Source organism: Argopecten irradians, chromosome 15 (assembly GCF_041381155.1).
Source record: "Argopecten irradians isolate NY chromosome 15, Ai_NY, whole genome shotgun sequence".
NCBI lineage: Eukaryota > Metazoa > Mollusca > Bivalvia > Pectinida > Pectinidae > Argopecten > Argopecten irradians.
This window is the reverse complement of record NC_091148.1, coordinates 7,696,781-7,757,728: the sequence shown is the minus strand read 5'-3', so window position 1 is coordinate 7,757,728 and position 60,948 is coordinate 7,696,781. Positions and strand designations below refer to the sequence as shown.

At 35.1% G+C, this 60,948-nt stretch overlaps 3 protein-coding genes and 1 long non-coding RNA gene across 4 annotated transcripts; 2 read left to right on the top strand and 2 right to left on the bottom strand.

Moving 5' to 3' along the window:
• Nucleotides 1-4,694: 4,694 nt before the first annotated feature.
• LOC138308513 (uncharacterized) lies at nt 4,695-7,646 on the bottom strand. The gene is made up of 3 exons (XM_069249525.1): nt 7,598-7,646; nt 6,163-6,697; nt 4,695-5,206 (listed from the first exon to the last, which is right to left on the bottom strand). The coding sequence occupies exons 1-3, from the start codon at nt 7,638-7,640 to the stop codon at nt 4,936-4,938; spliced, it is 849 nt and encodes a 282-aa protein (XP_069105626.1). The 5' UTR covers nt 7,641-7,646; the 3' UTR covers nt 4,695-4,935.
• A 4,592-nt stretch (nt 7,647-12,238) lies between these two features.
• On the top strand, nt 12,239-27,707 carry LOC138309804 (2-aminomuconic semialdehyde dehydrogenase-like). The gene is made up of 10 exons (XM_069251021.1): nt 12,239-12,418; nt 14,446-14,646; nt 16,599-16,810; nt 17,893-18,059; nt 19,183-19,253; nt 19,771-19,875; nt 20,512-20,683; nt 21,408-21,521; nt 21,977-22,072; nt 24,194-27,707. Exons 1-10 carry the CDS (start codon nt 12,252-12,254, stop codon nt 24,338-24,340), a joined length of 1,452 nt encoding a protein of 483 aa, XP_069107122.1. The 5' UTR covers nt 12,239-12,251; the 3' UTR covers nt 24,341-27,707.
• A 14,153-nt stretch (nt 27,708-41,860) lies between these two features.
• On the bottom strand, nt 41,861-43,339 carry LOC138309267 (uncharacterized). Its single transcript, XR_011206230.1, has 2 exons — nt 42,864-43,339; nt 41,861-42,100 (listed from the first exon to the last, which is right to left on the bottom strand). It is a non-coding gene; the product is annotated as an uncharacterized lncRNA (long non-coding RNA).
• A 961-nt stretch (nt 43,340-44,300) lies between these two features.
• On the top strand, nt 44,301-54,294 carry LOC138309413 (YTH domain-containing family protein 2-like). Its single transcript, XM_069250602.1, has 5 exons — nt 44,301-44,529; nt 44,687-44,711; nt 45,695-45,771; nt 46,555-47,952; nt 52,942-54,294. Exons 1-5 carry the CDS (start codon nt 44,509-44,511, stop codon nt 53,008-53,010), a joined length of 1,590 nt encoding a protein of 529 aa, XP_069106703.1. The 5' UTR covers nt 44,301-44,508; the 3' UTR covers nt 53,011-54,294.
• The last annotated feature ends 6,654 nt before the right edge of the window (nt 54,295-60,948 follow it).

Here is a 60,948-nt window from a genome sequence, read left to right as displayed (position 1 = left end):
TTGTATAAGAGTTCTTGTTCTTTCCAATGTTTGTCTAACGCATTTTTGAAGGAGTTTATAGTTGGCGCCATCACTACATTCTCTGGTAGATCGTTCCATATCTTAGTAGCTCTTAGTGAAGAAAAGTTTCTCCTAATCTCATAGTATTGATCTTGTATGGAATAGCTTCCTCCTATGCCCCCTGCTGCTCTCGCGGTCCGTTGCATCTTTCCATAAAGATAAAATGTTACAACATTCGGAGTCATATATTCCATCTAAAATTTTGAAGAGTTCTATCATGTCTCCTCGTATTCTTCTATATGCCAATGTTGGTAATTTCAGCTTCTCCAGCCTTTGACTGTATGCTAGATGTGACATTCCTGGTAGACATTTTGTCGCTCTTCTTTGGACACTTTCTATCATTTCTATATGCTTCTGTAGGTAAGGCGCCCATACGGGGCAAGCATAGTCCAAATGAGACCGAACTAAGCATTTATATAGCGGAATAAATGATTTGATGTCTAAAAACTGAAAAGTTCTTCTCAAAAGTCCAAACATGGAATTGTTTTTTTTTTTACTTTCTCTGATATATGGCTGTCGAAGCTTAACGTGGAATCTACAACTACTCCTATATCTTTTTCTTGGTCTATATGTTGCAGTGTTTTTCCATTGAGCTGGTATTGTATAATTTCCTCACATTGGTTTCTTGTTCTCTGTTTGTGTATCCTCATGTGTTTACATTTATCTGGGTGCATTTTTAGAAGCCACGTTTCACTCCATTTCGACATTGTATCTAAATCGCTTTGCAGATCTAAAGCATCATCTTTGCCACGGATAGCCTTGAATATTTTAGTATCATCCGCAAATAAGTATACGTCTGACTGCACTATATCTGGAAGATCATTAACAAATATCACAAATAATAAGGGTCCAAGAACCGATCCTTGTGGAATTCCTGATGTTACACTTGACCATTCGGAATTTTTTGCCATTCACTGTTACCATTTGATGTCTTCCTTTCAAAAAAGATGAAATCCAAGTTTTCATCTGCTGGTTGAAATTATATGAGTTTTATTTTATTCAGTAAACGGTTGTGCGGAACTGTATCAAAAGCTTTCTGATAATCCATGTATATACAATCGACTACGTCACCTTTATCTAAAGCAGTTTGTCCATTTATCCAAAACTTCTAAAAGTTGTAATGTTGTTGATCTACCTGATAAGAAACCGTATTGTTTGTTGGAGAAGTACTTGTTTTTCCTCATAAATGTTACTATATGATCCCTTATTAGAGTTTCTAGTGTTTTACAAACAACTGACGTGAGACTTACAGGCCTATAGTTTCCCGGTTCACACTTATCTCCTTTTTTGAAAATGGCACACACTCGAGCCCTTTTCCAATCATCCGGGAGAGTTCCTGTTGAAATTGATTGGTTGAATAACTTCGTTATTGGATATGATATTGTACCAGAGGTGTTTTTCAGGAACATTGGGTGGAGTTCGTCTAGTCCGGGGGATTTATCCGGTTTGAGATTTTTTAGGATCTTTGATACAGCTTCTTGTTCTATATTCATTTGTGACATCTCTTCGGCGACTTCTCTTATGTACAGATGAGGGGTCGTGTCCGATTCCTGTATGAATACACTGCTAAAAAACCGACATAACACTTCAGCTTTTCCCTTATTTGATGTAACTTTAGTTGAAGTTTTGTCCGCTGGTTTTGCATATAGTTCTCCAATCTCTGATTTCGACGTAGATTTAGATTTTATATAATTCCAAATTGCTTTTGGATCCGACTTTGCCTTTATCGCTATATTGTGCTCATATTCTTTCCTCAATCTGCGTGTTAATTTCCTTACTTTATTTCTGACCCTATTGTATTCCTTTCTCACGTTCATATCCTTTGTAGTTTGCAGCCTTCCTTGATAACGAATGCTTCTTTTTTATGGCTTCAAGTGTTGTTGTATCTGCTGGGAAACTATGCTTGTTGTTCCGACCTATTTAATGATTTTTGTAGGGACATGGCTTTCTTCTATTTCTTTGACCACCTTTTTGAAAGTGTTCCAATTCTCGTTGATGTTGTTAGAGTTCATAATTATTTCGTCCCAGTTGGTATCACTTATCTCCTCGTTTATCCTTTCATAATTGGCATTTTTATAACTCTTTTTCTTCTTGCTTTGTAGAGCTATCTTTACTTTACAAATGACCTTAAACAGTAGTACACAGTGATCACTTTTACCTAAAGCGCTTTGATATTCAATATCTGATAGTGAATGCTCGTCTTTGCTTATGATAAGATCTAGGACATTCGGATTGTCTTGACCTCGCCATCTTGTTGGTTCTTGGACATGTTGGAAAAGAAAGTTGTCTTGGAGTTTTTGAATGAACTTGTATTCTTGAGAATCTGTATTCTCGCTCTTTGTATTCCATGTTTCCCAGTTTATATTTGGATAATTAAAGTCTCCCATTATCAAAAGTTTGTTGTGTTTTTTCTGAGCGGCTTCTTCAATCAAATCTTGTAATTTTTTGTTGTTGTCCATGGTTCCCGATTCCGATCTGTATATCAATCCTATTAGCAGTTTTGTAGTTTTCCCAGTTTTAATTTCTACAAACAGATTTTCACGAAACTGTGTTTCCATTATTACTTCTTTTGCTATGAACTTGGAATTTATTAACATCAGTAACCCCCTACCCGCAGGGGTTTCAATGTTCTTGCTGAACAGTGAATAATTTTCATTTCCATCTAGGCTGTATTCTGATTCCTTGTAACTTTGTAATCTAGTTTTTGCTTTCACTTCAGTAATTCCGATTACATCTGGTTTGTAGTTACTCACTCTTATGTTTTAATTCTGTCATTTTGTTTTTTAGTTGATCCGCATTAGTATACATACAATTTAGGTGTTCGACAGGCCTCTGCTTTCTGTCTTTATCTTCATGGTTGAAGTTTCCATTTAAAAACCTGCTTTCCTCACTTTTTTCACTGATCTGGCCCAGGGAGGTCCTCGGACTTTGAAGGTATATTCCCCCGAGGAATTTTGTTGTCTTTTTTCCTTAGCCAGTTCCCATAACTGTTTTTTCTTGTTCCCTTTCTGCCCTAGTGAGATCGTTGCTTATTCTTATATCTTTTAGTTCCTGGTCGTGGCCTAAGTTTTTGATGTTCCTGAAAATACTCTTTTTTGTTTCAAGATTGTTCAACGACACAAGCATAGGTCTATTTTTCCTATTTGTTTCCTTGTTATTCTGATGATATTGTCCAATTCTGGAACATCTGGTAACCTTTCCTTCAAGATCATGAAGGAAAGACCATGAATGTAAACACCTGTGACCATGAATGTAAACACCTGTGTATCGGTAACTCCAAGGACAACATTAACAAATATAACATCGAAAATGGAGGTCAAAAGAATGAAATTACCAAAACTAAATCCGAAAAAGATCTTGGCGTAACTTTTGATAGTAAAATGAAATTTAGTGAGCATGCCACCAACTGTGTTTCAAAAGCTAACAGATTAACTGGTCTGATCTTCAAATTCTTTACCTACATCGATAGTCCCTGATTCGGCCTTATATGGAATATGCATCCTGCATTTGGAACCCTATGTTACTTAAGGATAAAATTGTGATCGAGAATGTCCAGAGGAGAACGACCAAAAGATTAAATGGATTAACCATCTTATCCTACGAACAGCGACTGATCATGAGATCCTTGTGATTACCAAGCCTTAAGTATAGGAGGAAACGTTCCGATCTCATCCAAATTTTTAAGATTATCAACAACATCGATAAAGTCGACAAAGATAAATTGTTTACAATGTCTCCCATTACCTTCACAAGAGGTTACTCTAAAAAGATCTTGAAGCCAGTATCCAGACTAGAAGTAACTAAACATCGGTTTAACAGGAGAATTGTAGATATTTGGATCAATTTGACAGAAAATGTAGTGTCTGCAAAGTCTGTAAACTCCTTTAAATCGCGCCTTAACCAGCACTAGCACATTGTTATAGCGCTACCTGATCGATTATTTGATCATATACAAGGATACGCCTCCAGAAGTCATAAGGACTTAAATTGGTGTTTTAATTACATGATTACATGATTTTGTCACCCCGGGGAAGCTTGGAGACCATCCTACTTCGAGAAAGAAAATCACTTTAAAACAAGCTAGATTGGACTTTTACCTTATATCTTATAATTTGTTACCAAGTGTGGCCAAAGCAACTACAGAAGCGGAATATAGATCTTATCATTCTTTTCCCATGATTGATTTTAAGTTTAATGAATTACAGTTTAAAACGAGGCAAGGGGCTCTGGAAATCTAATTCCTGGCTATTATATGATGAAAAATACCAAAAGTACCTCAAAATAGTTAATGAATATTGAAAAAATCTTGGGTAAAATATCTTTTACTTATGATTAAAAAGAATAGAAATTTTATTTCTAAGATAATAATAAAATTTGGATTGCAAAGCAAGATAATAAAACAAACTATTTTTTTAAGTCTTTATTTTTATTTCTAAGATAATACAGATAAAATGATTATCATTTCTTAAAGAGGTTCATTTTTATTATGCAAACTTTATGATGACAATTATGACATAGAGAATTTTAATCCGATTACTTAGATTAATATGATGTAAAAAAATAACTCGGGATCTTAAGATTTAAAAGGCATGAATACTTTAGAAGAGGCAGCTAAAACACTGAAAACAATGAGAAATAACAAAAGTCATCTTTTTATTATTTTGCAACGAGGCCAAATAGCATCCTACCAGGATACCGGAAACGACCGAAGTTTGCCGAATGGCAAAATAATTAGCAGTCGAGTTGAATGATGGCGAAGCAATCAGTGCCGCCAAGAACGTGATTAGCAATATACATTGTATACTGCGTGGATAAAAGAAATTAAATATGATGAATCAGAATGATTTTGACGTAGAATATAGCATCATTGAAGATTTATCCGAATACGATCCCGTGGGGATCCATATGGGTATCAAAGATGCGAAAATCCCGGTAGAGGGTGTATGTGTCGTCTGTCGATGCCCAATCCGAGTCGCTGCCTCCAAAAAAAGTCGAGAAGAACATTCCATCGATGTGGATATGACTGTTTTTACGGTATACCATATGTGAAGAATGGTAAACAAGATCTTTATCGAGCCAGACCTTCAGTTCTCCATTTTTACTACCAACGTCGTTCAGTTTCACGTACTGCGTTAATTTCTGCCATCTGTATAGACATAGAGAACACAAAGTAAATTAGATTCAGTAGAAGTACTAGAGAGTACACTTAAATATGTATCGCTTTGTCGTTATGTATATCATATGGAACGTTATATCAATAAAACAAGATGCCCAGAAGGCCTGTATCGCTTACCTGGTTTACAATGCCAGGGGATCAGCCAATATTTATAGAAATTTTGTTCCACTTCCACAATGACGTTTCTGGTCAAATGTGATTATAATCCATGCAGAACCCCATGACTAGTAGAGATTTATATGGAAATGTTGACGTACGGACGGACGACAGACGCCGCGCCATGGCATGGCATAAGCTCATCGGCACTTCGAGTCAGGTGAGCTAAAAACTGAGACCTAGCCCCAGTATCATGAAACTGCCTTAAGAATGACGCTATTTTGTAACGTCATCTGTGACTGGCGAAGTCTAAACTTAGACCTATGTTAGAAGACGGTTTCATGTAGTCCGCTAAACCTGCATTTTGTTTATCTTTCAACTACACGTGGTTTTTTAAAAATAAAACCGGAAGCGAAGTTGATTGGCTGCCGTTTGCTCTACTAAATGTGTATACGGCGGCCATTACAAATGTGTGAAATAGAAGGGTCTCGGAAGTATTTCATTGTACACAGTTGTTTAATTTCATAAATGGGATGTAACATGGGGGCAAAGGAGTACATAAGATCCTAATATAAAGGTATGTGTACGTTTTCCCGGCATTGCATGGACGATATATTAGAAATATGCCGCTGACGTAGCGTAGGCCAAATCTGGCCTACGATTTCACATTTTTAAGAGGTACCGCGAGCTGACTATATATTAGGCAAAAAAAAAAAAATTAAAAAAGCCTAATAATATAGGCAGGTTTAGCGGACTAGGTTTCATGATCTTGGGGTCGGGCATCACGAGAGGGTTATCACAGACGGATGGGGTTTTATAAGTTAACATACTTTCCCTTCTGGAAGTGGAAGTTTCCTCTTCCAATAGACTGGCCGGAGTTATCATGACAGACCATATTGCTTGGCGAACACCAGGAGCTGAAACTTGGATACTGATCGTGCGGGATGTAGGCGTATACTTCGCCGGCGCCTCCGCTGCGCCACATGAAACGGGTGGAGAAGCAGTTGTCGGTATCACGGTGTCCGGAGCATGTCTGGGCGCCTCCCCATAGTCCAGGGAGTTTCCCACCTTGTACCCAATCAAAATTATTTGCGAAGTAAACGTCATAGCTAAGTGTGAGTTCAGAATGACCTTTGACCCCTGGAGGCTGCGAGTAAAACTGGACGCCCCTTGGAATGTTCTTTGTTCCCGAGTAGGAACCGTCGGCGTACTTCACTTTCATCACGTTCCGGTGTGAGTCGGTCGGATCATGCGTATGTGTCAGTGAATCATGTTCGCCAAATGTGCCGTGGCTGATGACGTAGAAGTGATTCCTTTCGTCCCCGGTATCCACACTGTGGGGACTTTCCCACAACATCCGGGCTCCTACAGTAGATGTCATCAAATATTTTTAAAACAGTCACAATAGGAGGTTTGAACTAGACCTATACGGTGTTGCTTGAACTTCATATTTTCGAATTATTCTATTTCGAAAAAAATTTACGATATTTTTTGTTAAGTGTTGTTTAAGCAAATTCTATACACAATATAGATCCAATAGCATCCTCGATACTCTATGGGTTACTGATACTGTCGTTATATCCACCCCTGGACTATATCCTAGTATAACATTGGCATTTTAGAAACATTTTAGAAAACACTGACCAACCTCGGGCCTTCATAGTCTTCCTTTGACGATACCGGTATATATATATATATAGAGCGACGCAGTACCTCAAAGCCAAGCTGTCAGCCCAATGTACCGTTATTCAATTTTTTATATACATCAAAAAAATCTAAATACTTTTTCATCTGTGGTCGCACACAGAGCCTTCAATTCCACTATTAGATATTTCAAGGGGGGATATGACGCGAGTGATAGTAACCCCTGGATTAAAAAGCAGTTTTGATATATATCAGTTAACATGAGTCTGTAGATTTCGGATTTTTCAGCATTTTACACTTTCCAGGGATATATGAAAGAAGAGCTGTTAATGCGGCATCAGAAGAATTTGATTTTAAATTATTAAGTTCCGGATAGCTTTAAAAGTGTTGCACAATGCAAAACTTCTGTTGGCAGAATGGTATGAAAGACTCAGTGCTACATGCTACTTCTATTATAATATTTCAGAGAAAGAAAAAATATACTTTCATTCTGCTGAAAGCCAAGGTTAAATTGAAAAACAACTTATTTGATTTTAATCCTCGCAATTCTGTATTTGCATATAGCAGATTTACCTTCCCTTGAGGATAGGTACGTAAGTGGGATTTATCTCGGTAGCTTACCTGCCAGACCGACCAATATCGCTGTCAGTGCCAGAGACCTCATGATTACTAGATCGCATTGACGATAAAACTGGTTTATATATATGTGTGTGTGTGTGTGTGTGTGTCGGAATCGGAAGATAAGAACAAATGACCTATTTTCTGCATACATCTGCGAACTCGCAAGCCCAAATTCAAAAATTATTTATAAATTTATATCAGCGTTATTTCACTTGCTTGACCTCGCACGACGCCAAAAAAATGACCAACTTTATTTCACTAGTCTGACCTCGCATGATGCCAAACATTCATAAACTTTATTTCACTAGACTAACCACGCATGATTCCAAATATTGACAAGTGTTATTTCACCAACCTGACCTCGCATGATGCCAAATACTGACAGACCTAATTTCACTAGTCTGACCTCGCATGATGCCAAATAGTGACAATTTTTTTCACTATCTTGACCTCGCATGATGCCAAATATTGGCACATTTTATTTCACTAGTCTGACCTCGCATGATGCCAAAATATTGACAAAATTTATATTTCATAATTTGACCTCCCAAGATGCCAAATATTGTCAAATTTTATTTCGCTAATCTGACCTCGCATTATCGTTTTTGTAGAAAATTATTTCAGCAAGCCAATGGAGTTCTTCGAAGTTCGCTGATTTCTCATGCAAAGTCTTTTTGCAGACGACACTTTACAATTTCGCGCATGCTCAACTTCCATTTATTTACGTCATGTTGATTGGCAGGTACAGTGTAATGTTCATTTCGGGGCTTGGCAACATTTTCCCGAGGTGAAAAATAAATAAATGAAATAAAACAGGTAAGTAAATAAATAAATAAAATAAATAAATAATGAATAAATAACTAAATAAATAAATAAAATTCACTAAGAGTGTTGAAGCCCAAGTTACATTGAATTTTTTCTAGGTCATCATAAATAACAGTATAGCCAGTTTATTTAAACGGATCAATCTAAATCTTTATAGTTCTTTATATATCTTCATCCTTTGAAGCAATGTCCCACGAATTCGCGAAAATACACTTATTTTTTTTTTTTTATAATTTACTTTTTATTCAGGTTTTTCAAAAATACATGTACAATATACAATGTATGAACATGCTTGCACTCATCTTTCATTCATTTGCACCCACTTAAAGATATTAATTTTTTATATTCTTTCAAAAAGTATTTTACATGGTAATCAAATACATTACTAACACACATAAACACATATATATATCTACTATTTATTCCTAACAGGTTGCATATTGCGTTTAGTTTATATTAGCATATATTAGTTTAAAGTTATTGAAGATTATGTATTTTATTATGATTTCAAAGTGTGAAAACTATAATACATACAATTATTACAAATAATTTAAATCAAATACCAAATGCAAGCATTTATAATTAAGTAAATTTGATGTTACCAATATAATGTATTGACTTTATGGAAAGAAGGAGGTTGGTAGAAAGAGAAAAAGAAGACAGAAAGAGAGAGAGAGAGAGAGAGCAGCTGGTAGAAGAGAGACAGTAGATTAATTAAGTATGTTTATTTGGAGTGCGATGGCAGAGCTATGAATACTTGCAAATATAAGTTTTTTTTTTCTAATAGTATTGCAAAATATATATGGCTTTGTGAAGGGCTATCAGCTGTATCACAGGATTTAAGGGGGAAAATTCTTCTGGAAAATATAATCCCGGGTATCTCAAATAACACTAAATTAGTCAAACTTGTTTGCTCAACATGAGATTTTGCATGTCTACATACAATGTATGCATAAATTGCCAATGTAATTATAATAATGATAAAACACTTCTTTTTTAAATTAACTATAGCTGAATCAGTTTGTCCCATTTCTTCCATTCAATTTCAAACTTCTTTATAGTATTTGCATCTCTACCATTAGATATGTATTTCTGTATTTTGTGGTTATCTTTTATTATGTTAATTAGAGAGTAAATATTCAGTGAACTATGTAAACATCTCATTCTATAGATGTATTGTTTGATAATGATAATAATTTCATTATCAACTCTATTACTTGGCAAACTATTCTGATAAACGAATCCAAAAAGAAATGTTTTTTATTAATCGAGAATGTAATTAACAGTGCCGTTAATAACGTTTCGAGACTATCTAGAAGTTTTTGAGTTTCTTGACAATCCCAAAAAATGTGGGTTATAGTTTCTGGTTCAGAGTTACACAAAATTGCATAAAGGGGAGGCAACTACTCCAATTTTGTATAAAAATGAGTTTGTAGTAAGAATATGATGAACCACTCTATACTGGAACCACTGAAGTTTTGTGTTTTTTTTGTTACATGGAAAGGAATTTTATAAATGTTGCTCCAAGTTGTTTTATCGATAGTCTCAAAGATATCATTCCACTTTCTGGTACCTGATGGTGTCACATCTGATCTTATTACAATATTATAGAAGATTTTCGACACTTTTTAATGTTTAAGAATAAAATGAAGATTTAATGGTATATATGGGTAGGAAATCTTACAGACAGATGTATCATATGCTGAAATATAGTGTTTCACTGCAGATATAAGGCCTTGGTATTGTAAGAAATTAGTATTTACCTCATATTTATGAATAAAATCTTCAAAGGAATAGAATTCACATGTGCCTTCTTTTATTATATCATTCAAAATGCAAACATTTTTCTGGTAAAATGCCTTATAGAAAACAGCTTTTCCACCAATCTTTATTTTACTATTGTACCAAATTTGGACTTAAGTATATTTTTTTTAATAAATTTATCGTGGTATTTAGCAATCAGATCATACCAAGAGTTAAAGACATCTATTCAGAATCTATTTGTACACTTATTGATGCATGCTTTTATATATTCTAAACCACAATTGGCAAGACGGTCTTCATCTACATAAGTTTTTACTATATGTTACCACTTCTCATTAGTTTTGAAAAGCCTTCTTATCCATGTCAGCTTCAGAGAATTTATAAAAGCAGTAATATTAACCATTTTCAAACCACCATTACAGTAACTTTGAATAATTACCTCCCTTTTAATTTTGTCTGGTTTTCCGTTCCACAGAAAATCATATATCAAAGATTTTAGTTTCTAACAAATTTGTCGTCTGGGTTTGGAAGAGATATAAATAGATGATTAAATTGAGATATAAGTAACGATTTTATGATATGAATTTTACCAATGGGTGTTAAAGACCTCCTTTTCCAAATCTTAATTAGTGATTTGAGTTTTATTAGTTTTTTGTCATAATTAAGTCTAGGAATCTCATGAAGATTTACACTAAATTCTATTCCTAATAGTGTGAATTTCTCCTTCCCCCACTGTAAATTTAGCTCAGGTAAATAACAGTCTTGACTGTACTTTTTGCTCCCAATCCAAACTACCTGAGTTTTTTTCTACATTCATCTTTAATCCTGAAATTATTGCGAATTCTTTCAGTTCACTAACTGATTCCTTAAGTGACCTCTCATTTCCATCTGGTATAAGTGATGTATCATCAGCGTATTGTGATAATAAAATAGGACAGTTTTCAATATTCATACCCTTTATATTTTCTTTATTTCTTAATTTTGTGGCTAGTACTTCTGCACAGAGAATAAATAGGTATGGTGCCAATGGGTCACCCTGTCTACAGCCCCTCTTAATGTCAAAAAATGAAGATAAGTTACCCCCCTGATTTATTGTAGAGTGAACATTTTTGTGTAAAGTTTTAAACCAATGGATAATACCTTTGCCAAAACCAAAGAGAACAAGAGGTTTTTTTCAATAAATAGCCAAGAAACTGAATCAAACGCTTTTTCAAAATCAATCATCAGTAGCATACCCGGTATATCATTTTCTTCAGAATATTGCATAATATCATATATCAATCTTGTGTTCACACCAATATAACGTCCTGAAATATTCTTAATGCTAATAGTGCAATATCTAGGTGAAAATTCTGACATGTTATTTTTTCTTTAGTAGGACCTAATCTATTGAAAACCATTTGGTTTGATCAAGGATTTATAAGTGAGACGTCATTGGTTTGATGAATGGACAGACAACAATAATTACTTTGAAAACTATAGACAGGGCAACGCTTATATGGCAAGCCGTTTGGGTTTTTACCTATTGAAATGAAGATAACTCTATTTGAAATAAAGATATCTTTAATTGAATTAGATATATCTGTATTTGAATTAGAGATATCTCTATTTCGTGTTTAATTAGAGATATCTCTATTTTAAATAGAGATATCTGTAATTCAAATACAGACATCTCTAATTCATTTAAAGATATCTATAATTCAATTAAAGATATCTCTAATTCAAATACAGATATCTCTAATAGTTGTAGAAATCTTTATTTTGAATACAGATATCTTCATTTCAATAGGTTAAAACCCAAACGGCTTGCCATACGCTTAATGTCCATAAATGCATGTTGCCTTCAGATTTTTTTCTCCTGAACTGCCTCCAGATTTTTTTAATGAGATACTCCAGGGGTGTATATAACATCAATGATAGTAACCGATCGACTATTGAGGATGTTTTCATAGTAAGAATGCACCTAACTAGGTGTAGTTATTTTTTAAAGATTAGCGCCAAAAGAAGTTTCCAAGTTATCCAATCAAATACCTCGTTACATATCGAGCACCTGTCACCGTCAGCCATGGAGGAAGTAGTTGTAGCAAACTTTATTAACGGGGAATTTGTGCCTGCAAGTTCTTACGTTCCAAGTTTTGACCCGTCGACTGGAAAAGTATGGGCGAAGATTCCAGACAGTGGTGCAGAGGAGGTCGACAAGGCCGTGACAGCGGCGAAGACGGCCTTCAAAACGTACGTTATGTCAAGCGTGACCTGCTTTCGTTTTGACCTAATGTCAACTGGGTCATGTTTGTGACACTTATTTATAGCTTTAAGTGACTTTAAGAAAATGTAGTAACATTGATATTGTATTTCCAATGAGCATGTGTCCCTTAGAAATGTGTCATCATTCTGTAAAGTAGTCTATGGCTATCAATATAGTATCTTTTAATGTGTTGTAGTAGATCTAGACTTACTCAAGTCCGCTTGTATGTAGTTTGTGTGAGCATAGAAAATGTAGTAACATTGATATTGTATTTCCAATGAGCATGTGTCCCTTAGAAATGTGTCATCATTCTGTAAAGTAGTCTATGGCTACCAACATAGTATCTTTTAATGTGTTGTAGTAGATCTAGACTTACTCAAGTCCGGATCCGGTTGTATGTAGTTTGTGTGAGCATAGAAAATGTAGTTACATTGATATTGTATTTCCAATGAGCATGTGTCCCTTAAAAATGTGTCATCATTCTGTAAAGTAGTCTATGGCTACCAATATACTGAATATAGTATCTTTTAATGTGTTGTAGTAGATCTAGACTTACTCAAGTCCGGATCTGGTTGTATGTATAGTTTGTGTGAGCATATATAGAATGGAGGTCTAAGCTTGCTAAATCCCCTCACTTGATTTTTTCTTTACTCTCTGAAGAATGAAGATATGAAATGATTGGCTGATAACTGATATGTCAACTAAAATAAATCATTTCAATTTTAAATTGAAAAATTGTAATTCATTAACATGCAGGGTTTGTTGAGTACATTTACATATACATAGGTATACATATACAATGTGTATATTTTTTGGGATGTGAGCGAGTAATATACAGTATATTCGACTCTTGACATTTCCTTAATATGGCCTTTTGAATGTGTGACACTATACAAATATCGACCTGTTTTGTGGATACTGTGATTTATTAACTCGAGGAAGTGATATTACCCGAGGCATTTACATGATGTAAACCATTTGACTACATGTATATGTACATGTTTTTCATCTTCATGATAATGAGTAGCCCCTCTTCCCAATACTCAATAGTTCTGTTGAATAATTTCAAGAGAAAAATGAAGGCTGATAATATAAAAAAAATAATGAAAACATCACGTAATACATGTTAATTATTATTTGAAAAGTCTGAAAAATGTACACACAAATATTGGCAGGTTTACATTGATTCCAGCAAACCTGCTGCTCTCCGTCACATCTCGCTGAATGATGACGTCACAATAGATTTTCGACGTCACGGAAATTCCCTTTACACTATCTATTTGGGTATGATCTGAACCCATTGGAATCTTATGTCAACCTGTGAAGTGATTGTGACGTCATTCAGGATTTCTATATTTTTGGGTATGACCTGGGGGTTCTGGAATCTTATATCAACCTGGGATGACATCACAATGTATAGTTCGAAAATTCCTGGTTGATATCGTGTTGTAACGCAGCGAGAAAGTGTAGTTTCAGCCAATCAGGAGTGAGCAAAACACACATCCATATAATAATTAGTAATAAACTTTCACAGTAACTGTTCTGATAATTTTAAAGTCACAAATTGTTCCTGCTGCCTAGTCAGCCTAGTGGTAATTAATGTCAGTGGCAACCCTACTAATCTCTAAGCAACTCCCCAAGATTTCTGTTCAGACAGTGTCATAGTTCAGATTTGTATCTTAAAGATGCTTCTCCGCTGACGAAAGTTATTTTTTCTCTGTCAAAAACCGTAGCAAACTAATTGGTAATTTTCTTCAGTTACAAATATTACTTTCTTTACACCATTACCATTGTGCATGCACCAAAAGCAAATTAAATTATTTTATATGTACATATATTTTTATGCTAATTACACACATATATACACGATTAAACATCAGTTATTGTTCAAATGATGAATATCGTTTATGCTCTGTTGGTGTTGGAGCATCTTTTATGAGTGTGATATCAACTTTACATCAACCTAAACAAGTATATCAATGGCCTGTCACTCAGATTTGTGTGTTACCTACAGGTGGTCTGTGAAATCAGCCGAGGAACGTTCTAAGGTCCTGATGAAAATCGCCGAGAAGTTGGAGGCTCGAATGGCCGAATTTGTCGAACTGGAGTCACGTGACCAGGGTAAACCGTTGTGGCTGTCGAAGGCTGTAGACATTCCGAGGGCAGTCCACAACTTCCGTGTGTTTGCATCGTCTGTTTTACACGATACAAACAGGTATAATTAGTAAAATTACGCTGGAAAGTTGTTTTTTTCCAAAATTTTGTAAAACAGAGTGCATGATTTAATTTACAAAGATTTAATCACCACTCACAGACTTTGCTAGGGATTGAACTAAAAAAAATTGGCTTATGTACTAGTCAACTGTTTATAACTAAACGATCAAGTTTGCAGTATTTGGTATTGGATTTATTGGGTTATTTTGACCTGATTACAGTGTTGATGTTAACTGTATTACTTATCGATACTTGTGCCTGTTTACCACCTCCTGGTGAACTGTATTACTTATCGATACTTGTGCCTGTTTGCCACCTCCTGGTGAACTGGACAAGCTAAGTAATAAACAGAAATTGAAGTTGTTTACACTATTTGTACTGTTTGTTCTTTGTCACCTTAAGGTAGGTCCATACTTTTGAAAATCACGCCAATTCATTTGACGCTATACCGGAAGTTGCGGAGGTTGTTTTGAATTCCAGAATGGTTTCCGATACACCACGACATCACACTTGAATATTTTTTCAATAGGTGAAAATTGTCTACATATAATATTGAATGTTTAAAATCATTAAATAAATCAAATAAAAGCAGTGAAGTGAAAATTATATGATATCTCTGAGGTTTTTGCGGTCCCTGTCGTAAATGGGAATGGATTTTTAAACACCGGAAATGCCGTTCGTCGCTATAAATCATAAGACGGGACCCGGCCGGACCGAAATTCCGGAATTCTAAAAAAATCGCATACGCATTTCCTTTAAACACACAATTTGGAGAAAATCATAAAAACAAACAGACATAAACCAGATATAATATCACAAAAACGTATGAACTGATGTGGAATGTTTTTTTGCGGCATGATTTTCAAAAAATAGTCAAATATAACCCATCTTAGCACTAGATGAAATGGGGGTAGGGTTGAGAGTTACAAACTTCAAGCTTACAAAATTGTGAAATTTTGATCGAGGACCCTGTGTTTTTATATGATATTTGAAAAACATATTACCTTGGGCATATCATATACAAATATTGTGAAATTGACATGGGTTTTCATTTCCTTTTTGGCCTATTCATTGATTTTTTACAGGCGAAAATATGGCAAAACATGGTAATTACGTATAGAAACGGTCCTGGGAAATAACAAAGATTAGTTAGCATTTGTAAAAATAAAATAGTTTTGTATATTGTTCTATCGTAAGAAATTTAGGACAAAAAATCAACAGGATCGAGACTACATTCACCCTAATATTACAGAAAACATAATTTTATGAACTTTTCTATTTTCGGTCAGCAAATTTGCATGGATGGTATATTTCAAGCTCAAATATCTCAAAAAGTAGTTCGAGAACACCCATTTATCTTCACAGATTTGAAATCTTCATGAAAAATGCAAGAAAATAAGACCTGTTAGAAAAAAATGACATGGGTTTTTCCAAAAGTATGGAGCTATATAACCTTAAAACAAACAAGGGTTACTAAATACAACAAAGTTATCCATTTAGTTAGCCAAGCTGAGCAAGTATAAACCATGATTATATATACTGTCTTTTTAAAAATGATCTTGCCCTCACAGAGGCAATCAGCAATATTTAAGGATTGCATGAATCTTGCTTTGGTCGATTTCATGGGATGATGAATTTAGTGTCTAATGAAAGGCAGAATATAATTCTGGATTTATGTCGGGCCCAATCTAAATAACAGTGCACACACCAAATAATTTTGATATGAATTTAGTCACACTAAAACATTTTCAATTTCCGATGATATATTCAGGGGTTTCAATATCAGGGGGTACTCAGGACCTTTTGCCGGTTGAACCTATCTGTGGTACCGCCTGATTTGGGCTAAATCACATTAGATAGCATACAGATGGTATAGAAAAGTACCCCCTGAAATTGCAATTGTACCGCCTCTCCTGAAAGATAATGGAACCCCTGTATATTATTTGATGATAGGTCGTCTGTGATGAATGCGGCTAATGCAGTGAACTACACAGTAAGGGATCCCGTGGGGGTGGCAGGTCTGATCAGTCCTTGGAACCTTCCTCTTTACCTACTCTCATTCAAGATAGCCCCCGCCATCGCGGCTGGTAATACCGTGGTCGCCAAACCCAGCGAGATGACATCAGTGTCGGCATGGAAACTGTGTGAAGTCTTCAATGAAGCAGGTAAGATTTCAAGTACTGTATTGTGGATTCAAAGGAGGAAATTGAATTTTTAACAAATAATCGTCTCATGATCAGACTTATTGAGTATAATGTTGTTTATCCAATTACAACCACAGGGACCTGGCCCAACATTTCAACCAATGGCTGGGAACATTATAGGCAAATAATTTGTTTGTTGGAAATTTATGTGAAGTCCCTATGTTTCCAGCTATTTATTTCATAAATAAAATTTTGACTACGACAAAAAACTATCATGTCAGCAAATTGACCATTGTAATTTGCTGCAGAAAACAAGATCAGAAATCAAATCATTTCTCCTTGGAAACCCAATTAAATAACCACAAGCCCTGCAACTCGGTTGTGAGTTTGAATTCCTTATGGGGCAGTTGCCAGGTACAAAACACTGGTGGGTGGTTGTTCTCAAAGTACTCCGGTTTTCCTCCATCATGAAACCTGGCACGTCCTTACATGACCCTGACTGTTACTAGGAGGTTAAACTAACAAAACAAAACCAAGGTGTAACTTACTAAAAAGGTTCTTGTGTTGTTTTCACCCGATACAATTTTCTTTTAGACCAGTGTTTTTCCTGGGCATTTTGGGAAATTGCCACCTAGTGAAAATTGGGAAATTTTGTGCGATAAAAGTATGAAATGATAAATTTTAACGGTGTTTATGGAAATTTTGGGAAAAGTAGAAATAAACAATTATCCTTCTCTAAGAATCAAGTGTAAGAATGTATACTAAAATACGACGTTCAGACTTGGGATTTCAGTAATTTTTTCGTTTCGTCACACAAAATAGGCGTCAACTCACTGATTTGGGAAATTTAGACATAGATATGGGAAAAAATAACAAGAAATACAATTGGGAATGGGGTCTTATTTCGGCCCCAAATATATAGGCAGGAAAAACACTGTAGACACCCAATATTTTTCCATATTATGTCACTAACAAACTATGTTTCTAATAAAATCCTTGTGTTGTTTTCACCCGATATAATTTTTCTTTTAGACACCCAATATTTTCTATATTAGGTCGATAACAAACTGTGTAATATTATCCTTGTATTGTTTTCAATCTAGGTGTACCTCCTGGTGTGATCAACCTCGTGTTCGGTGTGGGGCCCAAGGCGGGGGAAGCTATCGTAGTCCACCCTGATGTGCCCCTGATATCGTTTACAGGGGGTACTGTGACAGCCAAACGACTGAAGACCTCAGCTGCTCCGTTTAGCAAAAAACTATCACTGGAGGTACTATATGTTACTGTTAAGGGCCTACTGTAAGCCAGTTTAATTTTGCTTGATCAAGAATATGTTTTTGAATATGTTAAAATTAATGCAGACACGAAACTACAGTAAGCTACTTTAATTTTGCTCGATCTAAAATATTTGTTTGAATATGTTGAAATTAACGAATATGTAACAAAATATACTTCAGGTATATGCAATGTTAAAAGTGTTTTTTTCAGTACATTAGCCCCTTGTTACATCGAACACTTGCGTCCCAAGCCCAAACCAACAAGTATGCACACTTTCTAGACAACAGGATCCAGGTTATTTAATCAATAATCAAAATTATTCCCTGATGTTTTGTCCTGGTTGTCAGTTTTCCGAACTTTTATCCATGTCAAGATTATCTTGGTACAGTATGTTCATAAAGTGATTCTTTTTAATATAACCTATCTCAAGCCATGAAATGTAGTGGCACATTGTGTAACACGAGAGGAGAAAATGTAGCAGCCAGACCTGGATTCGAAACCGTGACCCTCCGAACTCTAGCCGAGTGCTCTCCCGATTGAGCTCCCTGGTCACCTTTGTTCGACCCAGTCATATCCCACTACACTTTGTTGTATAAAATATTCTTGTTCCGTCCTGTACCATCCTCGTCCTGTACCATCCTCGTCCTGTACCATCCTCGTCCTCATCCTCGTCCTCGTCCTGTACCATCCTCGTCCTGTACCATCCTCGTCCTGTACTGTGTACTGTTCCCTCACTGTCCTTTTCAGTCCTGTTCTGAACTTCTGACCCATCCCACATCGATGGAGTGGCAATTACGCCTGACAAACATTTTTTACCACTTCTACTTGTATCCTATTTCGTGCATACAGAGTTATCTTCCTTGTGGGTACGTATCACTTGTGACATCATTACTTTGAAAGCACAAATTATGTCATTTTCTCAGCAAAATATATATTGTTATGCTCACAAATGCTGCATGCATGACGTAAACACCAATACCCACCAACAAGGAAAGATAACTCTGTAATATACAATTGGAGAATAATTTTATATTATACACCTGCACATTTTACTGTGACTTTTCGTACTGGATAATTTAAGGTGCCGAAATTACCTCTTGACTTTTCCATTGTAGCTCGGAGGTAAAAATCCAGCAGTGATCTTCGCTGATGCTGACATGGAAAAATGCATCGCTACAACTATTAGGTAAAGTTTGTTTAAAAAAAAAAAAAAAAAAACATGAACATCACAGAAATTGCTATTGTTTGTCAGATTCGGGACATTTCTTTGCTTTTATAAAATAAATCAACATTAAATATGCTCCACTGCTCACAAATGGTATTTTTGCTCTATCAAAACAGGAGCAGACAATTTAGTATTTTCAGTTACAAAAAATACTTACTTTACACCATTACCACCATTGACAAGTTTGAGCTTCTAACTTTACTTCAGAGTTGAAATTGAAAAAAAATAATTTAATTTCATTGCACTATGCCCTATATGGAATGAAAACTGATTGAGTAAATTATTTTATATTATTTTTTTTGTGTTAATTAGACACACATATATAAACGATTACCCACACCAATTATTGTTCAAATGATGAGTATTGTTTATGCTCTGTCGGTGGTGGAGCATCTTTAATAATAAATATCAGGCAGAGAATTAGCTTGCTGGTATATATAAATGCAGCAAGTTTTAAATTTTTCTGTTTGTATTTCAGGTCAAGTTTTTTGAACCAGGGTGAGATTTGTCTGTGCACCAGTCGTATATATGTGGAGAAGCCTGCCTATGAGGATTTCCTAAAGAAATTTGTAGAGGAAACCAAGTATGTGGACATCAATAATGCTAACAAGTTGTATTATATCTAAGCATACATCTACAAATACCTAAATATTTTTTACTTTCATTTAAGGTTTGATACTGGTATTCAAAACCGATAAAGTATTATTACTTGTTTTAAAAATTACTGATGTACAATTTTAAAAAGTACTGAAATTCTTATGGATATTGGAGGTTGGGGGAGAGAAGATTTTTGAAAACAATCCACCTGTATAAGTGACAAAATGAAGAAGACAGGCAATGTGTAAAAGAACATGATCTTTATAAATGTTGCAGTTCTGCTCGATAGTGAAAAAGACTTTTATTTACAACAACTACGTATACACTGAAAGAATATTTCTGAGATTTCTTATTTTAATTCCTTTCCTATTATTTTTGACTGATCAGAAAATAACATGTATTTGACTGACAAGCAGCCATTTTGGATTTTGAAAAATTTTGTTAAAATGCCTGCAGGTAGAGTTAGGATTAATTCTCCACAGCATTGTTTCAATAGAAGAATGAAAGAAAGTATATCAGAGAAAAGTTAAAATCTATCGTTCATTGACCAATAAAGATAATTCAGTTGGTGACACCAAGACCCTTCTTGAATCTTTTGTTAAAACGGCTAATTTCTTGACAGGAAGTTAAAGGTTGGAAACCCAAGAGAGGACAGCAGCTTTATGGGGGCTCTGATCAGCAAGGAACACCTGGAGAAGGTCAAAGGGTATGTGAAGGTCGGAGTGGAGGAAGGAGCCACTATAGCCTGTGGTGAAGGAAAAGAATCTCTCGACCTGCCAGCTGAATATAAGGATGTAAGATCCTATGATTGTTTGTGTTATACAAAGCATGTAACTCATGTGTTTATTTAAGTTTTGATACTCAAGAAAGCAATGAGAATATGGCAAATATTTAGGGTTCAGAATCTGATATACAATTTACATTTTTGACTTCTTCTCCAAAAATTATACAGCAAATAAAGGCATATTTATTAAGGCCGATTAAAATAGAGAATTATGATGCCCCCATCCCCCAGGGGGTTATGGGAGGTACCAAAAGGGGTAACAAATACTGACAAAAATTCAAAAAAATCTACTGCTTAAAGCCCAGATGTGATAGAATCAAATACTCATCATAGATAGAAGACCCTGTACAACAATCGTGAAATTCATGGCCCTGGGATCTCTTATTTGATTAAACTGTCGGGGTCATTCCATCTTTGCATGTTACTGAGTTATCTGCTCCTGCATGTAGGTATCGTTATATGTAATTATTTTATAACAAAAAAAATAAGACATGTCGCTCACAACATAATGACATAATATTAACATTCGTCTTCGCATATTACAAAATTATCTGCCCCTTGCATGTAGGTATTGATTATATGTAATTTTTTCAAGACCAAAAAGAATAAGATGACTGTCACTCACAAAATTATGACATAATATTTACATGCAATTCCTATCCAGAAGGGCAGATAACTCTATATTATTCAAACCGTTGATTGCATGAAGATCTGAATTTTTTCTTTGTTACCAGGGATACTATATGAGGCCAACCGTATTCACAGACCTGAAGGATGACTCGCGTCTGATGAAGGAAGAAATCTTCGGCCCTGTTACATGTGTTGTACCTTTCGACACAGAGGAAGAGGTATTGTTTTATGTGTATCTATGGGAAAATGTAAATATTATGAAAACATTATCAGTATGATATTATTTTGGAAAACAGAGGAAGAGATCTTACTTTATCTATATTTATGGAAATAGGAAAATATTATGAAAATATCATCAGATGAGTATGAACTTGTCTTAGACCCAGATGAAGAGATATTGTTTTTTGTTTGTCTACGGAAATAAAGAAATGTTATGAAAATATTTTCAGTAAAATGACATTTTTATAAGTGTATTGGAAGGTTGCACTTAAAAGTCTTACATGAAATTGTTCTAATCATTCCTGAACCGACAGTACAGAAATGTGAAAGGTGAATAGAAAGATAACACTTGTGTTGTTTTACGTTTATATAACAAGTGATTATGGAAACCTAGTTTGTTTATAATATTGAACTAGTCTTTTAATTGGTCTCTTATTTGTTCTTTTATTGACAGGTGATTGTGAAGGCAAATGATGTACAGTATGGATTGGCAGCGACAGTGTGGACTCAAGATGTTTCCCGTCTCCACAGAGTCTCCAGGAAAATACAGGTAACTCCATTGGTCTCCTGTTCTCATGGTAACGAAATACAATGGAAACCCAGTCTTATGATAGAAAGTTTGCTGAAATATCTGATAATATAGAAAACACACAAAAAATTTCTTATAAGGTTGCATCTTCCCTGACAACTTTAAATATTATGTTTAAAAACAAAAACAAACTAGTTGGTACTTTTCAGCATTATCAATGAGCATCTTAATTAATTTTCTCTCATAGCTGGCCATGTAAGATAGAGTTGTCCCATGAAAGACAGCTATGTAAGATAAATCTTTCTCCCATAGTTCAGAGGGATATCCCGCGGTTGCTAGGGAAAAGATATCTCTATCTTACAAAGGGGGAGGGGGTGTGTGTGTGTAAGACAGCTCTCACGCGCTAGACAATAACGTGACGTCATCAATTCAAGTTGCGTAACTGGGCGAGCATTGAAGATGACGTCATCAATTTTGATGCATAATGACGTTCCTGCGATAATGGCGCGATGAAAAAGCTGGAAACCAAGTGGAATTTCGTCATTTTACTACTTAGTATGGGGAAAAAAGAATCAAACATGGGTCTGTGAAGTGGACAGGGATATCTCAACCCTCATGAAAGATTTTGACCGTCAACACTCGGCAAGCCTCGGGTTGACCGACCAAAATCTTTCACGAGGGTTGAGATATCCCTGTCCACCTGACAGGCCCATGTTAGATTCTATTATTCTTACATAGCCATGACGTCACAATTGAAAAACAATGAGATGACGCCATATCACATCAAAGTTGACTTCATTTTCCTTCTATTCAATTGATTTGTTGGATTTCTTTACCATTTCATTTGTTAGTTTGCAATTCAAACCATTTTACCTAAGATTTCTTGTTTATATTTTCAATATAAACCAAACTTTGATGAGCTCTTTCGAATGACGTTCTTATTTTTAAAATCGATCAATTATTTAAGAAGTTAAGATTTTGTCACAAAATAGCTGCCTAGCTCACCTTTCGTGCAAGTAATTCAACGTGCAATGTGAGAAAATAATTCTTGCATTTGTAAATTATGTAGAATAGAGCTATTGTAACCTCGGGTAGAATAGCTCTATCCTACATATGTACATATGAAAGAGTCATATAAATCTTTAGAATTAAAAAATGTGAATTGCATCACAAAAAATGTCCTTGGCTTTATGTCCTACAATATATATGGATTGAAGTACTGTTTGGGCCATGAAAAATGCACAAAAAGTAAAACAATTTTAACTCACGCCATATATACACAATATATGTAAGTGTTGACTTGACATACTCTGTACAGGGTGGTCCAATTGTTCAAAGGATGGATAAGGCTTATGCCACATTAAGGACAATTTTTAAATCAAGATAAAATCATCTCTAGATATTGAATACAACTTTCGTACTATTTTACCATTTTAGAGTGGATATAATCACTGGTTTTACATCAAATGAGAATATGAAAATTTCACTCATAAAGACTAATAAAAATTCCATGTTCAGTAAATACCTACAACATTTAGATCCGTCAGAGTTGCTTCCCTTGGCTTCTCCTTCTCTGTCTTTGTTGACCGGCAGAGGGACCTCCGGTTTGTAGGCATTTTCCCTTGGCTAAATAATTTTAAGCATATTCTTTTAAACATGATATTTATGCATCAACACTAAGTTTAAACATTATATCATGGTTTGATGTGGGCAGTTTTCCTAATTGATGTTAATTAATATGATTTTTGAAAGCATTGATATAAGTAATTTTACCTGGTTTTTAGAAAATCAAACATTCAAAATGTGAAGTGTATTTTGTTTTATTAATATATAAATTAGAAAAAAATTCTTTCCAAAATCGTACTCAAAGCATCTGAAAATTACTGAACTTTTTAACATATCAAAGTTATTCTGCTGTATTTAACCATTTAAAAAACCCAAAGTACATGCGGAGGTACGTACATCTGCCGATCGTAAAAATGGTGGAGTTGCCAATCTCTCTAATATACGTTTCAGGTGAAATGAAGGGAAGTAACTCTAGATCTGACAGATCAGAGTGAAACGAAGGGAATTAACTTTGATAGATCAAAATGCATCTACATGTGCCCAAATTAAATATAAAATACCCATGGTTTGTTGTAGGCAGGGACTGTATGGGCCAACTGCTGGTTGGTACGGGACCTTAATATGCCGTTCGGTGGAATGAAGGATTCTGGGACAGGACGGGAAGGCTGTGTGGATTCAATGGACTTTTATACAGAGCAGAAAACAATATGTCTCAAATTGTAGACATCAGAGGTTGTTAAAGAGATTTTATATCATCTGCTGCTTAAACAGGTATATTCAATAAGGTTGTTTGTTGAATTTTTTACTTTTTATTTCTTTTTGTACACATTGCGCATTATCTATAATGCAACAATCAAATCATTTACACATTGAAATTGAAGTACATGTGCATTGTAGCACAGTTAAAAATATATTGCAGGATAGTAAGAAATATATTTCAGGTTAGTGAGAATTATATATCAGGATAGTGGGGAAAATTCCATTGCTATGATGAGCAACTATTTTGAAAGTTTCATAATTTTATATGGCATATTTTCTTTATGTATTTTCACACTGTAAAAATTTGCATCAGTGATACTGCCACCAAACTTTAAATTTTGTAACAGCCGGCTTCACTTTATATGACTGACTCCATTTGTAAACCAAGTACTTAAAAATTTTGTTTCTAATAGAAGTGTCCTATAATTATGAAACCTATTTGGTAAGACACATTATGGACTGCAATGGAGAAAAATATCAGTCTCACAAAGAAAAAAACTTAACTTGATGGTCTTTTGTTGTTACACTTGAATGAAGGTTGAAAAGGGAGTTAGCATGCATTCTGGATGCTATAAACTACAAATACATTTGTGAAATGTAAGTAATTTTACAAATTGAAAGTATAAACTAGGTTGCTTGGCCTCCAGTACCTTTGTTCAATATTCTCTAGAAGGAAGCGTCATGGTACAGAACTTTGGGCAGAAATTCTAGTAAGTTAATGCTATTCTATTGAGATTTTTGAAGTTGAAGAGTTTGCTTATGATATATTTATGATAATAAGCCCTGATAGGCATATTGGTGTTACGTGGTTGAACCTGGCCTCAATTATCCGTCCATCGTAGCTGCTGATTCATAAGTGTCATTAAATTTTAGATTTATTAATGAGGTGATAATTCACTGGTTTTTTATAATCAATGTTGAAATTAAAAATCTAAAATCTAAAATTTGTTGATTTGACATCAGTTTTATGGATTATTTTCATGATACAAAATATTCATAGAATTTATGACGATGTGGCAACGTTGCCACTGTTAGAATATAGTGGTCTCTATATAGGCAGGTGCTATTTCAATGTATTATCACTTCAAAATGTATATGATATAACTGCCACATTCTAAATCTGTAACCAAAGCAAGCATGGTAGAATCAAACAAAACTGATTATAGAAAATTGTCAGCTTTTTTTCAGTCAGTTGTTCATAACAATCTTGCGGAAGATTTTAAAGGGACAATTCATTCTACGAGAACATTAAAATTTGTATATATATCGGAAAACCCCCAGTTCTAATGGAAATTAGATCAGTCGGTTTTACTGTGATATGTCAGAAAATCCCATGGTGGTGAAATGCGTGTGAAATGTTCAAACTCACTCGCTGTCCGCCATTACACATTGTGGTCGAATATCTTGTATGCCGAACCCAGTCCCTTGCTCGTAGAGTAATGCTACTTTTATCTAGAACAGCTGAAATCGCTCTTACAGAAATGTGTTTACCTTATTAGGTGAATTGTCTTGCCTAAAAAATCATTATATCACCTCCACAGTGGTTATGTAGTTCATTTGTTTAACGTGCGTGACTTTGGCTCGGATATTGGTACAGCGTACATATTGTACCTGCTTAATCGTATTGATCAACGATTTGTAATTACAACGGTATCAATTAAAATACTAAACAATGACGTGGAATTTGTCAATATCTTATGTTATATGTTTCATAAGAAATGTAGAACAATACATTTATGCCATATTTTGCTTCTTGGTTATGTAAAAGAATTAGCGTGAATGAATTGTCCCTTTAAAAGTTTATGTTATGTGCTTGAATTTACTTTATTGTTTTTAATTTAATTAATTTGACGAATCAAAAAATAGTTTACAAATACTTGTATTAAGAATAGCTTTCACATGATCATTATCTTTTATAATTTTATACTTTTAGTGCCTTTTTAAAAAGATGCTTAATGTTTGAACAATGGCCAGTGATAGTGGTGGATACATTGTTTTATTAAAACCATACATTCCATTTTTTATCAAAATCATCATTGATATATAAACTACGTTGTATATCAATCAGTTACACCATACAGAAAGGACTGGGATGTAATTTATTATGTCATGATGTTGATTTCTCCCACCATTCACTGATTTGTCACCAGTTTTAGCAGTTGCAGATTTCTCTGTCAATCCCTAGGGTGTGACAAATTGCGCACACTTACTTTTTGAACCTAAAGACAATTATGTGATGTCATGACTTCATGTGGTTTGACCGTGGCATGCATTGTCGATGACGTCATCAATATTGACGTGCAGACGATGGAACCATGTTCATGTCGCGGTGAAAATGCCTTTGTTTGGGCTATTATCTCCTCTTTTTTCTTTTGTATGTGGGAGAAAAAGAATCTTCCTATGAGGGTGTTACAACAAAATCACAACCCTCGGGGGAATTCCTGAATGTCCAACCCTCGGCAAGCCTCGGGTTGGGCGTTCATATATTACCCCCTCGGGTTGTGATTTTGTTGTCACACCCTCTAGGTAGGGAAAGATTCTATTATTCCACATCTGTTATATTTTTCCAAGGACTACGTCTTTGTATTTTCCGTATACTTCTACATGATAAATCAGCTGTGTATGCCATTGGTGCAAAAATACTTTCGCCAGTATGGCTTAATTATTAAAAAATCAGCGACCTACGGCTGTTATTGAATTGTGGGAAAAGTGAAACAGACCCATTTTACTATTGTTATAAAGTTGTGACATATATATTATATTATGTTAAACAGTATTTTTGAATCAGTATTATATCGAAGGACCATTCCTCTTTGAATACCATATAACCGGTTGTTTCGTGGGGATGATTATTTTTCGTGATTTTGCGGGAACCAGATTGTTGTTGCCTTGCAAGGCTATCCACGAAATAACAAGTCAATCATGTATACTCCCTAAGCATAATTATAAAGATCATTCTTTAAAAGTTGACCTTTGGTGATTTTATGTCGTAAATCTATTTATATTTATCCACCAAAATAACTGGCTCTACCATATACTGTAAACTAGCTTGTTTTGCGTGCGATTAATTTCCGATTATTAAGAATCACGAAAATAAATCGCGGTGAAATGTTTCAAAAACAGGAAAAGTAGAACTGAAGAGTTCTTGATCGCTAAGTTAAATACTCGCGAAGATATCTTCATGAAATTAAGTCGCCCCGAATATAAGTTGGTTTATAGTAAAACATTATTGAGGTAATTAATGATGGTCCTATCACGTGTATATCTTATGCATGAAGAACAATTATGCACATTTAATGTATTGAGGGAATACAATTTGAAAAATACATCACTAGAATTGTTTATTCATCTTTATGTAGTATGTTGTAGCAACATTCATTGCCAGTGTCACTCTTGTCTTCGATTGGGTTGTGTAGTGAAGGTTTATATACGTAAAGTGTAACATACGTTTGTTTGTTTGATTAATTAATGTCCTGTTAAATGCCAGGACTATATAAGGACGGCCTCCCATGTGTATAGTGTGTAGCGGGTATGAAGTGTGTGGTGCGTGTTTTGGGAGACTGCGGTATATTCGTTATGTGTCTTCTTGTATAGTGGTACTGTTGCCCTTTTTATAGTGCTATATCATTTAAACATGCTGCCGAAAACCCCAAGCAACACATCCCACCGGTCACAATATACTATATGCTGAGCGCTAAGCGGGAGCAGAAACTACCACTTTTATAGACTTTGATGTGTCTCGGCCAGGGATGATGAACCCAGAGCATACCTCAAAGGGGCGAGCGCTCAATTGAAGGCCAAAAATGAGACGGTGTGTTACAAACAAGGTTTTTGAAGGGGCTAATATGTTGAAGTGAAGATGATACAGAAGGTAGAGCAAGGAATTCCGATGTTTATGCCAAAAATGCCTGTTAAACGTACTACTTTATCTTAACGAAATGTTTCCAACCGTTCAAGACATATGATGCACTACACTCACCGTTGGGACATTGTTGTACCATTTAGTTTATATTGTCCATGATCCAATTTCGAAGAGGAAAAGCGAGTTTTGTTTGCACACATATAAATACTTATTGTTTGCTGTGATGTCACATACTCGAACAATTAATTGTAATAAAATACAACCTTAATGGGTACCTTATGCGTCACTGGATTGGAATATCTTACATCGACAATAAAATTAAAGTGAATAGTCGGGCAAAGAAAACCAGTCTAAATGCGTACATTGGCCTTCCAAAAGTTCTCACATATTAATACGACGGCCAAGTTCTGCTTAGTTTCCCAGTTCTGACCATTAAAGTAAAGAAAAGTTGAAAGCATTAAAAGCGAGGCTGCGTGGAAATGTAACCACGGACATAGTGAGCCGGGAGGACGTTTTAGAATTTCCATTCTTTAAATTAATTTCTTCGTACGCAGACAGATTTTGACGAAAGATTTTATTTTTCCATTTCATAAGAAATTATACTGGATACATTCACACCATTTTTACCGACTTTAGCCATCCTTGCCCGACTGTTCACTTTAAATTATAGGCCTATTTATTGAGGCAAGAATCATGTTGAGCAATGTTACAGTATATTGTCCCCCGCTCTCCCAATATATACAAAATAATAGTTTATTTAGCCGTAATTTAAATGGCCCGATACTTCTAAATCAGCTCGGTTGCATCCTTGATACTGTAGGAGTTACTATCACTGACGTAATATGCACCCCTGTAATACAACTAGAGATATCCAGGAAAAATCAAAGTACTTATAAAGTACTGTAAAGCTTTACCGTTGATAGAATATATATGCGTTGCAGGAGAGGTCATCTATATTTTCCAGTGCATTTTCAGGTTTTATAAGGCGTCACTTAATTAAAGTCAACGTAACTGGTGGGAAATTTTAACATGCTATTTTTTCTTCAGGAATCTGTTGAACACCACCAGATTTGATGAATTAAATTATGAAAATCATTAAAATGGACAGAAAGAAAATTATTAAGCCATATAAAGTCACAACACCCACTTTAAAGGGACAATTCACTCAGGCTAATTCTTTTATATAACTAAGAAGCAAAATATAGCATAAATGTATTGTTCTACATTTCTTATGAAACATATAACGTAAAACATTGACAAATTCCACGACATTGTTAAGTATCTTAATTAATATCGTTGAAATATCAAATCGTTGATCAATACGATTAAGCAGGTACAATACAGACGCTGTACCCATATCCGAGCCAAAGTCACGCACGTTAAACAAAAAAACTACATAACTATTGACAAGGTAATAAAATGATTTTTAGGCAAGATAATTCACCTAATAAGGTAAACACACTACTGACAGAACGATTTTAGCAGTTCTAGACAAAAGTAGCATTACTCTACGAGCAAGGGACAGGGTTCGGCATACAAGATATTCGACCACAATGTGTAATGGTGGACAGCGAGCGAGTTTGAACATCTACACACATGTCACAACCATGGGCTTTTCAGGCATATCACAGTAAAACCGACTGATCTAATTTCCATAAGAACTGGGTTTTTTTACGATATATGTACAAATTTTAATGTTCTCTTAGACTGAATTGTCCCTTTAAGTACAGTATGTAGTCTTGTTTTATGCCTTATGTATGTTTAGATGGAAACTTACCTACAGAAATCACTCTATTTTTAGCCCACCATCATCAGATGCTATTTCGTTATTTCTCAGAAAATACTGAAGTGATTTTATATGTAGGTTCCCCTGGGACCCAACTTGTGCAAATTGCATTTTGGGACTGATCTGTCAACAAGATGGCCGCCAGATTTTTAGCCCACCATCATCAGATGGTGGGCTATTCAAATCGCCTTTCGTCCGTGGTCCGTCGTCCGTCCGTCCTTCCGTCCGTCCGTCCGTCCTTCCGTCCGTCCGTCCGTCCGTTAACAATTCTTGTTACCGCTATTTCTCTAAAAGTACTGAAGGGATCTTTCTCAAATTTCATATATAGGTTCCCCTAGGACCCTAGTTGTGCATATTGTATTTTGGGACTGATCGGTCAACAAGATGGCCGCCAGGCAGCCATCTTGGATTTTGATAGTTAAAGTTTGTTACCGCTATTTCTCAGAAAGTACTGAAGGGATCTTTCTCAAATTTCATATGTAGGTTCCCCTAGGACCCTAGTTGTGCATATTGCATTTTGGGACTGATCGGTCAACAAGATGGCCGACCAGCCGCCATCTTGGATTTTGATAGTTAAAGTTTGTTACCGCTAATTCTCAGAAAGTACTGAAGGGATCTTTCTCAAATTTCATATGTAGGTTCCCCTAGGACCCCAGTTGTGCATATTGCATTTTGGGACTGATCGGTCAACAAGATGGCCGACCGGTGGCCATCTTGGATTTTGATAGTTAAAGTTTGTTACCGCTATTTCTCAGAAAGTATTGAAAGGATTGTTCTCAAATTTCATATGTAGGTTCCTCTAGGACCCTAGTTCTGCATATTACATTTTGGGACTGATCGGTCAACAAGATGGCCGACAAGCAGCCATCTTGGATTTTGATAGTTAAAGTTTGTTATGGCTATTTCTCAGAAAGTATTGAAGGGATTGTTCTCAAATTTCATATGTAGGTTCCCCTAGGACCCTAGTAGTGCATATTGCATTTTGGGACTGATCAGTCAACAAGATGGCCGCCAGGTAGCCATCTTGGATTTTGATAGTTAAAGTTTGTTACCGCTATTTCTCAAAAAGCACTAAAGGGATCTTTCTCAAATTTCATATGTAGGTTCCCCTAGGACCCCAGTTGTGCATATTGCATTTTTGGACTGATCGGTCAACAAGATGGCCGCCAGGTAGCCATCTTGGATTTTGATAGTTAAAGTTTGTTACCGCTATTTCTCAGAAAGCACTAAAGGGATCTTTCTCAAATTTCATATGTAGGTTCCCCTAGGACCCCAGTTGTGCATATTGCATTTTGGGACTGATCGGTCAACAAGATGGCCGACCGGTGGCCATCTTGGATTTTGATAGTTAAAGTTTGTTACCGCTATTTCTCAGAAAGTATTGAAGGGATTGTTCTCAAATATCATATGTAGGTTCCTCTAGGACCCTAGTTCTGCCTATTGCATTTTGCGACCACCATCTTGGATTTTGAAAGTTTAAAGTTTGAAAAGCAGAAAAAAGAATTGTAAGTTTGAAAAGTAGAGAAAAGATCCCTCTTTCATTTGTCAGACATAGATCAATCTTTGGTGGGCACCAAGATCCCTCTGGGATCTCTTGTTATAGTTACAGTTTGTTATCGCTATTTCTCAGAAATTACTGAAAGGATCTCTCAAATTTCATATGTAGGTTCCCCTAGGGCCCTAGTTGTGCATATTGCATTTTGTAACTGATTGATCTACAAGATGGCCAAGAGGCGGCCATCTTCGATTTGATAGTTACCACTATTTCCCAGAAATTACCGAAGGGATCTCTCTCAAATTCCATTCGTTAGTTCCCCTTTGGCCCTAGTTGTACATAATGCCTTTTGAGACTGATCAGTCAACAAGATGGCCAACCGCCTTCCATCGTGGATTTTGTTGTTGAAGTTTGTTATCGCTATTTCTCAGAAAGTACTCAAGCGATCTGTCTCAAATTTCAAATGTTTAATTAATTAAAATATATGTCATTAATACAAAAATATAAATAACCATTCAAACTATCATTAATCACTTGAATGAAGTAATTATCCTATAACAAATTCAGTGGTTGGTCCATCCAGTATATCGGTTTCTCAGGCCACATGACCACAGCTACTATAAAATTTTTCAACTGCTGACATTCAGTTTCAATATAACTTAAAGGGACAATTCAGTCTAAGAGAACATTAAAATTTGTACATATATCGGAAAAAAACCCAGTTCTTATTGAATAGCCCATGGTTGTGACATGTGTGTAGATGTTCAAACTCGCTCGCTGTCCGCCATTACACATTTTGTCGAATATCTTGTATGCCGAACCCTGTCCCTTGCTCGTAGAGTAATGCTACTTTTGTCTAGAACTGCTCAAATCGTTCTGTCAGTAGTGTGTTTATCTTATTAGGTGAATTATCTTGCCTAAAAATCATTTTATCACCTTGTCAGTGGTTATGTAGTTTATTTGTTTAACGTGCGAGACTTTGCCTCGGGTATGGGTACAGCGTCTGTATTGTACCTGCTTAATCGTATTGATCAACGATTTGATATTTCAACGATATTAATTAAGATACTTAACAATGTCGTGGAATTTGTCAATGTTTTACGTTATATGTTTCATAAGAAATGTAGAATAATACATTTATGCTATATTTTGCTTCTTAGTTATATAAAAGAATTAGCCTGAGTGAATTGTCCCTTTAATATAACACATGAATGAAGCCTTCAAGTGAGTGCCGACCGCCGTAGTTTTAGAAACGAAGGGAAATAACTCTTCAGAAATTTTCCCCATGTCTCGAGAATGGATACCAAGGACGTATATGAGACTTATAAATCCTTGGTCAAATGAAGCGATCGAGTCAGAGTCAAATATTGAAGGACCACGTGTAGACTCTATTACTAGATCTCGACGAGACGAACAACTATGATTCAATGGACTCCAAATTCCCTTATCCCGCGCCTTAAAGTTTCTCTACTAATTTGAATTTTGACACCATTTTCGAAAAACATCACTGATTACCCATGTCCAGTCTTAAATATATATTGACCGTCCGAATTATGACGACCTTATCTAAACTTACCATCACTAGTCTTTTTCATCGGGACATGTCTAAAACTATAGCCAGGACTAAATAAAATTGTCCGTGGTCAATAACTAATTTGTTATGACTTGCGTATTCATAAAACCGGTCTTGTGTACGTATTGTGTATCGTCTCTAATTTAGCTAACGACCGCTACATAGCTTTACCAATATACTTCCAGGAATTCATGTTTAAAAAAGGAACTTTATCGGTTTCTCAATATGAGTTTCATACTCATTGTATAATGAAGATGGCCTTTATTTTAAGCTAAATATATGCATGCCTCATCCCCAGACGACACTCTTCAGCCTCCCGCTGTGATAGACACCCGCTGTGATAGACAGATTTACCAGTGTACGGTCGGCTAACTGGTCATCGGAAGCAAGGACGAGTAAATCCATGTCGGAAGATACTTCCGTGGATAGTTATAAAGAATATTGTCCAGAAGCCGTCAGCAGGATCTGTATCTGGCATTCTTCATATACAAAATGTTTTTTTCATTAATTAAATTCTTGCAATAGTGCGGACGGATTTTTTCGCCACGTGCAAATATACCCTCTACAGCTACACATTGTCATAGCGACGGCTGTCCCAGATCATAGCCGTGGGCGTTTACCTGTAGACTTTTGTCAAAATGTACGTGTGCAGACAGTTATTGTACATTGGTTTTCGATAGGAGATCAAACTTTAGAACGGTTATTGTAATACGCATTATCCAGATTATCGAGGCTGTACGACTGTACAGATAAACATTTATGCTTTCAATTTAGATACAGCTATTGGTTCATTTAGCAGCACAATTAACATTTTAATGATGAGTATTATTTATATACGTCCTTGAAATGTTCGGTAAGACGTTGTAATTTGGTAAGTAATAATAGAACACCGTGCATAATAGGTACAAGTTCCTATTAAATAATGAGTTTTCGCACATATGTTTGCCGATGCAAATTTGTAAAATATTTTGTAGAATTGTTTCGATTTCTTTTATTTCTGGTATGAACTATGATGAAAAATGTGCATATATTTATTGGTGCATTTGTTTGTGTTTTTATGCGATTATCTTTAATTATTTAAATTATCTAGTTTAAATTGTTTTAATAGTAACATTATCATGATAATAAGAAATCAAACATTTAAGTGATCAACAACATTATGTATTGTAAAGATATTTTTAATCATCCATCATGTCATGCTTAATATTCCAAGTTCAATAATTTAACTTCATGTATCCAAGCGTAAAAACTCTAGACATCTTGGACCAGATGTTCAGGTACACTGTACTTACTTGTGAGTTGCAGTGACGTGGATCATTTGAACGACTGTCAATCAATCAGGGTAGGTATTTTCCTGTTCTAACAAGAGGTACAGTGATCCCATTATCTTGGTCACACGGCGATCTACCAGCGAAACATTTGTACTGGGATTTGTTTACAGGTTGTGATTTTTCGTAAGTTACACAACTAACTACGGATAATGGAGTATGCAGAGTCATTTCATTATATGTATCGTCCTGTATTGAAATAAATATTTAAAAGGAAACGTATGAACCAAGGACGTATATGACGTCACTTATAAATCCTTGGTATGAACATATTAATTATGCTGAAAATAAATTTAAGATTTTTACGTTAAAGCAGAAAAAGTTACTTGTTGGACATGGAGACGATATATATATATATATTATGCACAATCCCGAATATAAATTCAAAATTAATAAATAAGTGTTATCCTTTTATTCACTAAAACACGTAACATGAATCAGAAGATTTCAAATCAAGGATTTTATAAGTGTATAAATCCTTGCTTCAAATATAAAGTTAATTAGAAGATATCGACCATCGCTGTCTCTCTGGTTCTGTTCTACACGGAACGGAAAATAATATTTTGACATGCAATTCTGTTTAATTTCCTGACAATGATGTCGAAACCTCACAACTGCTCGATTTCTACCAACATATCGACTCATGCGATCAGGGAATCGGCCGCTCACGCGCTGATTTGGGGAATAACAATGTGACGTCATCACCGGCAGTGAACTGTTTTGTTTTGTAGTGTAGTATTTCTGATATGGGGCTATGATAATTTACAACTACATGTATATATATATATTCAATTTTAATGATGATATGGTTATATGAATATATTATGAAGTATTGCAATTGAACTAAGGCTAAAATACATAGTCTAAAGGGATCACCTTGTATACGTATCAGTTGTGTACGGCTCTGAATCTTTAAATTAGAGACAGCTATCCATTTGAATATGTTTCTGTTTGAATAAAAAGTTACTAGGCCTATGAATTCCAAGCACCTTCATAACGATGTTCACATAAATTCGGATTAGGAGGGGGGTATTAAAAAATATTATAAAACGTAGAGTTTTAATTTACGCATTTAAATCGGCGAGTAAAGAATCATCTATTACAAGGAATGAACATCTCTAGTCTACTAAGTTCGGATACGGTAATAAATATTCGTTTAGCTTTAATGTGATTTATTCACTTTAAGCAAATGTTTAGATTTTATATTTTACTGTTTCTAAATATCTGTTTCAGCAATCGTCTATAGAGTGATACAGTACGTTTATTGGTCGTATAAATTACCATTATATATATATATAAAGTAATGATACATATTGACCAAAACTCACAAAGAATCGAATATTCGAAATCTAGCAATTATCAGAAATATCATTTCTGACATTATGCATTACTTTTGACAAAGATTTATTAGTGTTCACTTATAAATCCTTGCTTTTGAAAAATTCTTTCTCACTCGATATGCCATTGTTAATAATTTTTATTGTGTCTAGTATAAAAATACACCAATATGTTTGAAAACTACATATACATGATACAGTTGCTATATGTGATGTACAAACGGTACATTTAATTGTAAACCAAGACCTGTGTACAATGTGAATTGAAATTACATTATGGTCGATTGCTCACTCCCGTGAATAGTTTTACTATCTTATGTAATCTGGTTACACACTGTAGACCCCCTCATGAGCCGGGGTTGACCGCCGCAGTATACAGGGAGAGATTACAACGCAGCATGACATCGGCTAATAGGAAGGATTCTAGTTGATTCTTGGTATCTATTTGGATTACACATATACATTTTTAGTCTCTTTAGACACTAATTAATGAATAACTTCGGCAAAATATGAACAAGTCATGTACATCGTGAAAGATGAATGTATTTGTCAGACTTGATGACAATATTATATACGTATCTGACTTGTAAAAACGTACAAACAGAAAAATTATGTTAGTTAACAACAAGGATTTATAAGTCTCACTTATAAATCCTTGGTTAACAAATTCCAAAAATCGCCACACTGACTTAGGCAAGGAGAGTCAATAACATTGTCCTTATGACGTCACAGGTCAGAATCACCGAATCAGGTGAATGTCTTGGGAGTTCGGGCGTATTTTCGAGGAGCATCGCTATGAAATAAAGACTTTCAAAGTTTTATCAAATGATGCATGTATATCAAACCATTCAGTGAAGGCGAAATATGTATAGTACATAACATTTGGATATTTCTGAAAAAGAAAACAAATAAATGTTTATCCTTTTCACTAAAACACATAACAAGTATCGGAAGATTTCAAACATATCTGCAGATTTACATAAATTATATGATAATACATAATTTATTACCAAACACACAATTAATATCATGTATCCTTAATTGTGTATGCATAAATGTATATAGATTCACATCTCATTTTTTCTGTGAATCTCAAATTTGCGGAATAAAAGAGCACAAATTCTTGATAATGTTATATAATCATATTGGTGTCAAAATGTATCCTCTTCAATAGTTATGAATTATGATGTTATTTTGATATTTTCTTCGATCTTCTTTGGTCATACGATATCTGAAACGAGAACTTTACGTAACTTTAGTAACACACATCAAAAACGTAATACAGTGTAAGTATAACTGCCCACAGAAACACGTACATTTTGACAAGAGTTCTACAGGTAAACGCCTGTGGCTATGATCTGGGTAGCTGTCGCTATATGGCAACACACACTATGCCATCGGTTCCAGATTTCAAGATTTATTATTCACTCCTGACATATATGTACATATGTGACAAGAGGTCAAAAGAAACAAAAATAATAATAACAATATTAAAAAATAAAGAGGTCCTCTATTCATTTATGTAACAGAAAACGAGCTTATTTCACTGATTAAATTTATTATTATAATAACACAGACTTTGATGTCCATCTTATCTACTATTTTGTATCTTATCTGTAAACATACATATATACTGTAACTGTATATAGAGATGCATGCGCAAAAGATATTACTACTTATTGACTTAATTCTAAAATTGATATGTATAATTCTCTGTACTGTAAACTTCAGTTTATGAGAATAAAAATGTCATTGTCATTGGCTATATTGTACACATCACAGAAGTATTAATTGGATTTTTTTCGGCACATCCATGGCGACATAATCGTTCGGAATATTGCGGTAATTTTATTCATAGAAGAACATTCCGTCCCCTCAAAATGGAATTCCGGATGAGGAATATAAATAACGTGCACGCCAGACATCGTAGTCCATACAAGAATAACATATCAAAACAATTCTACAAGATATTTTACAAAATTGCATCGGCAAACATATGTGCAAAAATTCATTCTACAATATGATCATGTACCTATATGTACGGTGTTCTATTATTACTTACCAAATTACAACGTCTTACCGAACATTTCAAGGACGTATATAAATAAAACTCATCATCAAAATTTTAATTGTGCTGCTAAATGAACCAATAGCTGTATCTAAATTGAAAGCATAAATGTTTATCTGTACAGTCGTACAGCCTCGATAATCTGGATAATGCGTATTACAATAACCGTTCTAAAGTTTGATCTCCTATCGAAAACCAATGTACAATAACTGACTGCACACGTACATTTTGACAAAAGTCTACAGGTAAACGCCCACGGCTATGATCTGGGACAGCCGTCGCTATGACAATGTGAAGCAGTAGAGGGTATATTTGCACGTGGCGAAATAAAATCCGTCCCTACTATTGCGAGAATTTAATTAATGAAAACAACATTCCGTATATGAAGAATGCATGATACAGATCCTGCTGACGGCTTCTGGACAATATTCTTTATAACTATCCACGGAAGTATCTTCCGACATGGATTTACACGTCCTTGCTACCGATGACCAGTTAGCCGACCGTACACAGGTAAATCTGTCTATCACAGCGGGTGTCTATCACAGCGGGAGGCTGAAGAGTGTCGTCTGGGGATGAGGCATGCATATATTTAGCTTAAAATAAAGGCCATCTTCATTAGACAATGAGTATGAAACTCATATTGAGAAACCGATAAAGTTCCTTTTTTAAAGCTGACAATGCAAGTTAAAAACATTCAGTTGAAATTAAAATATATATATATATATATATTAACGAAATATTTTTTTTCAAAAATTGTTTCTGAGACATCCCCTAGTTATGACAGTGTGGTATCTAAGGAAGTGGCAGCCATTTTTCTTTTGCTCTGCTTAGTAACCTTCACTGGCCAACCCCCTATATAAAGCACGGGACACTTGACACACGTGTATCATTCCAAACATGTCTTGTCTCAGATACACATGGCCCGATATTGCAAATAACAATGTCAAATTGAAAATAAACACTGCACTCACCTGACAATATTTCATTGAAGTAATAGATGAATGTGTTGTTAGCTATATCCCAACATATGTCCAATACGAACTAATAAAACATTTCAATATACGCTAAGTTTTACACGTACATGTACAACAACACGTGTGTGTCCTTGATAGTTATCGCTCGTTCGGGTGAGGTACGTAGTCACGTGTATATGGTCAGTTGAGTGCATCGGGCACGATGATATACGTGGAGATATGTGAACGGATTATTGTTCGGATTTCTATTCACTTGCGTTGGAATTTTATTTTGAGAAGTATCTGAATGACAACTTAGAGGAGTTGACATGTTTTCATGCTAAGATAAGTCCCATATAGTTTTACAGGTGAGGGTTTTGTTTACCTATTTGTAGGTGATACAACCTGTGGACTGCTAGGTGTATAGGTACATGAATGAGCGCACGTGTGTCGATTCACGCGCTTTATATAGAGGTCGGCGAGTCGTCGGAATGTAAAACAAAAATGGCTGTCCTCAACCGGGGAATGTCTCATAAACGATTCTTGAAAAAACGAGTATACTTATTTAAAAAAAAAATCATTTTGATAATTTTAACTTGCATTGTCAGCTTTAAACATGAATTCCTGGAAGTATATTGGTAAAGCTATATAGCGGTCGTTAGCTAAATTAGAGACGATACACTATACGTACACAAGACCGGTTTTATGAATACGTAAGTCATAACAAATTAGTTATTGACCACGGACAATTTTATTTAGTCCTGGCTATAGTTTTAGACATGTCACGATGAAAAAGACTAGTGATGGTAAGTTTAGATAAGGTCGTCATAATTCGGACGGTCAATATATATTTAAGACTGGACATGGGTAATCAGTGATGTTTTTCGAAAATGGTGTCAAAATTCAAATTAGTAGAGAAACTTTAAGGCGCGGGATAAGGGAATTTGGAGTCCATTGAATTATTTGTCTTACACATAGTTGTTCGTCTCGTCGAGATCTAGTAATAGAGTCTACACGTGATCCTTCAATATTTGACTCTGACTCGGTCGCTTCATTTGACCGTCTCTATAACATTAGACTGATATCACCAACATTAGATCCGTTGCTGAAAATTATACCACCACTATAAAATTAACTAAAAGAATCATCTATTGTTTAGCAGCTATATTTCGTACGTGCGTGTACCCGGATGTAAACATTCTTTGACCTCACGCTATCTTTTCTGAGGAACAGTGCCTGTACCGGGCCGGTGATTGACAGCTCAGCTGAGCAGTAGCATACGAGGTGTGATGCCCCCCGTGGCTAGGTAGGACTGACCCGGGGTCCCCGCTCTGCGCAAGTTTGATTGACACAAAACTCTGAATTTAAAAGAACACGCTGAATATAATTGGACACTCTGAGTTTAACCGGACAACTCTGAATTTAACAGAACACGCTGAATATAATCGGACACGCTGAGTTTAACCCGACAACTCTGAATTTAACGGAACACGCTGAATATAATCGGACACGCCGAGTTTACGATTTTCACACTGAATATAACCGAACATGCTGAGTTTAATCTGACACGCTGAATTTAATCTTACAATCTGAGTTTTCGGTCTTCACTCTGAATATAATGTAACACACTGAGATTTCGGTCTTCACTCTGAATATAATATAACACGCTGAGTTTTCGGTCTTCATTCTGAATATAATGTAACACGCTGAGTTTTCGGTCTTCACTCTGAATATAATGTAACACGCTGAGTTTTCGGTCTTCACTCTGAATATAATGTAACACGCTGAGTTTTCGGTCTTCACTCTGAATATAATATAACACGCTGAGTTTTCGGTCTTCGCTCGGAATATAATGTAACACGCTGAGTTTTCGGTCTTCACTCTGAATATAATGTAACACGCTGAGTGTTCGGTCTTCACTCTGAATATAATGTAACACGCTGAGTTTTCGGTCTTCACTCTGAATATAATGTAACAAACTGAGTTTTCGGTTACAATTCTGAATATAACCTGAACACACTGAATATAACCTCACCACTCTGAATATAATGGTGACACCCTGAAAAACTCAGAGTTGTTGGTTAAAACTACCCAAAAACGAGGAAATTCAGAGTTTTATATCCACCAGTGCGAGGGGTTCTATACTGTTTTAATAGTCCAGTAATTAATAATAAAATTGAAAATTTCAAAATTAAGATGAAATTGTAAATTCCATTTTTGAATGAAGTGGTTTCCCTCCTTTGAGAGTACACAGTGTGTATACCCTTTTTGGTTTTTAGGAATAATACCTGAATAGGAACCTGAAATAACATGACAATCAATCAGGTATGTGTGTGTTGGGGGGTGGGGGTGGGGGGGCTAAAAGACAGAAGAATCATGAGGTTGGGAAGTTGTAACTTGAGTGGGGGGTTGAAATATAGAAGAAATAGCTACAGATAACTGGAAGTGGAAGGGTGCTTTATCATTGATCTGGTCATTGCATATTTGGGGTTTACATGGCTTTTTTTTGGTTATTTAGTCTCATTGATTTTGGAGCAACTTTGAATCCATATGGTACTGTATATCTTTCTTTTTTCCATGTGTAGCTATTTCTTCTGTATTTCACCCTCCGCCCAAGTCACAACTTCCCAATAGGTACCACTTTTTTGTTTAGAACTCAAATCAAAGACAGATGTACATAGTACTACATACTACATTTTAGTCTATGTGTTTGTAATCACTGTTACTACAGTATTAATACATAAATGGTCTATGTACAAGTTACACATAGACAATAAATGTGAAATTTGGTTCAGACAAAAAGATTTTTAACATTTCAGATAACTTGCTAGTTTTATGGTTTTATTTATATGTTGAGTCTACTCTCTTGTAAAGTAGAATTTAGAAATCCTAAGACAATGTTATCTATATTGCTATATGTAAAAAAAAATCCTTATATTTTAAAAGTAATTGAAAAGCTATCTATCTCACAAGCCCTGACAAACAAATGGGCAGGCATATGTATGCAAGAATTATAATCACTGGATATAGAGGACTAATATAAACAAATATTTCTACAAAGTTAAACAATGAAAAAGTATTGCATCATAATTTTATTTAATGATTACAGTTGAAAGGAACATTTAATAAATTAATACTGTTTAAATGTTCTGTTCATGATCTTCTAGGTCCATATTGGAAAAGTTTACTTTCAAGAGCACTCAAATCAACATTCTTCAGTCTTCATATGATGCTAATTGTATGTATATGTATACATACACTTGTATACAGGTCCAAGGGATGAACTTTCTGTATTCATGTCACTATGCATGCATGGTGCCTGAAAAAAAGAACCAGCAATTTTTTATATCTGTTGAATATGACAAAAATTGAAATGATCAATTTCAAATATATATAAATGAATAAATGTAGGTTCATTCTACATGTTTTTTTTTTATTTTAGAGAAAACATTTTATAAGTTGTGAATGTGCCACTGATGCATTTGATAGAATCAAATATTGTTTCAAAAAAGATACAAAATTCATTATCTATAGTTCCAACAAAAATTCAGAATAATTATAAATGATACATGGCTGCAGTACATTTCAACTCTGTAAAGTTTGTCATATACACATGAACCAGGTACAGTTGTAATAAATATACAAACACTATTTATTATTATGACCAGAAATAATATTGTATGTGTCCTCCAAATATATCTAAAGAACAAGCTAAAACCTACATGTACATATGTATATGTGTATATCAGAACATATACAATACAATTTTACCAATTAACCTACAATGTAAATCCTATATACAATGTATGTGTATAACACTACCAGAACATGTACAGAACAAAAATTTACAAATTAAAAATCTATAAATATATACATCAGAACTGTATGAATTGACCGGTAGCATACAGGGCATTCATTACCCCTAAAGAGGCCCCACTAAAGAACCGCTATTTACCCCAAGGTTACGTTTTACGCGATTGGGGAACAGGTATGAAACATGTGACCATATGTGACCACTCATTTATGAAAAAATACTGCTAGGGACTATTTACATAATGATCAAAATACGAAGACTCACTCACAATCAGCTGAGCAGGGAGTACCGGGTACGTAGTAGGCCTAGGTACGTACAGTAGCGGTCCGGAGCCGCGTGCTCGTTTGAACTGTTCTCTTCACTATAACAAGTTGTATTAACACTCTCCATGCGTCGTAATGTTTACCGAGTCAGTTGTTGGGATTGTCGCTGCTCCATTGCCTTTCCTTTCGCATTTTAGGTGAGTCAGTTGGTTGTTTTGGCGGAAACATTTTGGTTCAAAACTACGGTAGCCATGTTTTGTTTACTAAGGAGAGTGGTGGGTGTTGCGCATGCGTTAAGATTGAACTGCACTCTTAGCCGTCCGGGAGGACTTTTAGGATTCCCATAGATATTATTATTTTCTTCGCATGTACAGCGATTTTGACGGAAAGTTTTATTTTTCTAATTCATAAGAAATTATACCGGATATATTAATACCATTTTTACCGATTTTACAGTCACTTGCCCGACTATTCGCTTTAACAATACATACCTTTGCCATGAGCCAAGAAAACGACGACACCGCCATACGAGATTTTCGATATCGTAAAATGACGTCATTTCGGTGAATGTGACGTCACGTTTTAGCGGGACTGAATGACGTTTCATTCACTGGAAGGTTCAAGTTTTGGGTCAAGTTAGAAAAAGTTCCGTCAGATATGGAACAAATTCACGTGATCGTATTAACGGATAAAGCATTTCGTATTGACGGATAAAGCACAAGTTTATCCGGCAGTAGTTATCGGTCAGTATGTGGAACAGTTGCAGGATAAATGATATTTAATATTTACTAAACACACTGTATCATATTCACTATGTGTTGTTGATCCAAAGATTTAATTTGACAATTTCCATAGTGATCATGTCAGCATATCGAACCGACTATCACTTCTTCATAGAAACATCCTTTTTTGGGGATGTGGGTGTGGCACAGCGGTAGAAGGCGCATGTATGATTGGGTGCCGTAGATCGTGAGTTCGAGGCCCGGATAGGGCACGAGTCAATAAATTGTCATGCTTTGTTAAATTGTGTTTCTTTGATATTTATTACATGTATAATATAGAAACATATTCGTTTTGTCTTTTTGTTACCCGTCTATGTATATCACTAAGTTATTTTACGAACCAAATACAATAAATTGATTTTAAATACAAAGATAGTTTGTGTTTAGAACAAGTTCATGCATGTCAAATTAAATTATTCACAAATAACTAAATTAAGCAGTTCATGGCTCATGAAAAGAAGAATATTATGTGCGGATGACAATAATTATAATTGATATTAAATTTTTGCTAATTTTCGGTGATTATAATATTATAACGTTTCAACTTTTTAAGTTTTGGCGAAAAAAATAAATAGCTAACATCAAACATGTTTACGAGTCGAGTCCGTTGAACTCGATCACCTGCCTTATCCGCTATGTGACGTCAGCACATATGTCACGTGAATGGACGCGGGAACGAGGCACATGTAAAGCCGCCGCCATTGTTGTGGGGAAAGGAAACATTTTTCGGGGAATTTCGTTGGAATTTACGAACACAGCAGGACTAGATATAGTGGAGTGAAAAATATTGTTAAACCTCAAACTTTTAAGACTTTAATAGACTAATTGTTTCTTTGTGAGAGACATCTAGGAGAACAGAATTAGTGTGATGTCGGCTAGCATCGATCAGGTGGGGAAAGCCACGAAGCCATGCGCCATTTCCTACGTATTCAAGATGGTTGCATGCAAATTGTTTGTTCGATTTCCTTGTATTTATGTCATTATGTGTTTCTGTTAACTAAACTGCATTTGTTTTGTTTATTTTCATGTGCTCTGCTGGTAAACAGAGGACAAAGGGACAGCCAAATCAAGGTAAATAACTAACTGACCTAGAATCGTAAGCCTCGTGTGTACTCTCGATCAACAGGTCCACGACCCAAGCCATTTCAGCAAGTCTGCACATTGCATGCATACGTGTCAAATACGTTTGACTAATGTTACCAGGAAATAAGTTCACTGTTATGATAATTGTCTCATCAAAAACTGATCCGTCATATTTTGTATGCGTTTCGGTTTTCACAATCCTTGTATAATGCAATGTTCAAAAATAAAGAAAATCGAAGGGGTGTTATGTGTTATGACTAATCCCCAACAGGACATGTAATTCTGACTTGTCGATGTGCTTTTGAAAGAGAAAGTGAATACATGGGAATTACGATATAAAATATAAGTAGGCTTAACTGAAACAAATTGTTACAGTGATATTTAAAGTTTAGAAATAACTGCAAACTGCTAGGTTCAATGTCATTGTGTTCATTATAATTGATTAATATCAACATTTGACAGTATTGCATAATTTATATTTGTTTTGCTGCAAGTCTAATCAAAATGTACAGAGGGACCCCATTTTATCTGTAACCGACCCCAATCAGGGAGCATGCAGCGCAAAACCTGTTATAAAATCATGTCACGGTCTCAGGTGGGCCTAATTTTACAGTGTGTATGTGATTTGTCAACGTCTTTTTGATATCTCAAAGTCAAAACTCAAATTGACATTTATCAGATGATCCAATAGGTTTCACTTTCGGTGAGTTTTACAATACTTTAATCAAATAATCACAGGGCATCCTCTAGACCCTTGAGAGTACATGTTTGACTCTCAAAAAATCAGATTTGATTCATGGGTGTGAAGCACATTTCTATTTGTCATATGATTTAACTCATATTTCTATGAAATGATGGTTTTTGACCTCTGAATCTGCTAAAAAGTCTAGGGTCAACTGGATGTCCTGAATCAATACCTAATTTTTAGTTTTCAAAGGCATGAGATAAATGTCAAGTTTGTATGGTTGTAGTGGCAAATGGAGCTGTAAAAGAGACTGTGAAGGAAGAAGAGTTTGACCCCTACCTCCAGCAGCCAGCTGCCCACCAGGTAAAAGTGAAAACCATAATATTAACAATAATATCGGGGCATTATTTCATTAATGGGAAAAGAGCAGTATGATTTGGGGCCAAAATACAGCCCCATTCCCAATTGCAAAGCCTCTATTATTTTCCCCTCAACTTCCATTACATATATTCTCCAAATTGAGAGAATGAGAGGCTATGGGGGATAATGCCATTGGAAATGAGGCCCCAAATCATACTGGGGAAAAAGGTGATGAAAATCAAATATTGTTTGGATAATTTTTAAGATACTTTACATTTGGCAAATATATATGGTTTGTATTGGGAAAATTTTAAGGCTTTGCCATTAGAAGTAGAGCCCATATTAAATATTTGGCTCCAAGTATTGCATAAAAAAATTCTGAATGTATTGTACAAATACTTCATTCATTTTAATTGTTAAAATTGTTTTGAAGAAATAAAGGTGAAATATTACATGGCATATTATATGAGTTTCTAGTAACCTACTTTACAATGATCGATCAGTCTATCATCAAGCAAAAACAAATTATTGAAGTTAACAATCAAAAATATTATTTCTCTCGCAAAACAAATCTCTAGGAATCTAACTCATGGTCTAAATGTAGGGTTCAACAATTCAATGTCTTAATTTCCAGTCTAAAAAACATGCTCATTAATAGTGCATTTAATATCAGAAATGTGTATTAACTATTTTATTTGGCCAAATGTACAAATGCCTGATGTGATGAAAAGTCATTTAAAAGTTTTGAGATATTGTTTCCTTACTGTGAATTGTTTTCTTTTACAGCCTGGGTATAGTGCCGGACCAATGTCGAGCCCCGGAGTTTCCGATACCTTCATGCCAAGTTATTATAATCCTTCAATTTCTTTCCCGTATCAACTGGGACAAGGACTAAGTGATCAGGGTGGAGCCTGGTCCAATGGAGGTGATGCTACGATGTTTTCAATCGGAGGTTACGATTATAACGGAATGTTCAGTAGTGCAGGATTCGGATACCCTCAGTTTGGGTGGACTGATTATTCGGGAAGTGATTATTGGGGTAACGCCACCGGGCAGACGAGGAAAGACGCTAGGGGCTATCCGGACGATTACTACCGTACAGAAAACATGATTCCAGCAGATCCCTACACAATGAACGGTGGTGAGTTTGAACGCGATCCCAACATGGCGGGGGTTGAACAGGGACTAAAAGGCATGAATATCAGTGATAAACAAGTGGACGCTCATGGTGTGGCTGTGAATGACCAAGGGCATATTCAGGGGGACATGGGAGGAGCACCAGTGTCTGCGGGACCGGTTCAACACGTGCCCGTGACATCACAAGCTCCTAAAAAGGCATCGTGGGCTGCCATCGCCAGTCAGCCCGCTCGTCCTCAGCCCCAACTGAAACATCGGACTATTCCGAGAGCGCCAATGAACCCCAACAACAAACAAAATATGGACATTGGAACCTGGGACACCCGCAACAACGGAGGGAACAAGCAAGGCAACGGACAAGGACGTACGTGGAACGTACCACGTAGGTCTGGCATGAACAATTACAATAATAACAACAATTCTGGCAATTCGAATCAATCTTCAGGCACGGGAACGTCCGGACTAGCTTCTATTCCGAACCCCCAACAGGGGGCGACCGCTCATCCAGTGTTAGAAAAACTGCGCTCTGCTAACCAGTACAACCCTAAGGATTTCAATATGAACCCTCGCGGGGCTAGGTTCTTTGTCATCAAGAGCTACTCGGAGGACGATATTCACCGCTCTATCAAATACAGCATTTGGTGTAGTACGGAGCACGGTAACAAGAGACTGGACAGTGCATACAAGGAACGTGAATCGAAAGGGCCCATCTACCTGTTCTACAGTGTTAACGGTAGTGGACATTTCTGTGGAATGGCACAGATGATGTCAACACTGGACTACAATCGTAGTGCGGGGGTTTGGGCTCAAGACAAGTGGAAGGGTCAGTTTGAGGTCAAGTGGATTTATGTGAAGGACGTTCCCAACAGCCAACTCAGGCACATTCGTCTGGAGAACAATGAAAACAAGCCTGTCACGAACTCGCGAGACACACAGGAAGTGCCGCCCGAGAAGGGAAAGCAAGTGTTGAAGCTGATACACTCCTACCGTCACACCACTTCCATATTCGATGACTTTGGTCACTATGAGAAACGCCAAGAGGAAGAGGTGATTTGAAGTTCCAGTCCCGCTATATCAGCTAATTCCATATTAATTAATCTGTCATGAAATTGTTTTATGATGTCCCATAGTATCTGGCTATACAACTAATGTTGTGTTTTTAAGTTCCAGCCCCGTATCTAATTCAATCTGTTATGAAATTGATTTATGATATATATATATGGCTATTACTAATGCCAGTCCCATATATCAAATTCAATAGATCTGTAATCGGTTTATGATGTCCTTTATATAGCTATTTGGCTATAGCTATAATACGTAGTATAGCTATAATGGCCAAATGCCAAATGGTATACCAATGAATGCCAGTCGTATATCTAGTACGTATACTTGTTCAATAGGTCTGTTATGAAATTGGTTTATCATATTCCATCTGGCTTTTACTATTGCCATGTATATGTTTTGGCAATAAGGGCCGGGGTTTTTACCTAAAATGAGGAAATAGTTTATTAAAAAAATTAATGATATTTGCTCATGGACTTCAGATGTCTGGGGATCAATACTGCATATATTGTATTTGTTTCTTTAAGATTGTAATTTTACACGTATATAATTTCGTCATTTTCATTGAAGACCTTTCCTTCAAAAATTCCTTCCTCTCTCTGTCTATCTCGAGCTCACTCGAGCTCTCTTTCTTTCTTCTTGTACATGTCTCTAGTTTAAAATATTTCCTGATCAATGTTACACATAATATTTAGCTTTAATCATTATATTAGTTTTAGAAACATCAGCAGTAAATTAAGGAAGTTTGATTTTAAAGTTAGTTAAGCAAGAGTCTATATTTTAGAATTGTCACCTCTCTCTAGAATTTAAAAATTATCACTAAAATATTTAGCTTGATAACTTTCGTCTTTTTGAACTAGCCAAAGTTCAAACTAGGGGGAGATAACCTAGTAGTATTAGAATTATGTCGAGAAATACCATGAACTTTTTAGAATGTTTAAAAGGTCTGTCTTATAGTTATATAACTGCATCCAGTAAAAAAAAAACGGTTATAAATCTAGCTACAGCCTACATACATGCACATGTATAATCCAAAATTAAATAAATATATTGGGTTTGGAAATATTTATTCCTTTCAAGATCTAGATCTTAATTATAAACAAGTATATATGTTCAGGGGTTTCAATATCAGGCGGTACCCGGTACTTTTTGCCGGTTGAACCTGGCTGCGGTACCGCCTGATTTGGGCTAAATCACATTAGATAGCATACAGATGGTATAGAAAAGTACCCCCTGAAATTGGAATCGTACCGCCTCTCCTGAAAGATAATGAAACCCCTGTATGTTGATCAGCACAAGACACGTACATGTATATATATGAGCCAATCTATTTAAGATTAGTCTGCTCCACTACAATTCTGTACGATATATATATGCTCCAATAAAAGATTAACAACTCCCAATTCAGGGTCACCTTAGCATGACCCCTATGGTGAGCCAATCAGAGTGTCACTTACAAAATCTTCAGTGTGGTAGCTATATAGAATCTCGGAAGTATAACACAAAGATGAATGACTTCACCAGTATATATGTGCCAATCTATTTAAAAGTAGTCTTGTAATTCCGCTTCACTACAATGCTGTACATACAATATATATTCTCCAAATAAGATCTAGCAGCTCCCAATTCAAGCATGACCCCTAGGCTATGGTAAGCCAATCGGCGTGTAACTGTCACTTTACACAAAATCTTAGGTGTGGTAGCTATAGAATCTCGAAATATAAACGTCTTATATGTACATTCTGAGATTCTAACCAAAGGGGTCAGTCATGCTGATCATGACGTGACCCTGAACGAGGAGTTGTACGTTTAGATTTTGAATTGGAGCATATTGTAGAGCATTTTATAGTGGAGCAAAATAACATGGCTAACCTTTTATGTTGTAAGTAACAATATCTATACATTTAACCTGCAACCAACATTGGTGTTTGTTGGAAAATGCATAGCTACCACATATTTTTGCTGTATAGCTGTTAATAGCTAGGACGTTAATTAATTAAACAAACAAAGAAGTATTCGGCACTGACAGAAAACGGCTGTATAATTTCAGCATGTGCTCCAATTCGGTGACCTACTTCCGAGGTGAACACATTGTTTGAACGAGAAACAACAAATAACCAAATGTACAAAAACACAAATCATAGTTTTCATGAAATGGACACAAATATGTTAATATAACACAAAACATGTTAAATATAATTATCCTGCATAGCGTTATGCTGCATGCCTACATATACAAGTGAAATAAATCTTGCAAACCATATATATGTATACCGTAGATATAAATGCACCTTGTAATTGCAATTATATATGATAGAATTCATTCTTCAGTTCCATACAATTCCGTATTAATATATATGTATATAGTTCTTGAAGTTTTGATACATTTATGCAATTAGAAATAAAATGAAAGTTGTTGGTACAGATATATATACTGTTAATAACATTGGTGAGTTGGTGGCAAGATCTTTATTCTATTTTGTGCCTATATGTGGGTTTTTACAACTATAATAAAAGTTCTAATAAGAGACATAGCACAAACATTATGCGGTCTCTAAAAACATGCACATACAAGTACACTACACATTACATACATGATACTCATGGGAGGTCATTCTTCAATGACCCTACCTTTTACATAACAGAATGTTCATATATCCCATCCCAATCAATGCGAACAAAAAATTCCAATGTTGTACCGACATTAAAATAATTCCATAAAAATGACTCAAACAAGAAAAAGTTAGGCATAGTATTTCAATTTCTGGTTCCTTCTCATCCAAATGGATGCAGAATATGAAGACCACCATTTCTAAAACTTGTACATTTTGTGTAGATATATATGAATATACTTTATTTTGGGGGGGGATATGTGCTAGCTTTAATATATGCAGGACTTTAGATATGCATTTTAGATTAATCATTGCATCTGATTGTATATAACATTAGTTTATTCTATAATAATAATTTAATAAAAGGAAGTACATGTATAAAACCTAGAACAGCATATAATATGGTAGAGTTATGTCCCTTCGTCCAGTTATTACCAGGTTGTAATTAATTATCCTCTGTGTTGTTTCCTTCAGCCTTTTCCAAAGTGCCACTGGGGTTGGTGTTTAATGGTTTTATGTTTTATGGTATTTAACCATTTATTTAACTATCTATTTCATGAAAGCTATGGGGAATATATATTTGATGCCTGAGCTTTGATTTGTTTGCATTGTCTGCAAATTAAAGCTAGTTCTAGCATGAATATTAAACTTATAGATGGCATAAATAGATTGTTTGATCCTTTTATTTATATTATTATTTTATTTATTTTGAGGGTTCAATGATTCCTGGTACTTTTGAAGTTGTTGGGTTTAACCAAGAAAACATTTTATTTCTTAAAATGAATCATAAGATGTAACATGCCATTTTGTGCCACTAAATTCCATCTTAACATTTAAAAACTTAAAATGTTGTGATACTCCATACGGTATATGAACAATGTTTTGGATGATATCAATTATTGGCTATTGCACTTCACATTGTCATGGTTCATTTGTATAGAAAAAAAAGCACAGACAGTACTAGTATGCTGGGGGTGACAACATTATGATGTATCTACATACATCGATGTACAGACATATGGTATATTATGTAAATCTGTATAGATTTTGATGCGCTTGTTTTGCATTGTCAACCCCAATGAATTACAATTTATGTGTGCAATAGCCAATAACAGGTAATAATAAGGTACTTTGATTAGAATTTATGTAGGTTTTCTTTTATATCAGATATACTGTAAAATTAATTTGATAATTTTGTAGTCCCAAAAGTGATTAGCTTTACATTATTACATTTTATCACATCATTCCCTAAACAATTCAAAAAAAAAAAATTAACAATTCGGGTCCTAATGCCATGCAGTGGTTGTCTAGCACTAATGTATATATAGCGACGTACGTTGGGTACCAAAAACAGTGAAATTAACCTTTTCTGTTAACATAGATTATACAGGTAGATTATCTTACATTTGTTTGGTGTTTTAACTTCATCTTTGGCTATGCATTATAATCAATTTATATATTGAGATAGAATTTCTGATACTACAATTATTATTACCGAGTAATCAACTTTTAAAGATGCTCCACCGCCGACAAATGGTATTTTTTCACTATCAAAAACAGGAGAAGACGATTTAGTATTTTTCTTCAGTTACAAAAGTTACTTACTTTACACCATTACCAACATTGAAAAGTATGAGCTTCTAATTTTACTTCAAGTTAAAAATATGAAAAATAATTAATTGCATCCCGAAAAAATTCCGTGGCACTATATCCTATATGGAATGAAGTACTGATTGCGCATGCACCAAAGGCAAAATAAATTATTTTATATTTTTTTTGTGTTAATTAGACATATATATATACATGATAATACACCAATTATTGTTCAAATAATGAATATCATTTATGCTATGTCGGCGATGGAGCATCTTTAATTTTTGTTTGCATTACTATTAGTCGCATGAATTATGTTACAAGTTCACACCATTGTTGTTCCAGTGACATAATGAGAATGATAGGTTTATGTATTATAATGATTATTGGAACAAAACCTTTTAACGATCTTTTGATGTTGCTATCAAAAGCAAAATAAAAGCATTGAACTGCTTTCGGATAGCAGTCATTGGAACATGAAACACATTAAATTGGATTTGCTATCACCTTGGAATTCACGCTCTAGTGACTGCCAAACCTTGGAATTCACGCTCTAGTGACTGCCAACTGAATGCAGTTCACAAATATGATTGTTATTACAAAAAAATATTTGAAGACGATATAGTCCTATCATTTGCTGAGGCTGCAGTTACAAAATTTAATTCTGGTTATCAGTACTGGATACAAGGTAGTTACAACACCAATTTAATTTTATTTTGCCTTAGCATATCCTGTAACGACGTATAATGACGCTTTCTTATTCTTTCAGGATCCGGCTGATGGTGAACAGGCTCCGTCGTCACAGCAGCAGCAACGTCCTGCACAACAGCGACAGTAGACTTTGTCCCAGGACGATCCTCAGTGATTTGAGGGTCAAAGGTCAAATGACCTTGCCTGGGACCTCCCCCACAGAACTTGAAATCATATATAACTAATCAAGTGTGGAGAGGAAATTTTCAATTTATTAAACGTGTCATGGATCGATATAGTGTAGTGACATCGCGCCGGAGGATCCCAAATACTCTGCGATAAAAATCATACGAAATTCTTCAATTTTAATTTTTTTTTTATCATAAAGGTGATTTCTATTATAATATTGTCTTGTTTTACGTCATCATTTAACTACTGAGAATTTTGAAAATCTACAACAGTTTCAACCAGGAATTGCAGGCAAATCGTCATGGAAACATTCTGCATATATGCATGGAATTTTAATCTTCATAAGAAACAGTGAATGTGTGCTGAAATCATTCAGTCTTGCAGTACTAGTCAACTGTGCTGGTTTTCTTTGATTTTAACCCAAAGAACGAACTTTTTTATTTTAACGGAAATTAATCTACTAGTCTTAACAATTTATGGATGTGATAGACATTCGGTGAATGGATGTGTTTTCGTATAAATTCGCGAGTTGCTACGTGCAAAATCTTAACTTACGGACCACAAAAATATGCACCTACGAGTGATATACTTGACCCAAGGTGTTAAAGACTGTTCTTCGTGCTTGATAGGTACTGAAGACGTTGCCAAGTGCATTAAACTTCATCAAACATTTGAAGACGAGTGTGTTTGGTATTCAATAGACTTCCATTTGACAAACATTCGTGCTAGGAATGCCTGTTCTAAGATGCCTGTTTGTGGAGAGACACTTTTAAATACAGGGTGTGTTTTTGTTTTCTCAGACAATTCGTAAGCTTCAGTGACAGATGATGAGAGAAACAAATTCAGTGAAAGCTATTTAAAATATTGGAACCGTTTACAAGAGACATCAAGATACAGTGCATTTTCCCCCCAAATAAAAACAAATAAAACTTGCAAGACAAATCACTTGAAATTGCGGGGAAAAGACAAAACTCATGTGGAGGTTATAGATCCTTGTGTTCAAAGGGAGACAATTCTCTGTGCATATTTTAGTTTGAACTCGGAGACAAAAAAACTTGAGACTTGGAAGTGTCATTGCCAAGGTAAAAAGGATGCATTTATAATCACTATCTCAATAACATTAAGTTTTCTTATGAATTATTCCAGCTGTTGTGTGGTTGTTTAATGGATGTACTTAGCTGTATTCCTAAAATGATGAAATCGTCCGATTGCCTATTAAAGACTGCTACATACTGTGCAAAAATAGGTTTGTCTTCTTTGTCCTATATATCTATTAATTATGGACCTTGGTTGAGGTCCATATGGGGTTATACCACCCTGGTAGAAGTAAATACTAACCGAGGGCACAGCTAAGGGTCAGGATGATTTTACCAAGGTGGTTGATAACTAAATTCCTATAGAGGAACTATAGATTGGCAAACATAATCGTAACAATGATTATAGCTTTTAAGACAACAGATGTCATATGGTTGCAATGGTTACGAAATAAAGAAAAATCAAATGAACATATGAATTTGGGGTGTGGATCTTTTCAAAGTATACATGACATTGTTTCGAATATTTCTCATTATACCCAAGTAATTTCCATAAAGTTAGGCTATAAATATATAGACGTCTACAGAGTAAAGGAGGACATTTTCCAATTGAAAATCGAAACTTTCAAGCAATATTCTATTTTGGTTTGGGTAAGGGCTTTAATGATAATTAACAAATAAAATGACTAAAGCTTTTAAGATGTCGAAGTCGTTAGGTTGCAATGGGTACAAAAATTAAATATAAAAAGGCAAAATGAACGTAACTAATTTTATGTATTTGCTTGCCATGATTTTGAATTGGGGTATTAGTTAGCCATTTGTTTAATTGGTTTTGATAACACGCATGTCGATTTATATCTAGATACTTTCCATCATGTTTCATTATCGACGCATTACAAAGATGAAATTTATTTGATAAGTTTTCCCTACAGTTAAATTATAATGTAAATGTATATCAAGATACCGGATTTCCGCACAACCTCGAAAACTGGAAAACGTTGAGAAAACCGAAATAAAATATCAGTATAGGGAAAACTTTGAAAAACAAGTAATTTATTGAAATACCTTGTATAAGCCCTTGAATTTTATTATTTTCTTTAATTTAACTGTCCGATCAGTAACTAGCTTATTTGTTAATAGATTAAACTCTTAACATAAATGTATGCATTAATACCTATATAAATAAAGTTTAGTCATTGTTTTCTTTCATAATGAATGTAGTTTTGTGTTGGAATAGGTTAAATCTGCGTGATTAAAGTTGCATTACTCATAAAAATAAACACTTTTGTTGATCGTGAAAGGTATCTGAAAGTTTGAAAACTGTAACATGACTTGCGTTTCTCTTATTGTCCTTGAAAAAGACTTAAATTCTGGTAAAAAAAAATAGTGGGAATCCTACAGATTAGGGGAACAACTGAAAATCGAAAACTACGAGCAATATCCCAAGTTGCAATTATCATTAATTTTGGTTCTATGGTAGATTGGGTAAGTAAACTATGTAAGAGTTACCTCCCATTAATTGCAACTAAACGGGGAAATTCTGAATTTTGAGCAATGGCGTCCTTGCCGCAGCCAATAATATTGTAGCTCAAAAGGATTTTACAAGATAATAATGTCATCTTTATCAATTGGTGCCTATTACTGCTTATGGAGCAAATGAATGATTATGCAAACTATATCAAAACAGTGTTATGCATATTTATATCGCTAACCTACTAGGCAATAAAATTGAACCGCATAAAATAACAAATTCACAGCAATTCATTTTTTTCACATATAAATATACGGTCGCTAAAATTATATGGCAAGTCTACAAATTGTGAACTTGTCGTCTTGTGATCGGTACGGTAGATTTTAAGAATGGTCGTTACGTTTGTTTTGGACAAAAATAATATGTAAATGCATGTATGCGCATAAAATAATTGGAAACCTACAAAAAAGTATAGAAAATTGTGTCCGAGTGATTTTTAGGCAGCGCTCCACTACCGACAAATAGGCACCATATCGTACCCGGCCGAAAGGTATAGTAGGCCGGGTACGTATATTCGTTCTACCAAAAATGAAGTTTTAGATTAATTTACTGTCTTTTTGACACATAAAAATTAAAAAATTGTTGAATAGAATTTCTAATGTTTTTTCTTGGGTAGCATTTTCTATTTTTTTATGGTTCAATTTTTAGTTGAGAATGTTGTTTCTGGATTTTCAATACCCAAATTAATGCCATATATACATTTTGGATATAACTCTTGGTGAACGCCAGTGTTAACCTTGGCCAAATTGGAAGCTGATCCATTTCACAGCCGCACGCGTTTTGTTTTAAGAAAGAATTACTGACTGGTCTCGAGAACGCGTGTCTCCTGAAGCTGTATTGCATAGCTACACATGCAATAAAGCCTCATGACGCCACACCGTCAAAAAAATACTATTTTCCCCGTAGTAATTTTTTTTTTTTGGAAATTAGGCTGGGTTTGTTTTAAAAGAATGGATATCACGCAATTTTCACGTAAGGAGAATTGACTTGCAGTTGCGGGTTTTTTTCGTTTCGTTTGGTTTTTTTTCGAATTTATTTCAATATGGCAGGAAATCGTTATTGTAAAATTGCAATAAAAAGTCGAGGAACAATGTACAATAATGTATGAGAGAAGAATACTCTTTCATATGTGAATATGAAGGTTAGGGATATTCTTCCTTCAGAATCGCAAAATGTTGTGAAACCGTCGGCAAACCTCGGGTTTTACAACTTTTGTGACCGTTAATTTTCCTATCCTTTGTTTGAGCTTTATATCTATACACATGGAACAATCTTATCATAATACATGTCTTGGTAATATTCTCTGATAATATATTGTTACCCAGGCATGCTGTGAGATTTTTTTTTTCAATTAACAAATTGCATTGAACGATTTAGGGGTTGTTTTTTTTCCCTGCTTGCCGAGAATGCAGTTATCCACAGGGACCTGGCACGAAAAAAAATTAACCAACAGTGTACATATAGATATTTTTAGTATCATATATATATATATGTATACTGTTGGTTAAAAATTTTCGTGCCAGGTCCCTGTGCAGTTATCCAACCAACTCAGCGCTTCCTATATTTTTGAGAAGTTTTGTAAGAGATATGAGGTTGGTGTCAGATTTGTGGAGTATAGCAGATTTTGCTGTGTTCCCACTAGATGCTCTATATAAAACACACATTATTTCCTCTTGACATATGATTAAGTTTAATTATTATAGTGTGGGCCTAAAATAGAAGTTACTTGTTATTTCAAAACCGAATCGTGATGTAAAGGTTATATTCGAGCTTTAGCATGCTCATGTGGAAAAGCCATGTAGTGGACACATTTGGATATAGGGGATATCCATGTCATTGATTTATAAACGCTTACACTTATTTAGGATATTCGATGAGATACCGAACACACCAAGCAGCACTTGCGAACAAGAATACGCCACATGCGAATGAAATACGTACAGGACATCTCGTACAATCCGATGTTTTCAGGGATCTGAAAATCACTTACATTTGATGTAGGTAATTATACACTGTGTGTGTTTCGATATATCCTACTGTCATTATACTATTGTAGATGTTTCAGAGGTCTAGATCAAGAATATTTGAATGATACAATATAAAAAGCATTTATGGATCTGATGAAATCCATCTAGCCATGAACTTATAACTTTAATCAGACTGTACTTTGTTGGAGTTTGATAAATCTGTTTAAAAATAGTTTTTGTTAGTTGTATATATCTAAACCTGTTTGTAATGTAATATTTCTTAAATTCAAACATCTATGAAAATTTTGCATTCAGTAACAAAATTATATTCATCCTCAATGTTCCCACTATAAAGTAAATACTGAAGCAGTATTATTATATGACACAAACAAGGATTCGGTGACTGATTACGGCCATCTCGTGTTGTTGTGTTGTCGCCTTGTCGTGTTGTCGCCTTGTCGAGTTGTCGCGGTCTCAAACTGCGACAACCCGAGATTTAACAGTTAAAATGTCGACTAGTCGCGTTTTCGAACCGCGACAAGTCGACAACACGACAAGACGACAAGTCGACAACACGACAAGTCGACATTTCAAACACGCTAATTAGCGCGTACAGAATCTCGTGTTGTCGCGGTAAAATGTCGACTTGTCGTGTTGTCGAGTTGTCGACTTGTCGTGTTGTCGCCTTGTCGTGTTGTCGACTTGTCGTGTTGTCGAGTTGTCGACTTGTCGCCTTCCTGTTACACATGCGCAAACAATGGATAACACTCGCCATATTGGATTGCTAATGAAAATAATTGTGTGCATGCGTTTGTACCTAGATGAAGAAATTTGATAGCAATTTCTTTACCGAGAGTTGTCAAAGTATTTTTCTCTGAACTATGAATTTCAATAATTTGTTTATTATATGATAATCGTGTAATAATGGTCTGGTCGTGCCGTCTGATTATTACGCAGTAATCGTCATCTGTTAATTTTAAGGTCACTTGAACCGCTAAGGCCTAATAGTTCGAAGGCCCGTTAATCCGAAAAATTGAAAATATTGCAATTTTATGGTGGCATATTTCTGCCATCGATTTCCCGACTTACGAATTAATAATGTCGACATCGTTAAGGCATTAAGTCGACATCATATCGGAATATGTCGACATAAACAGAAGAATATGTCGACTTACCACGTGTACATGCCCACATAATGAATCCAAGATATTTATGTAGACAGTCGGTAACTCGGCGATTAATGTGTTTATGCTCGGGTGTGACACCGACTTGTCACTTATTGATGTCGACATCTAAACTAAAAGATGTCGACATCTGGTCTTGAAAGTGGAAATCAAAGGCCACTCTTTCATAGAGCACTGTGTATATGCAGCAAAAGCCATACAGCAGAGATCGACGTTGATTTTGTTAATTCAAGTTTTTATTCATTTGATTTCAAAAAAAAAAAAAAATGTGATCCTGCACATCCCGGCCATGAAACTGTAGCCTGCGTGTACGTAGCTGTTAGCCCGAGCTAAGGAAGTGTACAACGAATTATTAATATATATAACCATGGGTTGAAAATTCGTTTCAAAGCTGTGTGTGTGTTTTGTTGATTGGCATTCGTACCAAGTCCATGTAGTACATACCGTACTATACTATATTAAAAGAATGAATGAAAATAAAAATAAAAAAATAAAATAAAAAAAAAAGATTTTTTTTACGTTGTATTTTCTTGTGAATCCCGAAAAAAACCAGTTACGTAATTTAAAAGCCATAAAGGTCACAGTACAGGTACACAATACACGTTGGGAAACCAGCTTTACTTGTTAGCTTGGCCTACAATATACACTTATATAAAGGCACAACGAATTTTTGTTACGGTCTTAATGGTCAGATTCAAACTTTGGGCTAAAAATCCTCCAGGGACGCGGTTTTAAACTCCCAACTCGCGATACATCTGCATCTATTTTTCGTAGTAAAAACATGCGTTCTTTGTAGTCAAACGTAGTAAAAATCAAAGTACTGAAAGTACTGCTGCGGTAAAACTTCTGGATGATAGGAGTTGATTCGAGTGTTAAAGATTGATAAGTCAATGGTTATATTATCAGTATAACTGCAAATTGGAAAACGATCCAAAGGAAACAGGACTCAAACTAAGGCTGAAAAACTAATACAAATAATTGTTTTTTTTTATTTGGTCGTAATAATTTATCACATTGATTTATTTTCTCACATTTTGTACAGGTCAAGTTATTCTAAATACACATAATGCATTTCAGTGCAGAACCTTCAATCAAAGAGGAAGTATTTATGTTGTCAAGATTATATAAAGAAAAGTTTCAGCATTATGGTGACTTGTAATGTCAAATTAAATTGATTTTTTTTGTTAAAAACTAAACAGGCATTCTTCAGATATCAAGAAAAAACTTACTGGTTATATTATATAAAATCTCATATACTGTTTAAGCAATACCGTACACGTATTTGACCTTTAATGACTAATATGAATGACATCAAGGATTTCCTGTTTAACAAAAATGTATCTAGCAAGTTTAAGAACACCATACTATCTATAACTACAAAAATTAATGGTTGTCAGACCGTGTAACATATATAACTAACGTATAATGTCATAAAGGATGACTTTCATGCTTCATAACTTCACTAATACTACTTTGGCAACATATCAGGGAGAAAGAGGGGAAAGAGAGGGAAAGAGAGAAAAAAAATCTCTGTCAGCTATCAGCTGTTTACCGGTATATGCTTTATCAAGTTTCAAGTACATCAATGTATATATATTAACTATAAAACTAAATAACCTGAGTTAACTAAACGACATGTAAATGGCAGGAAGGATGTTTTTTGTCAAAACATGTTAATATTTTTTCTCTATGTCTATCAAGTTTGTAGTACATTACAACATATATTCTAACAAACGGTAACGGCACGAGTTACCTAAATGACAGATATTGTCATCAGTGTCCTTTTCTAACTACAATTTGTAAATATCTTCTTATTAAACATTATGGAAAGTTGTTCAGCAAAATTTGGAGCAAGGATAGGTCCAACATTCGGATCGCAAATTCACTCAGAAATTTTACTTTGACATGATAATTTACTTTGAAATTTGACTATTGGTTCCAAAACTGTTTTCATAAGGCTTGAACATGATAATTTACTTTGAAATATGAATATTGGTAGAAAAAACAGTTCTTATAAGGCTTGGTTCAAGGAAAACATAATTGTAGTATATGATTTAATGAAGGATAGTGACACGCTTACTTTTTACTGTTTTGATGAATTGATACAAATCTATCAGATTAGTACTAATTTTGTGGAATATCACGGTTTTATTATCTGCTATCAGAGAATACCTGAATTCG

What these genes read in the sequence shown, in the direction of transcription:
- LOC138308513 (XM_069249525.1), bottom strand. Translation starts at nt 7,640, where the DNA reads ATGAGGTCTCTGGCACTGACAGCGATATTGGTCGGTCTGGCAG. An exon ending in GATATTGGTCGGTCTGGCAG is followed by an intron (nt 6,698 to 7,597) that starts GTAAGCTACCGA and finishes CATCTACTGTAG; the next exon opens with GAGCCCGGATGTTGTGGGAA. An exon ending in TTCCACTTCCAGAAGGGAAA is followed by an intron (nt 5,207 to 6,162) that starts GTATGTTAACTT and finishes ATGTCTATACAG; the next exon opens with ATGGCAGAAATTAACGCAGT.
- LOC138309804 (XM_069251021.1), top strand. Translation starts at nt 12,252, where the DNA reads ATGGAGGAAGTAGTTGTAGCAAACTTTATTAACGGGGAATTTGTGCCT. An exon ending in GCGAAGACGGCCTTCAAAAC is followed by an intron (nt 12,419 to 14,445) that starts GTACGTTATGTC and finishes TGTTACCTACAG; the next exon opens with GTGGTCTGTGAAATCAGCCG. An exon ending in AAATTTGTAGAGGAAACCAA is followed by an intron (nt 19,876 to 20,511) that starts GTATGTGGACAT and finishes ATTTCTTGACAG; the next exon opens with GAAGTTAAAGGTTGGAAACC.
- LOC138309413 (XM_069250602.1), top strand. Translation starts at nt 44,509, where the DNA reads ATGTCGGCTAGCATCGATCAG. An exon ending in TGTCGGCTAGCATCGATCAG is followed by an intron (nt 44,530 to 44,686) that starts GTGGGGAAAGCC and finishes GCTGGTAAACAG; the next exon opens with AGGACAAAGGGACAGCCAAA. An exon ending in AAAGGGACAGCCAAATCAAG is followed by an intron (nt 44,712 to 45,694) that starts GTAAATAACTAA and finishes GTATGGTTGTAG; the next exon opens with TGGCAAATGGAGCTGTAAAA.